This window comes from Streptopelia decaocto (assembly GCF_964273445.1).
Source record: "Streptopelia decaocto genome assembly, chromosome: 1".
Lineage (NCBI taxonomy): Eukaryota > Metazoa > Chordata > Aves > Columbiformes > Columbidae > Streptopelia > Streptopelia decaocto.
Genome location: NC_138663.1, coordinates 173145067 through 173217155, shown reverse-complemented (window position 1 = coordinate 173217155; position 72089 = coordinate 173145067).

Below are 72089 nucleotides of genomic sequence, written 5' to 3'. Positions count from 1 at the left end.
TTCTGAGAACTGAATACCACATACTGCTTTTGAATAACAGATGATTTCCTTTGCAGGACACAACTGCTAAACCCTTCCCCCCCGGCCCTCTGTCATTCCAGCTGAGATAATCAGTAGAAAGGGACTTGGCATCAAATGTAAATGTGAAACAGGATGGTGTGAAGCTGCTTACCAAGCTGTTAGAGGCAGAGAAAAAACAAAGATCTGTAGCAGATAAAAACTTTAATCCTATCTGCAATGATATAAAGGGAGAAAAAGGCAGATGTTAAGATGATAATTTTGGTGATCTGGAAATCTGACAGGGAGTTCAGAAATGGTAAATTAAATTAAGTACGGAAGAATAAGTACATATTTCAAAGCAGAGCAGGACAGAAAGTCCAATAGAGAAAGCATCATTAGAATTTGGATACATTCACTCTGCAGGCAACTTTTCCTTTCTGCTGAGGTTTATCTTGCTTTAAATTATCCATTGTATCCGTTCCTCACTTCTGTTAAAAGTCACCTGCAGCTCTGTAGAATTTGCAGTCTTGTGGAGATAATAGCAAAGAAAAAAATGAGCTGTTTGGAAATGATGAAGGAAAAGAGAATAAGCTCCCGAAGTATAGGGTAGAATTGTTCAGTTATAGAATATAATAGCTAAAAATGAGTTCAGGAGAGAAATGCAGATGGTGGCCTACTGCTTCAGCACAGCAGAGTTTTGTCAGCTGAATGGTTTTTGAGTTGTTCTGCTTTGGACTTACAACAATAACTACCAGTGAAACACAGCTGGTGTTCAGGAGGCAGAAGTGTAGTAGTCCACTTATGTGAAAGAAGTGATTGTACCAGGAAAATTATAAAAAAGAGACATCAATTAAAAAAAAAAAAGTAAAAGTCATTGATAGAGGGGAAAAAAGTAGTTACGAACCTATATATTTTTCCTCTACTATACAGAAAGAAAAGAGTGCATTATGTCACATAATATTTAAATTACTTCATAATAAAATTTTTCAGATAAATCTGAATTAGAGTTTCAGTTTGAGTTTTCTTTCTTTGGAGAAACAGTTCAGCAATACTAAGCCAGTTTCTCATGTATATTACTTTGATGTATGTCCTAGCTGAACTAGTTTTGAATGTATTAGAAGTTTATTAGCTATCATTAGGTATTATATTTTTTTAAATCCATAATTTAGATGATATTTTTATTTCATTTTAAATGAAATTTGGATTCAATAAACAACGAAACCCCCCCCACCACTGAATACTGTTGCAAATTTGATCACTTCTTTTTGACTGCAGAAAGTGTGCAGGAATAAGTCAGTTCACAGCTTGATTTGTTGTGGTTGTTTTGTTGTTGTTGTTGTTTTTATGGTTTTGTTTGTTTGATTTGTTTTCTCTTTTCTTTTCTTTTCTTTTCTTTTCTTTTCTTTTCTTTTCTTTTCTTTTCTTTTCTTTTCTTTTCTTTTCTTTTCTTTTCTTTTCTTTTCTTTCTTTTCTTTTCTTTTCTTTTCTTTTCTTTTCTTTTCTTTTCTTTTCTTTTCTTTTCTTTTCTTTTCTTTTCTTTTCTTTTCTTTTCTTTTCTTTTCTTTTCTTTTCTTTTCTTTTCTTTCCTTTCCTTTCCTTTCCTTTCCTTTCCTTTTTCTCTTCCTCTTCTCTTCCTCTTCTCTTCTCTTCTCTCCTCTCCTCTCCTCTCCTCTCCTCTCCTCTCCTCTCCTCTCCTCTCCTCTCCTCTCCTCTCCTCTTCTCTTCTCTTCTCTTCTCTTCTCTTCTCTTCTCTTCTCTTCTCTTCTCTTCTCTTCTCTTCTCTTCTCTTCTCTCTCTTCTTCTCTTTTTTCTTCCTCTCCTCTCCTCTCCTCTCCTCTCCTCTCCTCTCCTCTCCTCTCCTCTCCTCTCCTCTCCTCTCCTCTCCTCTCCTCTCCTCTCCTCTCCTCTCCTCTCCTCTCCTCTCCTCTCCTCTCCTCTCCTCTCCTCTCCTCTCCTCTCCTCTCCTCTCCTCTCCTCTCCTCTCCTCTCCTCTCCTCTCCTCTCCTCTCCCTTTCCTTTTTCCTTTTTCCTTTTTCCTTTTTCCTTTTTCCTTTTTCCTTTTTCCTTTTTCCTTTTTCCTTTTCTAGAATAAACTTGATATACGAAATTAACTAATTAACACTTAAAAAACTGACACTTAAAGAACTAACACTTACAGAACTAAAAAGCTAGCACTTAGAGAGATAACCCTTAACTCACATCACAATTGCCTAGCCTTGCTTAGCTTTGTGTAACTTATTGTATGATAAACAGGAGCTCGCTGACGAATTCACAGGCCTTGCAAAGTTAAAAAAAATCTTGGGTGCATCCTTGGTGCATCCTTGGGTGAACTAGATAACAGAAACTTGGCCACAGGATAGGAGATACTCCAGTTCTAACCAAGTCAGCAGTCTGAGTCCCAGGCAACTCAGCACATCAGGCCAAAGGTAACAGTGTACGGCGAAGACGACCCCGGTTCACGATCACTGTGCAGGCGCAACCAGGAGGGGTGGGAGGTGTGACTATGGAAAAGATTTCCTGGAACTCATTGTAATAATAATGGCCTTCTCAGGGACAGGTTATGAATATATATAGGTGTTCCTAGAACTTTCATAAATATGTCACAGTCTACAGCATTTAACCAAGCTCACAGCTACTGGAAATTTGTACGTGTCTTAGGTGGAAAGGATTCCCCCATGTGTCCAGGGCTGTAAATACATACCTTCTTTACAATCTCAAAGGTTGTAAGGTCATTTCCACACCTCAAACTAAATTAAATCTTTTTTTGCACTACATTTTAAATTCTGTCGTAGAATCATAGAATCATTGAGTCCAGTCATTAACCTAACACTTTTATACCACCTCTATACCACATCCCTAAGAACCTCACCCACACAAAACTCATCTACACATCTTTCAAACACCTCCACGGATGGTGACCCAACCACTTCCCTGGGCAGCCTGTTCCAATGCCTGAGAACCTTTTCCATTAAGAATATTTTCCTACTACCCTGGTGCAACTTGAGGCCATTTCCTCTTGTGCTATCACTTGCTACACCCTCCATGCTAGAACCTCCTTTCAGGTAGTTGTAAAGAGTGATAAGGTCTCCCCTCAGCCTCCTTTTCTCCAGGTTAAACAGCCTCACTTCCTTCAGACGCTCCTCATAAAATTTGTTCTCTAGATCTGTCACCAACTTTGTTGTCCTTCTCTGAACTCCCTCCAGGACCTGAAAGTCTTTCTTGTAGTGAGGGGCCCAAAACTGAGCATAGCGTTTGAGGTGTGGCCTCACCAGTGCACTCATGAAGGAGTGCTTATGCGTGCAGAAATTATAGGTACGTATTGCCAACTGTTAATTTTCAAAGTCATATGAAAATCATTGGAGTCACAGGATCAGTTGCAACATTGGGAACTGAAATTATAAATACATACATATATAAGTATACACATATATATTGTATATGTGTGTGTGTTTGCTTCCTTTCTTGGTCAGAGAGCATTTTATTGCTGACTATTAGTATGTTTGTCTCAGAAATGTACTTTGTTAACAAGATTCTGGAATTGAGAGCCTTATGAAAAAATCACACACACCTAGACTGACTCTTAAATCTGTAGTTTTGATATAAAACATATTTATGTTTTAATGGCATAAAGGAATACATTTATAGTGTATATTTTTAATTTATATCTGACTAGAACCTGTAGGAAAATTCGTAAATTTATATTTTATAATATTATAAATAATTTTGTTTAAATAAATTAGATAAACATAGAGATATCTCAGTCTTCCCATCAGAGTTGAGGGCTTCAAGGACTCCTAAAATGTAATTGAAAACACATTAACATGCTCAGTGTTCTCACTATCAAGTTGGTGGAAGGATTCAGAAAATAACTTTATCCCTATTTCGGTGGTTTTGTTTAATTTTCAGAGCATCCTGAAAAATAAGAAAAACGACTTGTCAAACATCCTTCATCAGCACACTTCAACATGTTTTGAATTCTACTAAAGTCACTTTTAGCCTTCAACCATATAAAATTAAATTCAAGCAGAAACAAAAGTCAATTCAGAATCTCCAAACACAATGAAAAAGGAAAAGTCATGAAAAGGAAGCCTGGTCTCAGGGACTTGGATTCCTATAAATGAAGGCTCTGCAGATTCTATTGCATTAAGTGCAGCAGACAAAATATTTGCCTGTCCCTCCACTTCTTTATTTCCTATGGGAACAGGAGAGCAAAGTTATTTCTGGGAAACAGATTACTATTAACAACTACTTCCTTTTAATGGAGTAATTGAGCACTGTCCTTCTGTTGTATCATCACAGAAGCAAGATGCTCCATTTTACAAGAGGAGGCTAGGTTTCTGGGGATGATGTGGAATATAGCAAATATTAATCCTGTCTGATCTCAGTTGGGTTGCTTCCTTGCCCTTCTTGGCCTATTAGGGATGTCATAACATTTTTGCTTTAGAAAATATATATTCTTGATAACTTTTAGTATACTCCCATGGCTAGCTCCATTGAAGTAAATTATAATGATTACAGAAGTAAAGATAAAGACTTCTGTCCTTGGGATTATAAAATGTGTTAAAGAGTAAACCAGCTTATTTATGTCTGAGTTTTAGCATGAAAGCTCTAGGGCCTTTGTATTATATCTCTATCAGAATGCTCATAAGAAACTGAAAATGTAACAGTTAAATAAGAAATAACAAAAATAAAGGATGGAAAAGAATCTACATTTTGCATTTTTGACTGCTACTAAGAAGCAATTTAGAAACCCTGAGCCAAACTTTTATGAGACCTCAGGGAAGTTTCATCTTCCTTCTCAAGTTTCTTTGTAACCAGAAGACTTACTTCTGAAACTGTTCTTTGATCGGTTCAGATGAAACAACTCCCACTTCATTTGCAAAGAACTTTTGTCTGATATGAGTTATCTTGAAAGTAAAGCTAGATGGTGCTAGTGCATACTAATATATTGCTGCAAATTTATGGCTGCTTAACTACTTGGACTATATCCTCTTGGTCATGCCAATAATAGATGGAGGTGGTAAAGTGTGATTTGTATTTGATTACTGGCCATGCACAGAGAAGTAGTGCTCTTTCAAAAAATATAGATGGAACTGTTTCCTATTAGTAAGAGAAGTTTTGTTAAATTAAAAATATTTCATAGGAGCATCATGCTGATTTATTTTTTAATGAAAATGTCATTTTTTAATTTTACTAATGTAATTTCAATATCATTTCATTTTGACCAAGAGAAAATCTCCTATTTGAATTAAGTTCAGTAAACCTTTTACACAATTATAAATACCATTTGAATGGTATTCTCAAATGTATACGTACTTGTATACAAGAAATATCTGAAGAGAACACTTGACATTTTTTATCCAATGTTATAATAAAATCCCAAACATTTATTTTTTTTTAATTATGGAGAATGAAAAACTCAGAAAATATTGGATTTTTTAGGGCAACAAGTGTTCTATTTTATAACTTACTCTGAATATTACAGATATTTACTTCAGAGGCTCTTTCACTGCAGGGTTCTGTTCAGGTAGAGTACTGATTAGGAAGTGCAGAAGCATAGCATGCTGCCTGTCATATGACGCAGAAAACATATCACACAAAGTTAATGGGAACAGAGGAGGTGAATGTTCCTTTTAGCTTCCTCTGTTGGCCCGTCCCCCTTACCTGTCAGTAATTAAATCCCTCATCCATGGTATATACGCAACATTACAACAGCTTTCTTTTGAAGGTTTTAACTGATTGACTTCCTTGTAAGCAAAATGTCAGAAAATCTATTTAAGCATAATGTAACTGAAGTACGGTGTTTGTGTATGCACCAGTATCCAAAGTATATTGAAACACCCAATGTTAGAGGGGCTTTTGGTAGCCTTGACCCATAGCATATGGTAACAGACAAGAAATTAAAAAAAAAGGTCTCCCACTAACATTTCTGTGACTCATACCATTACAACATCGTATATCAAAATATATTTCTTCTATATCATCATGTATTTCTTTCCTACATTCTGATTAATTAAGCTTATGCAAACCAACTGAAAAAAAATCAGGTCTTATCAGTATCATCAAGGGCACAGAAAACAGCTGTCCTTTTGCAAGACTGTGACAAATATCTGCAGAGACAAAACATCATGTTTTTCTTTGGAATGTGGAGTTCTGGTCTTCAAAAGCAAAACAGGATGACACAGACCACAGCTTACAGCAGACTCTCATTACAATGTAACATTTTAATAGAAATAATTTAATTATTCAGCACAGGCTGTTCTTGCCTTACCAAATGGTTAATACTCAATGTCATTAGTCAACAGATCTTAAGAACAAAGATTAATTTTCATAATACTTCCAAACACCTTAGCAGATATTTACACCTAGAAAGGACAGTTTAAAAATCTAACAGAATTATAGATGCACTTGTGGGTTTTTTTGTTTGTTTGTTCATTTTTACTTTGGGTAAAAAAGAACACAAAACAAAACAACACCAACCTGCCCCCAAACCACCCCCAAAAAATCCAATACAAAACATTTATGTCTGTGACATGTTTTAATCATGGCACAACTTAAATGCCTAAATAGCATTTTTCTCTCACCTCTGAGCAGTCCTGATTTTTACAGAACCTAGCTTAATGTATTCTCAGGAAAAGAATGAAACTATGAAAGATCTTTTTGTTACACAAAAGTAGAAAAGCCGTGAGGTAATCTAAAGATTTGTTATACTTGTGAAGCTAGGATCTAGCATTTTTACAGTTTATCAGCTTCCCAGACTGGCATATCTAATGTAAGCACAGCAATGGGAAGTATTTTGTCAATGAATGTAAACTAATCTCTGCAATTTAATAAGCAGAAGAACAGAAATAGTATAAAAGTATGATGGATTGTCAAGAAACTATATCATGAACATAGCTATATCAGAGGTCCACTTCATTCACTAGCCTCTCTTATTCAGTAACCAGATGTTACCTGTGGAAAAAGTATGAAAAACTAGTTATATATGTCCTTGTTTTTTCTCCTAGTGATCAGTAGCTCAAAGACATCCCAAGATAAAGGTGATTTGCTTGTTCTTAATGGCAATTAATGTTTTGTTCTTGCTTTTTGAATCCATATAAATTTTTGCTTTCCAAAGCATTTGTATAAATGAAACTGCGAATACTCCTTCTCCACTCTTTCTTTTCTCATGCCACCAATAATTTCATGGACTTTAAAGTTATCTTCTTAGTTATTCCTAGAGTGGAATCTGTTTTATTCCTTTCAACAGCAATTTTGTCACTCATCTCTTTAACTCCTGTAGTTCTAATTTTTTTGAAATGGACAACCCTAAGTTAATAGTAGTTTCCTTTACGTGGATGCGTCACATGTTTGTATTGATTCACAAGTGTTTCTTCCCTTATATCTTTGTTGATAAATTACACTTTATAACGAGGTACTTCTGCAGTTCATTGCAGATGCTACCATCTTTAACTCTGTGAATAATCTTAGCAGCAAAGTTTGTCACCAAATTTTCTGAATCATTCTTACATTCCTTCCAAATCCATCATCAAAACTGACCAAGAGGTCCTACATTTGACTGTTATTTACTAATTAGTTATTTATGAGAAAAACTTACCTCAGGTTATTCAGAATGTTATTCTGAAAAGGCAATAGATAACTAAGTGTGAGCTAAAATATCTGAAGAAATCAATTAATATAAAGATGGTCACTAAAAACTTGTAACAAGCTGGTACATCAGCTGTCAGTGTGGGACGTGTAGAAGTGAATATGCATGTGTTCAGCATTTGGCAAAGGCAGTTTGCCATAAATGTAATCATTTTGGCAGCAAATGCAAATAAATGTAAATATGAAAAAGTTTGTGATAGCTCTATTACTGAACACTGCTTTCCTATCAACGGTGAATTGAGAATATCAAATCCACAAGAAAGACAAATAGCCAACATCTGATTGATTTGGGAGTTATTTCATCTTCTTCTTACCCAAGGAAATATTTGGAAACAGTAACAAAAATAATATACATCCTGGATACTTATACTGCCAAAAGATATTAAAAGAAAAAAAAAAATAGTTCACATTTGCCAGAATTCATCTTAAAAAAATTCACTAAATTCATCACCTACTATCTGAACCTTGCTACCTCTAGGATCTTTCCACAGTCTGTGAAAAGAGACAAGAACAAAAGGTGATTCAAATCTTTGATAGAAATTTCTAATTTCTCGTACTCTACTTAGACGCCATTTATTAAGGAGAGTTCCTCAGGGATATATCTTGTGTCCTATCCTGTTTAATACCTTTTCCAGTGACATGGCAGAGGAGACATATCATACCTTAACCAAGTTTGTGGACAACTCTAACTCTGTGGGTATATGTGTGCGTATGTGTGCATGCAGCCAATATGGATGAGGGCACAGCTGCCATCCAGAGGGACCTAAACAGGTCAGTGGAATGAGACAACAGGAACTAGACAGTGAGCAAATGCAAAGTCCTACATTCGTGTGTGCCAGCCTCATTGCAGGTTGGTGGTTCCCACGTTGGATGGTAACTCCACTGGAAAAGGCTTAGAGGTCCTTTTGGGGTTCCTCATGCCCTGGCAGCAATGAATCCTAATAGCTTAGTAGTCTGCATCAATATAAATGTAATCAGTACACAGAGAATAGTGGTTATTCTCCTTTACTGAAAACTCATTAACCTGAATCAAAAATACTTCAGCCAGGTCTAGTTGCAGAGTACAAAAAGACATAGATGAACTTAAGTAAGTCCAGCTGTTGTTTAGTAGCTGAATTTTTTTTATGATATTGAATCCTTCAAGCAGAAAGAAAACAGTAGATAGAAATGTTCAAATCTACTGACATGATAACAGAAGGTGATCCACATCTCACAACTGTACAGGAATACTGTGTACACAACAGTTAAATAGAGCTGAAACTTACTATTTGCAAGCAACATCATTCCAAATTCACAGCTAGCCTTGGCTACATAGTGTGTTTCAATGTACAACAATCCAGCACCATGGCATGTTTTAATGTGTGACTGTGGTGTAATGTTGGGTGATAATGAAAATACTTGGCCCAAGTCTGATAATCTCTGTTCAAGAAATTCATCTGAGCAATAAACACAACTGTTTGCCTTCTCTGTTGGTGACTAAAATGACTCACTTGAGACGTCTGGAAAATATTGTGGGATATGTTGATTTTTGTGCATTGGTGAATGAAAGGCAGTTCTTGTTTCTGTTGGCACTCATAATCTAAGGTTGTATGTTTAATTTACAGATCTGTATTAAAGACAGAACGTGCACTTCAGCTAAATGCTACATTTAGATTGATCAACTAGGTATTTCACTTTCAGGAGTTCAGCTTCCTTCAGCCTCACAGACACTTCCTTCAGCACTTCTACCAGCATTGTAAATTACTATAAAAACAGACTGACAGCCCTTCTGTTTGGATTGGAGAAGTTAACTACTTTTTTTTTTGTTCTTTCTTTTTTCCCTTGGATACATAGTAACTGTTGAGAAAGATATATTTTTAAATGACTAAAATTCAAAGTGGATGAATCACACTGTGTATTACTATAGGTTCTCTATCAGCTCAGAATCTGCCTTATTATGTTTTCATCCAAAGCAAGTTTCATACCATTCAGAATTCTCTGTCACTTAATCACATTCTCAGATTAAGCTGCAGAAAATTGGTTATGTTTAAAAGAAATTTTAAACATTCCATCTATGAAATCTTTTAAATGATAAAAAAAAGAGTAATTTCTGCTTCATCATTTGCCATACACCAGTTGTGTGAAGAGTCATACCAATTTAAACCTGTTCAATAGATAATGTACACGGGCTTCAGAAACTAAAAAAATAAAGTACTGCTGGCCCTTTAAGGAGTAGCATCACAGTAAGATCCAGACTGATCCCATTCTATGAAAAAAAAAAAAAAAACCAACTTCAATAGGTAGTAACATTAAACACTTTCCACTGTAAGACTTCCCCCAGGAAAAAGACTGTTCTTTTCCCAGGGGAACAATCCCATTTTACAGTGATCAGAATTTCTATTAAAGACACAGGCTTCCACAGTATAACTTTCTGTCCAGTAGATTAACTGAAAGCTTTTATGGGCAGAAGGAATCACTTATGAGTACATAATCTGGCTTTGTCAATGCAAAGGTCATGGAATTCTTTACAGTATTTCCATCTATTACTTCAGCTAAATCTGATCAGATACAAATCTGTCTTTCAGAAAGAATAGTCTTTCTGTCAAGGCATCAAGTGCTGGAGGATTTACTGCATTTTAAAGCAGTCTCTTTCTTTGGCTGTTTATTTTTACCAGTCATTCTTACTCATTTATATTTTTATTTGTTGGTATATTTTATCTCTTTGTTTTAAAGAGCCCTGTAACTTTCAGCATAAATTATTGTGCAGTCTCTTTTCCCATCCAGAGTACTGGTGAGGAATTTTCCTTCCACAGAAGATATTTCTTTCTTTTACTTGACCTCTTGCCAAGATCAGATACCCAAGAACATTCCTTTGCTTAGGAAAACAGTGATCCAGAAGAATCAAATACAGTGGTAATTTTAGTACATAATAGAAACTAGCAGATTGATTTGGTTGTCTAAACATAAGCATCTAGTGTCATCTGAGATGACTTAAAGTATCTGATCTGACCTCCAGCTGTCACTCCAGAAGAGCTCAAGTCATATCTTCTGTTATATCTGCCAGTTCCAAATAGATATACTAGGATATCTAAAAATGGCACTAAGCATCTAAATGTGATCAATTAACTCCGGTCATAGAGAACCGTTCAGCTCATCTTAGTATAAATATCAACATTCAGGCAACTAAGTAGCTTTCCTGACACCACTTGGAACTATTCAGTTATGTATCTAAGCCTAGTGTATCTCAGATGTCTTCCAGGACTGATACATAAGGCAGTAGTCTTACTACAGACCTGGACTTTTCTGGAGTGGCAGTGGGAAGCCATGCAAGGTACTCTAGAGCCTCTGAAAGAGTAGTAGTAGGAACTTCTAGAAGCTGATTTAAAGAGTGAAAAATAATTTAATCTCTTAATGATATGAGTCTTACTCTCCACTACACTGAAAGGCAGCAGTGACACACTTATCCTTAGATACCTAACTTATGATGCTTATGAAACTTCTGTGTTTGGCTTTTCTTTGAATTCAGTGGGAAAGTAATATGCACATCTATCTCTTTCAGAGTCAACAAAATAGTTTTAAAGATATCAAAGGTTAGAAACCTACAGGCTGGAGGAGACACAATAGTCCAGCAATAAAGTTCTTGTTGATTTAGCATGAGAACTGTGGTCCTTCTTCTGACAGGAACAAATATCAGCCTCAGGATGAGACTCAGAGGGAATTGTTAAAGAAATAGTTGGAAACACAGAGTTATACCACTCAGTCACATAACAGCAAAGACTTAATTAATGACCGACATGATGAGTGGGTAATGATTTCATTATCAGCAAACACACACAAATGCTCTGTAAAGAGCATGTTCACACCAATAAAGGTGTCCGATCCAGTTGCGACCTGCACCATGACCTTGGGGGAACACAAACCTCACACTAGATGATTGAGTTGTTTTCAGGGCCCTGAGGGCCATACAAGCCTTACTGGCATTGACCCCCTCTCCTGGGGCCTCCTCCTTCCCTGCCAGCAGCACAGGAACACATTTCAGCTTCCCAGGGCCATCAGTCCCTGCCCCATGGCCCACAGCCATGCTCTGCCCAGCCACGGGTCCCACATTCCAGCCCAGACTTATTGAACTAGATGATCTTGAGGGATCCCTTCCGACTCTAACCATTCTGTGATTCTGTGACTTGACCTGTCTGTGGGATGGGTCTTGACTGCCAGGCCCTGTCCTGATGGACACTGGGTGCCCCCTAATGCTCTTGGAACCTAGCCCACAGAAAGTTGCTGGCCTTTACAGTGTTCTGACCCTGCCCAAGTCTTACCTGGCAGCCTGGGTGTTAGACATAGCAATTCCACCCTGGCTCGGGCTTCTGTTTGGTGTTGGGTTTCCATGGATATGTTCCTCCAAGGGGTATTTTTTCACTACGTGGTGCTTTCTAATTTGAATGATCAGCATGAATCACCAGTGGTCACATTAGGCCGATCTCTTTGATCTTCCACATACCCAAAGCCATCTAGTGGCCATTACCTGGGTTACTATCACATTCTGGCTTCCTTCTGCAAATGTGTTAAATTGGTATAAAGCTGTTATTTTTTCTGTGTTTCCTTATTTCTGTTCCATGGACACCTAAACCATAAGAGGAGGTCACATGTAGTCCCAAGCTTATCAGTAAGTATTCCCTTCATCTGTGCTTCTTTTGTTTTCCCAGTACATACTGGAATCACCTAGTAAGTTAAGTGATTGGTAGATATAGCCACGGTCTCACTTAACTGCATGGTGCTATTTGTCCTGTGACAGAGGTAACAGTATAGTCATTTGTCGCAAGGGAGTAATTTTAACATTCTGCTTGCTGCAGAACAATGTTCAGGTTTCTTAAACAGAAGAGATAGGTTTCTTAAAAGAGTTCGGTGGTGGGTTCATTCTGTTATTTACTGCATGGGGAAATATACGAAGCCAAATGCTGCTTACCTTCTCTCCAGATGCCTGTACTCGTTCGCAGAAGCAAACTTTCAGACAACTTCTCTCCCTGATGACCATTTGCTTCAGGGGCTGTGTCTTGGAGCTCTGGAGACAAACTCTCAGGCGAGGCTTATGTCTGTCACGGTGCAAACGTTCAGGATTCTTCTTTCCCTGATAACGGTTTGCTCTGGAGGTTATTTTTAAAGCTCCAGTGGCAAACTTTCTTGCAAGGCCCTTAACTGCATGCAAAACTGATTTTCAGGAGACAAAATTTTCAGAAGATAAAAACTTTAGTGGAGTAGAATAGGAGAAGGGCTGGCTCAAGCTGGGTACCTGCACAGAGGTCCATTCAAACATAGAAAACTACAAACTTTTATACATTTACAGACCATTCACACCAGGATTCAGTTCAATAGCGATATTTCACTACCAGGTCCATTGGACCCTTTTTCCCTGACTCCAGGTAGGCCTATGTTACGTTCAGTTGTAGACATTGTTTTTGGTCCATATCCTTGAAGGTGCCACTTTGTCTGGATAAATCCTTTCTTCTCAGCAAAGTGCAAAATAGGCCCCATTTCACAGATGTCTGTGATGTCTCTACATTAGCCTTGGATCATTGATTTCCTAGTCACTTCCATCCTTCTCAGCAAAATGCAAGCTAGACTTTCTCTTGCAAGCATTTAATGTAGTTTGTAGTTGCCCTTGGTAAAATTTTAGCAAATCTAGTCTACCAAGTAACATGAAAAAAAGAGTACCCTAAAAATCATACCACCTTATATTTCTAAATAATCCATTACATTCAGTACTTAAGCTAAATTACTAATATTGAACTTGAATTGGATTCATCCACTGATCTCTGAGTAGTAAAACCATTGCCATACAGCTCACTTATTTAGCAGGGAGAGCTCAAAGTGGGCTGTTGTATTTATAGAATGAAGTGGTTGACTCATAGTCAAATTGCATGCAGTAGGAAAAGTATGCATGAGGCTCCTTGCACCCACAAGCCACTGGTGTTCAGTGTGCCATTCTGCTTCCATGTGGGTCTCCTGGAAGGAGTTCTTGGTGTGGCTGTGGCTCAGACCCTTCCCTCCTCTGGAACCTGAACCAAACTGCTACTGGTTTGGCTGGGGGGCAGGTCGAATGCATCCACCACATAATTGAAAGCAGAAACAGTGGAGAACAATTTTATTATTTTGCTTTTCCTTGCTACAGTCTTTGCATGGTTTGATAAATTTGATGAATTTCACATGCAATTTACAAAACACTTAAACCAAGTATTTTACAGCAGTCCAGATATGCCGTGTTTTAAATAATACTGTATACTGTACTCAAATATACAGTCTGCACACAAATAAACACATACATTGTGCAATACACATAAATTACTCTCTAATCACTTCTCTTTGTTCAAGACACTATTTTTTTCCATTAAAAAATATTTTTACTGCAAAAATGACTATTTTCAATAAAAAGAATAAAGTCAGTGCTATGTTAGTCCAGAAATACATCTCTAACAGTAACTCCATCTTTATCCTCAACTTCAGAGAGAAATGTCAATTTTCTTTCTGAAGTTATGCAGCAATAAGTCTTAGCTTCATTAGTAGATGGTAAGTTTTCAGTCTTGTGTTCCAAACTGTTTTCTGATAAACTTATTCTTAGCCCCTTGCTTTAAGCTAAATCTAATTTGAATCTTTGTTTTAAAATGTGACCATGAATTCCACAAATCAGTTTAACTTCATCAAATAAACATAATACCAGTTATGAAATGAATGTACATAGACATACCACATGACCTTTTGTGACTGTTACAACTCATGTTTATCAGATTATTATCTGTTCCTACACATAAAAAAAAAGAAAAAAAAAGAAAAAATACATGCAAATCATGTCCAACAACCCTCAAAAAGCTTATCATTTTAATATTTTCTTCTTTTGCAGTTAATAAAAGTTGTTTACCATTGTAGTTCTCCACAGAGCTCAGAGAAGCTCGTGAATGATAGAGCAATCATGAATGCTATTTTAAAAATAAAGAAATGTAGGCACAGAAAGGCAAAGCAACTTAATTTAGATAACTTATCAGGCCACTGACAGAGCTATGTGTTATCATTTGATGCATCTCTGAATGCCTCTAAAATGAGGTGTTAGATATTTCAATTATTTGGAATTTGTTCCACAGCTGCTTGCAGACACAAGGTTAAAGGTAAGCTTCAGAACAGAGGTGCATAAAGAGAGCTGTTATTAAGGTAGGGCTAAATACTGCCTTCAGTACTTTTAAACAACATGCAAACATACACGTGTATGCACACAAATGCACACACACACACTCTCTCACTATTTTTTTAAAGATTCTAGGAGAAAAGCTTCTTACTATCACTCTTATTTAATGTAATCATGCTATTTTTATTATAAAGTCCCTGAGGGCTTTTAAAATGAGAATGTGCCTAGGGATTTTTCAGCTCTATGGTGAAAGTTCCCATAGTTTTAATTGTGGCAGACAGAGGAGATTATCATCCTAAAAAAGCAAAATCAAGTGAAAGATGACAGGTTTGACTCAAATAAAAACATGGGAGTGGGAAGGAGAATCAACATGGAAGAAAAAGTTAATATGAACCTCTGAAAATTGATGCAACTGAAATTTGAAGAAAGCTAGAAAGCATGTAGCCATGAACAATACTCAAAAACTCTAGGTCTCCTTACAAAAATATATATATTGTCTCCTCTGAGAAAAATTATCATAGGGCTCCATATAATTCTGAAAGAATCTTCAGCTGTCAAAATAATTAAAATTAATCATGTTAAATCTTTTGCATTTTATAAAAGACATTTGATTCTATAAAAGACATTACATAAAGTATATAAAATGAGGCTTCGATCCTGTCACCATTTTTTTGATGTTTTATTCAAGTCCTGTATTTTCATCTCTCTTCAATATTTCTATGGTACAGTCTCTGTAGAATCTAAGCATTAAAGTATATGATTTGCTTTATATAAGCACATCATTTATACTGCAATTTTCTAAACAACATACTCATTACACATTCTGTGACATATTTTTTCTATTTATGAAACCAAAGATAATATTTAATATTTGTATAATTCCTGTTATTCCAAGGTATATAATTAGTACATACATAAAGGGTAGCGTTGTTATACTTGGCTATTGGCCAGAAGCTTGGACTACGGAGAGTTACTTTTTGAGTCTATGAACTTATCAGATTTCCCACCTTGTTCGACAAGGACAACCACTAAGCAGCAAGCTGCAAGCTGCCATCATGGTGTCCCAGCCCATGACCTGACATGAAACATAGGGAGGAGCTGGCTGACTAGAGGTGCAACAAGAATGACAGCTAAGTTACAGACAAAATAAAAGAAAGCAGATGTTAAAACTGAGCAAGGGAATGGGACTGTGGATCACAAAGGAAAGGGTCCTAGATGATATGAGCAGCACAAATAATGCTCTCGGGGCAAAAGATGTATTTGTGAAGCCAAGTAGAAAAATCAGACCTGTATAGTTTATTAAATGTTATGAAGTGAGAGCCAGGACACTTGGCACCTAATTTGAAATTATTATTTTTTTTTAAATCACAGTATTCGGTAGGTAATGTCCTAGGTGCCCTTAACTGGAAAGAGATAATTATCATAGAAAGTCTTCAGAGTGAGATTCTGCTTATGTTAAAACACCAAAGTTTGATAAGTAGTTTTATCCAAACTGTCCAGTTGGACTAGATGATCTTAAATGTCTTTTCCAGCCTAAATGATTATACAATTCTATGATTCTATCCTCGGAGACATTCAAAGAGTATATGGAGGTGAAACCCCTTGCAGAGCTAGCCCTAAATATTTTCAAACTACAGCAAGGGAATTCTTTTTTAAAGGAAGCTTTGCTTACTTGCAGTTTCAGAATGTGCTGTGTCTTAACTTTTACAGTTCTCTGAAGTTTAACTATGACTGCTTTGAAAATTGGAACTTTTTGTGGAACTGAACCCAAACATTTTTTTACTCAGCATGCATTACTTAGCAAGGGTCTTTTATTTCCTGTATTGAGCACATATTTCTGATATAAATGCTCAACTTAAGCTGGAGATCAAGTGGAAAAAACTGAAGCATGATTTCATGATTTTTAAAGGGTTTATAGTTACATTACTTACTAAAATTGAATTAATAGCCTTTAAAGTTGGGTGAGATTACTGCCCAAAAAAAAGTGTTAAACTGTCTCAACCCGAATAATTGCAATAATTTTTCTTTCTACAATATTAAAAAGTTTGCTTCTTGAATGAGTTCTTCCAGGTGTTATTCAGTGACTGACTGGATTTGTTCCACAAAATATTGTCCTAAACCACTTCATTCTTCTGTGTGGTAGTTCTAGCCCAGCATGTTTTTTGACCTTGGTTAGGATTATAACTTGGGTGCCTGCTACACCTAATAATAATAAATAGTTTCTGTTATTTAAACAAGTAAACAAACAAACAAGGGTTACAAGGTAATGAGGTGACGGGTTCATAACATTTATTTAGTACCTTTCTCCACAAAATCTTTCTCAAAAGACAACTGGACCAATATTTTGTATAATTTTATGAGATGCTGAAAGAATACAGGATTCAGTAGTCTTGCTTAATGTTCTGCCTAGTGTATCTTAAAAGCATTCAACACCTCTGTTTAATTTCCATTCTGTAACATTTTCTCTGATTTTTTTTTTACCATTTTCATAGAATGTTTATGGGATCAGCATTAAACACCTCAGATTACCTATTACTTTCACTTATTTTGTCAGATAATAGAAATAAAACATTTTGATATTTTTATCAATCTTGCTTTCATAATTGCAGGAAAGTGAACTAATAGACTTGGAGCTAATGAGATGCAGTTAAAATTTATCCTTTTAATGCTGACAGAGATTAAATTGTAATGACTTTATGTTCAATTAATCTAATGAAAAATAAGTAAGATTTTCCATGTTATTGCAGAGGTTTGGAAGATGAGAGCCACATGAATATTTTTTAAGCCTTTTGCACCAAGTGATAAGATGCAGATGGCCCATGACAACCATATAAATTGAGCTTACTACCTAATTGTCAATAGCAGCAACATTGTTGATAAATTACCATAAAGCATAAACCATAATCTCTATGTACATTCCAGTTTGTACATGTGTCATGTTAAATGTTAGAAGTGGGGGATCTTGTTTCATTAGGTATATTTCCCCTGCACAGAGAGAAATAGTGTGAAATTATCATGTCCACAAAAACTAAATCATCCTTTTAAGAGTAGCGTGATGTGAAATTAACTGAAATAATGATATTTATATCATAGAGATTTTAAATTCAAAATTGAAAAATATAAAAGTCCACTTTGATTCCTTTAACACTCTTATTCTTAACTCTGACAGCAACTCAGTATTGTTTTAGTCTTGTTTCTTTGTTTCTAAAATGATAGCTATAGACCTGCAGACATGCAGAATAGTGATTTATTTGTTAATGAAGGCGTTTTATTGACAGATATGTTGTTCCGTCTTTTTTTTTTTTTTTTTCTTTATTGGTCATAGCATACACTGATTTCTCCAAGTATTTCTAGCTTAGCAAATACTTCTATTGCATTTCATGTTTGAATTCTATTTTTTTTTTTCCTAGACATTATCATTATCATAGCAAGACATTTGCTGTCTGTGGTTAACTTTTAGCCATTCAGGGCCACATTTCTGACTTTTAAGTCACTGTTCCTTATGACTATTTTTAGAGAGAAAATTACACTACACATACTTTTTATTCTGTCAGATGTTCTTCTATGATAGATTTGTCATGTCAATTAAGGGGAGCAGTGTCATTGATTTCACCTCCAATACTAAATCCACAAAAAAAAAAACCCTTTAATTTAGGTATTTTACTTTGTACACTAACAACCTCAAAAATATTCAGTAAGACTGTAGCTTAGTTTGTCTACTTGTCTTATATGAGTTACAAATGCAGAGGAAATGAGTATTCCAATCTTTATAAATTGCAAAACACACTTTCTTCAGTGGTTGTCATCTTCACTGGCCCCTGTAAGTCTGACATGCTAAATGGCAGATGATCCTTACCTTTGTTCCTCACTACATTCCCACTGGATGCAAATATTCTGACATAACTACATCAAACCTCCTCCACCTAGTGTTTCATAATGCATGAAAAAGACATACCTTCCATTTATTATTAATACACAGATATCACACTGTTGAAGTAGAAATACTGGTTTAAAGTACTTCAGAACAAATTGTCCATGTTTTCAACAATGTTACAAAATAACCTTAATAGATCAAGATCTTTACCATAAAAGTTTATAGGTATTTGCTCAGACATTTCTATTAGATTATAATTTAAAATTAAATGCAGCATTTGCATACAGGTTCATTTTAGTGAATTCCTTTCTTATCATGTTAGTAGTAATTCTGTAATATAAAAACCTTGAAAGATGGAATCTGTGGATAAGATTCTTGCTGTTTCCCTTTTCCTTGAAAAGTGAACTCACAACTTCCAGCATTCATGTTATTATATATATTAGGATGACCAGAAGTATTTTTAAAATACAATAAATCACTAAGATTTATCATGAAACAAAGTCATACACTTAAGAGAGGAATTGATATTTTACCCTCTGATTGTCTGAAGGAAGGGAAGGTCTCAGATCAGATGTGAAACCTGAAAATTGACAACTACAGTGGCACTTTGAGGCATGTCTATTCCACAAGCAGCTACACTCCTGTAAAACAGGCTTATAAGACACTGCAGTATTTTCTGCACATCACAAAATAGTGATGTGATAGATATAACTGAAATCAACACAGTGCATGAAAGAAGTAGTTACTGATACATTCTACAGGACTTTCTAATATAAAAAGCCAGTGATGAAAACCTGTGATGACAAAAAGTAAAGAAGGACCAAACCTCTAAAGCAAGTATGGATGATATACAGGTAACTGTGAGAGTAAAAGCAAGACGGGATCATCTGCTAACAGAGAGAATAAGGCACAAGGGACAAAACAAACTTCACAAATGTACCAAATACTGACAAGAGGCAGGTCTTTATCAATGTGGGCTTCATACTTGGAAGAAAAAACAGGCTTGTTTCTCAAATGCATACAAAGAAAGGAAGGTGGCAGTTCCTTTCAGGAACAAAGTTACAAGATGCAGTCTTGAAACTAAAATTAGACACATCGGTCTGCAATTTAAAAAAATTCACATTATAGTGACAACTAAATACAAGAGCTATGATAACTGAAACAGTTCAAGAAAGATAGATTTAAAAACAGAGGAATAAAATATTTTAATAGCACACCAAAGCATTAAAAACAACAACAACAAACAAGCAAACAAAAACCCAAACAAACAAAAAACAAACCAACCAAACAAGCAAACAAGCAATAAACATCTTTGACAAAATATCCAATCTGGGACAAAACAAAGGCGTAATATTGGAAGCAATGTGAAAGTTAAATATAGAAGTATGAATATGAAAGTTATAACATTTGAGCTGGAACTAAAACTGGAGAATTTTAGCATCCATATAGTGGACAAACAGTGCTGTCAGTTTTTCATAACCAAGTAAGAGCTGAATACTTTGTGGATTTTGTTTATCCTGAATCAATAAGAGATAGGTGTGATTCTATCTGGAATATGGGAAAAATATGAAAAATTAAGTATGTTAATAGAAAGACACAAGTAGTTAGAATTTAGAAAGTAGTTAGAAAAGTATTTAGAAGTAGTTAGAAAAGAAAAGGCTAAGATGTTGACTTACAAGACTTATTGAGATGGTCTTACAACAAAGCAGCAAGGTAAAAAGTTATTGAAATTATAGGAAGAGAGAATAAAGAATTAATACTTAGAGCTTCTTCAATGCATTACATTTTTTAAAAAACAGACTAACAATGGAGCTATAATGTATGGTTTGCTTAAATCAGCACAGTAACTTGGAAACAGGTATGGTATCATATCATTCAGTTTCAGTGGGTTGTGCTTTTCTTCAGTCCCCTTTGTAAATTAGACCTGCACCTAAATTTAGGTACAAAATTTGGCAGAGCTGCTTTTTTCCCAGTATGCTGCCCACTGAGGCTATGATCTCACCAGATCTGACTTCCTAATCACAGTCAAGTTTTGTAAGTTATTAGGTGGGAGAAGCAATAATACACATGAAATGATAGTGTGATTAGTCATATCTGCAATTCCTTTTATGGAGTGTTGAACTGTGTTTAGAGTGATCTGTCCCAGATACTGATCCCAATGAAACAATTTCAGTACTCTGCTTTGAGGAAAAATAACTTTTAATTAGAAAAGATGGGAATTATTAGAACTATAAAAACATAGTTGGACAACTAACTTGGGCCTTGCCCCTTTCACGTTGCTTATTTTGTTATACAATTTAACAGTTGCTTTTAAAAATTTAGTCACTGGAAAGAGAAAGTAATTACCAAAATGTCATCCAGTCAGCTACCATCCAGATCTATGGTCATAGAGACATTCTAGATTGATCAGCTTCTAACCTAAAGAGAAGTGAAGAACAAGTTTCAACGAACAATGTTTTTGCACCACGTAGTAGAGATGTATAGCAGAAAAAAGAATTCAAGCAAGTAGGACAAGAAACAGGAAAATTAACCTAAAATGCATTAAATACAGTTATTCCATTTATGATGTGGTTAAGTTATTGAGTCAAAACACTTTAAAGGAAATGCCTGTGGAACAGGGACAAAGAATCATTAGCATTTGGTTATCAGGAAGGAACAACATGAAAAATTATAGTAATCCATAAAAAGACTGCTTTTGTCAAGCCTGTGATTTTTAATATTTGTCAGAATTATCAATTTCAGTTTCCAGGCTTGGCTTTTGAAGTATTTTATATGTCTTACTCCAAAGTTCAGAACTTCTATGTCAGGAGTAAACAAAAAATTTTCTGAAAAATATTTCCTATGTTTTAATAAGATACCTTAATGAGATATTTTCATGAAGCAGTTGATGCAACAGATGGAGTAGATCACATTATGGGTTAAAAAGTCAGTAGGATCCGTCGTTATGAATTGTTGTTCATAGACAACCATTTGCTATCTGATCCCAGAACTGCAAAATATAATAGAACCGTTAACATGAAAAAGGATGAGATATTTTTTTCTGTTATACTACAAATGGAAAAAGAGCAATTGACAAAGAGTTGATTAACTGGTTCATGTTTTCCCACATCAATTTGTTGAAAATTATTCAACAAATTCACTTATTTGCTGTTGGGTTTTGTATGATATTTTCTCTTGTACAAAACATTTTGTATATCAAGTGGTTTTTTCTATTTTAATGTTATGTTTGAATCTGTTCAAACACAATTACTAAATCAAATACAAGATTTTTGCCTTTTCAGTCACAATGGTTTAATATTTTATTTTTGTGGTTGTTTTATCATAAACAAGAAAACCCGTAAGTTCCATCTACTGTATTCTTTATAGCTGATTTTTACATTTTTTTCATAGCTCAATGAATTTACTTTACATGGTTTTACATCCAAGACTGATGTTATTATCAAAATGTGAACTTTAGTCTCTGACAATGAAAAGAGTTCATTTTCAAGCTCTTTTCTTAAGAGACACAAAACTTGATGGAGTTTGCAACTCTGGTGTTCATACTTCCTTTGATCTGCTTGCTCCACTTGTGATTCTGAGCCACAGTATTAGAAGAAAGTTGTATTATTTCTCCAGTTTTAAGTCTCTGTGTTCTGTTCCTTGAAGAGTTCAACAGAACTCAACAGAAGGGTTGACATGAAATATTAAGGTCAACTGATGTAGAACATTTGCTAGAATACTTCAAAAAATCATTTAAGCTACAACTATACTGAAAGTTTCATCACAGGATAAAGTTTTCTGAGGTAGCTTTAAGAGGTATAGGTCAAGTAATGGATACAGTCAAATATCAGCAACATAAAGTTCAATTAGTTAGCTCATACACAGCCAGTTTCTCCAACAGTTCAATATGTCCATTTCATGTGTCATTTAGATACAAACAGAAATAAAACTATTGGGCTTTTTCAGTTAAAAAGTACTGTGACATTTTGAAACAAGTGATGTAAACATTTGAAACAACTATTTGTCCTTCAGTTCCTCACTAAGTTGTATGGAAAAAATGACACACGGGAAGAGGTAAAGGAAGTTGCTTTGTATCATCAGATTGGAGAAGACAGTTGAGGGAGGATATAATTGCTTTCTCAGTGACCTTGAAAGGGGATTACACAGAAGACACAGCCTTCTTCTAAAGTACAAAGTAAAAGGAGATGAATTAGTGGACACAAACTGCAGCAAAAAGAATTCTTAACACAAACAGGGGAAAAAGTTCTTCGCTGGGATGGTAGCTAAGTAAAGAAGCAGGTTGTCCAGAAGGACCGAGAAATCTCCATCCTTAGAAATTTCAAAGTTCATCTGGACAAGACCTTTTTCAAAGCCATCTTTAAGCATTGGGTTGGACTAGATGATCCCCAGAAATCCTTACTAACCCAAATTTTTCTAAGTGTATTCTTTGGTTTAGTTCTTAATGCTCCCCAGCACAAAAGTTAATGTTAGTGAATCCTTAAATGACAAGAAAGATGCAAAAAAATTAAGGTCCCTTTAACCCTAAATGGGAATAAGAGATATTTAAAATCCTGATGTTAGCATGATTTTCCCAGTAAACATTATTTTTGCATTTACTAATGAAAAATAAAAGACTTTCAGTTGTAACAATGGTGCCAGGTCTTGGGAATTGACTGGATTTGTCTTGAGCTGAGTTTTTGTTTGTTTAACTGACATAATATTGACCTAGAAACAGGAAGCCATTTTTTAAATTTAAGTTAAACTGGTAGGGAGCAGCTATGTTTGGTTATTGAATTTTCTGTGACTCTAGAAAAAATTATGGTGTGGAATAACTAAAGGAATGCAACCGTATGTTTTTCAGTAGAAGTAGTTACAAAGATAACAGTAAAACTGAGTAACAGGAAACCAATGAACATGAAAGGAGATTCCATTAAGAAAATATATAAAAATAAACCTAAATAGACAAAATGATGATGACAAATAGGAAGGAGCCATTAACATCGAGTCTCCCAGCAAGGACAATGAAAGAGCAGAGGAGGGACCATGTGTCTTTGAAAAAATGTATGTTTTTGATCAGAGAAATGTTACAAAACTCTCAGTAATAAACGATTATGAAATAATGTCCACAATGCAGAAGTTTTACCAGCTATTTCAGCTAGCTATTATGTGTAATTTTTTTTTTTTTTTTTTCTGATTTGGCTGTTAGAGTTTTCATTATCTACAGAAGTGTCTAATCCTTTTATCAACACAATTTAGCTCTTTTCTCAGGGATATCTTGTAGCAAGGAAAACCACAAGTTAATTATGTATTGTGCATCAATTTCGTATTTGTTGCTTTCCAATTTCAGTCAGTGTTTCTTTACTTCTGTATTACAAATTTCTGTACATCTCCTTTCACTGATAAGTGTTATTTAAGTGGAAGAGATTTTATTATTATATGTTTAAAATGTATTATCATCTCTGTAACAAGATCTTTTTCAGTACATCTGAATAAATATTATTCTTACTTGTCCCTGAAGAGGACCAAACACTTTTATGATTTGAATGTGTGAAGTTTTTTCTCTTTGAAGTTGCCTGCTCAGTAATATTCAGTGTGTTTATCCCTGTTGTTTAGAAATTACAGTGGTTTCAGTACTTCTTGCTATTTAGCAATAGATTGAGCCATTTGTTTCATAATAATAAAATGCTTAGGGATGTAATTATGAACCAATTTTAATTACTATATTGCACACAAAAATATATTTGCTTGATTACATGAACCAATTCTATATTTTTATTCTGACTGTTAATATGCTATTGAAGACACCCAGTGATAATTTTCATAACCTCAGTTGTGTATCTCAAAGTACAGTTCATCTTAAGTTAAATGTTTCTTCTTTATGCAATTTAAAAAATTATGAAAAATAATGTCATTAAAATATGTGTTTGCAATGGAACTGATGACTTCAAAGCAATTATTTTAATTATTATGTTGTGCCTGCTTCTGTTATTAGATTCAGTCTCCTGATAAAAATAAAGGACAAATCCAATTTGGTATACATATAATTTCTTCTCAAGCCAACAGATGTGTCATTCAACTCAACATCTGCTTGGCTTTTAGTTCTAGTGATAGCTCATGTATGTGAACTTAAAATTTATATGAAATGATCAAAAAGCAGGTTGAAAATTTCTCAAAAACTAAAGATTTCCCTCTAAGAAATATTATTAAATGTTTGGTTTTATTAAGCAAAAGATCTTAATAGAGCTTAAAAAGATAAAAATAATAATTTAAAAAGCATGTATTTAGGCATTGGGTAAAAAGAAGTAAAATATTTCAGGCACCTCTATTAATAAAGATACATTAAGCAGGGAGTTGGAAGTTTGTTTTAAATGTGAAGTGTAATATCTAGGTCTATCATGATGAAGACAGAACTTAAACATCAAACAAATAAAATCCACATAATTAATTAATACAGGAAGCTGTAAGTGCATGACAGCTGTAGCTAAAATAATGTGTGAATGTGCATTTATGTTGGGTGTTTCTAATATATACATTGTTTTTTTCATGTCAGACAGTATCTATCTGGCATTGCACCAGCATAATGCAGTTTGTGCTTCAACAGACACAGGTAGTATGAAGCAAATAGGAAACTAGTATATGAAGTTCTTACATGTTTCCATAAGCACCTTCTAACCATTTTTATGTGCAATTTAGGACTAATTACCCTTTTGTTCAACAAACCAATCAAAACATTTACTTAGCTCCAAACATATGAAGTTGAAATTATCTGACTTTTCAGGAGTAAGATCTCAAGATAAAAATTCTTTACCTGGTCATCTGAAAACCAGATGTCTGTGGCTGAAGTAGTTACCCTAGTCTCCTTTTCTGATCACTGGGGAGGATCAGGGCCCTCCAGAGGCCAAATCTTGCATCTTGTTTAGGTGTTTAACAGAAGTCAAATGAAGTGCCTTCTAGAGAAAATGATTCTTCTTGACTGCAAAAAGTAGCCCAAATGAACAGTTTATTAACAGTTTAACAGTTGTTTTTTGTTTTGTTTTTTTTTTTTTTTTAACCTCTAGATTACTGTTGAATGAATCCTAGCCTACATGTCTTCTTGTAGGTACATGAAGAAGTGCCTGAAACTTGAGAGTGAGTTCAACATTCACAGCTAAACTCTCTAGAGAGTTTACAAACATTGTCTTCTAATGTGCTTTTAAAGAGCTAAAATAATATTAATTGAATCAATTCAAGTGACACTGATAATTTATGAATGGATTTGGAAGCAGCAATAAATGCTTTTGCAGATCATCCAAACCAAAATGATTTGACAATGACCCTTAGATTTATTTTTAAAATGCAAACATTAGACCAAAGATTAACTCATTAAGTAATCTAGACTACATAAAACTGCTGCTTGAATATTTTCTTCCATTCTGGTGTCCCCTTCAAGAAAAATGCTGATATACTAAAGGAAGTTTAAAGGGGGTGTACAGAAATTATTCAGAAGCTTGAAACAAGAATTTATAATTAAAGTCTTGGAAAAAAACAACATTTTTAGCATATTGAAAAGGTAAAAAGGTGACTTGGTTGCTATGTATCAGTAGTTAAATATGAACAAAATGTGCTTCTGCATGGAGAAAAATTAATTGCCTGCTACTGGTTACTCAGTTCCCTGCTACTTTGGCAGTCAAGATTTGACAGTGATGAACACTTTTGTGTTTTTTTACGTTCATCACAATATTTCAGAAGTTAAGAAGGAAAATAGCTTAGATAAAAATGTAATAGAATAGTGTCATTACCCTTAGTAGGCTATGATACCAAGGTCAAATTAGTCAATTAGTTTCTTCCAGTTCCTTTTACTCTAAAAATCATGAAAAGGCTTGTAATCAATAAATGTCACATCTTCCATATTTTTGTCTCCTCTCCCAACCTGATGTTTATTAGATCTATATTTTTAAAATCAAGTAATTTTAGTTTATGGCCATAATTCAAGTACTATATCAACAAAAAATGCAAAAGATGTGGTCTTATCCAATAAATATGTAATTTCTATGATTTTTTAAAATAGTTTTTCTCTGGAGTCATATATAATTCCTGTAAGATATAGCATGTTGAATTGTCCCACTGACTTCCAAACTACCTTTATACAGCAAGAGGGGATTAAAAGCTTACATATCTCATTCCACAGACAGTTTTAATTTTAGATACATATACATTAGTCTCTAACAGATATGAGGTGTATTTTAAAATGAAGAATGAAGAAGAGAGCATAAGTCCACAACTAGAGGAGAAATTTCTCTACAACTGCTAAGAATCCATTATTGTTTAAAAAAAGCAATATTGTCACCACCACCAAAACCACTAAGAAAAGCACCAACAAAAGAAATCATAAAATGTCATCACTTGGTGTTTTCAACCTAAGTTTCTGGGGGGCTTATGCTTATGTTTGTGGCAGTCTTATTTTAAAATGTCTAAAATACGAAGACAAAACCAAAATGAGAAAACTGTCAGATTCTCAGCTGGAATCTGTTATTGCATTTCTGTTGAAGGTTACATTAAATGCAAATGCCCTCTGTGCACTTAAAACCAGGGAAAAATGCTGTTTGTATTCTATTTACATACTTACACCCCCATGTACACACAGCCCTCCACACATCCCACAAAGAAAAACATTGTTCTAAGATACTTAGGAAGATAGTTATATCCAAAAGTGATCAACTTCTTCAAAATTAAAATTTCTTTTTTATATATATTTTTTTTTATTTCAGATGACTTAACGTATCCTGTTCCTACCTGAGAAAGGTGTGTGAACTGCTGTATTTATTTTCAGAAACTACCATGTTTCATTGATGTTCTTTAACATCTACGGATCCTGAATTAGTATGAGAAGCTGTTAAAGGGTTTGGGGATCACTGTGAATAAAAATCATTACTCTTCTTTACAGTGATTGAAAAATTTCTACATTAAAAAAAAAATTGTAGAAAGATCTTAATTTTTTTGCACAAGTACATAATCATGAAAAAAATGCCAGTCTGAACATTCTGTGTATCCACAGTAATGTTACAGTTAAAAAACAGGACATATAATGGCATAACCATTGCTGAATCTTTCCTAATTTGTTATTGTTATGCATCTTTTATAATGGGCTGAGCACCTACTGCAAAGATTGGCAATTTTTAACAGCAAAGATGTATAAGGAGTCAAAGACTCTTACACTCCTACTTCAAAGTTTCTGTCAAGTGGACTATATTCCCTTGTTCCCCCAGACTGTATTTGATCATACAGAAGGTAAATGTCACTCCTCTTTTGAACTGTGCATTATTCCATTCAAACAGACCAGAAGACTTTAGGAGTAGGTTTCCAGTCTTAATTAAAAATCATCCCAACCTGTTTGCATTGTAAAGTGAATTTCTTCCATTAATATTAGAATTCCTTTGAGTATGACTCACATCCCTCCAAAAGATTTCATGCATCATCCTACAACTACTTTCAGGGCATTCTTGTGAAATTATGAACATGTTTTCATCATTTTATAGGCAAAGAATGCAGAAACAAAAAGGATAAAGGCATTCGCTGACATATACCGTAACTAACTTCTTAAAATTTACTATTCAGCTTTAATGACCTTTAGGTATTTGAGTGAAATTCCTAAGTTTCAAGAATCTTTACGAAGAGAGATTGTCATAGCTCTGCAGACATTTAAAGTTGGAAATTAATTTCAATTAGTCTGCTTCTTTTGCCTAAATAACAGTATTATTCAGCTGTGTTAGACTAAAATATTGCATAGAGCAATCTCAGAAAAAGCTATTTTTCTTTTTTAGAATTGTGACAGGTATTTAAGACCATCTTTACAGCTGCACATGTTTTGGAAAACCTGGCATTACATACATTAAAAATTCAGATATGTAATTCTCCTCTATTTTACCTGTCTCTGTTCACAACAGAAAACAGAATGATTCTTTATTATTTATGCCAAGAGTCCCTATCTTACAGAGATTTCCTTGAAACCCAAAGAGAGATCCAGCACGTTGGGTTTTTTAAGCATCAAGTGTTAGGACTTGCAGAACAGCTATACATTTGAAATTTATTGAATGTTCCTGTTGAGATTAATATTTTGGTTTTTTGCATTGCTTTGCTTTTGCACAGATCAATTTGATAAATGAAGTAATGACTTGGATAACAGAGAGTGAATGGAGGCTAAATAATGTGCATCTTTGCCTGCAAAAATAAGAATAGAACTGTCCACACAGGCCAAGTCTAGGAGGAGGTGGCCAGGATCTTATACTTTGGAAAACACACAGAGTAAATATATATCTTAAATTTAAACCTGTGTTCTCAAAATACTCCATGAAAAATCAGGCCACACACAAGGAACAGTAAGAGGCAGAAGTACCACTTCAAACAGTACCCCAGATATAAACCAATTTATCAAGAAGTCCTCCTTTTGGTTTCTGTGGAAGAGTTTGAACCCTCTTGTCTCATGTCCTCAGCATTAATCTAGATGTATTTTGAAACAGGCTTTTATGCCTTTTATTTGGGGGGTGAGGGATGTAGTGAAGGTGGAATCATATTGAATTATAATAATTAAATACTGCCTAGAGAAGACATCAGAATTCCCTTCATTTTGAAAGAGTGTATTACTCATCTGTTTCTTGCTTTCGTGTTTCTTCCTTGGTCATTTGCTGAATCTTGGTACTCAATTTCCTAAACATATGAGGACCTCAAATGATTAAATTAAAGCAATTACATTAAAAACACTGCTGAAATTAATGTCATATCTGCAAAACAGATGCACAAAACCCTACCTTCTCTATTGCAGATTGAAGCTGTTCAGGTGCATTATAGTCAAAACAGTAGAAAACGACACCTGAGCTAGTAAGACATCCACTAGCATATGTCTTCTGAATCAGATCCATTGGGCATTCATGCAACTTAGCTTAGAAATAATCATGCCATATCTCTCTGTAGATATTTCTCAAGACTTTGTTTCAAATTATAGATAGAAGGTACCTGTAATCCCTCAAAAATTTCTAAAAAAAAAAAAAAAAGCATCAGGATTTCTTATATCCAATACTTAGCATACATGTAAATATTTTCTTAACAGATGATATTTTAAACACTGAAACAGACCAAAGCATTTTCATTGAGATGGCTTCCAGGATGTCAATAACCTAAGTCACTGAACCAAAAAAATGCTACTTCAGCGGACATTAGCATTCTATAAATTGACATACACCACTGAAGCAATACTCATTTCATCACAGCTATCTATCCAGTTGCAATTTTATTATGCTATTATACATAGTAACATATAGTCACATCCATAGTGTGTTAATTTAATAATATGGTAATAAAATGTCCTTTATACAAACAATTATTTTGTGAATGTTCATAATACATCTCCAGGAATGTGTAACTTTCTTTTCTTTTACTGTCTGTCCCTTCATTTTTTGTCACTAGGACCCAGCCTTATGAGCTGATTCTGAAAGGTGAACAGCTCTTACGGAGTGCTGATACTTTTGCTTAGACTTGAGAAGGGCTTTCATTTGCAAGTGTCAGTTGCATTTGATTTTAAATGCATCTTAATTTATCTGAAATAAATAAAAAAGAAATAATAAAATAGAAATAAAAATGTGTTACAGGAACTTTTATCAGCTTTTGGTTGTGTTAGAGAAGCATAAGTTTCATTTATTCTTATGGAAGATGAATAGAAAGAATGGTATACTTGAAATAATTTTCCTGGACATTGAGGAAATTATGAAGGAGGTGGGAAAAAAAGTAACTAGAAATTAATTCTTTTACAATGCTTTTGCAGACTTAAATTGGAAGTGCTATAGTTCCTTAGTATATTTTTTGCTTCATTTTTGTACCTTAAAAATCTAAAAAGTAAAAGAAGATAAGACCTTTTCTAGTGTATTTACTTTCTACAATTAATTTGCCTTTTATCCAATCAGAAGATGTCCTTGTGTCAAGAGGCAATCCATGTATTTTCATTCTTTTCTTCCTTGTTTTCTTTACACACTTATTTCTCCCTTTATTCTAATTAGGTGTTCAGGTGGTATGGCATAAATATCTACTGAACAGTCATACTGTCATAAATATTTCTGTTAAGAATGTATAAGCTGTACACACAACAGTCTATATAACCTGTGTCCTCTACACAAAGGTAAATGTTGTTCCAGGTTTCGTTTTAAACTCTTTGAGCCCAAACAAATCTAGAATATGTTTAGTATGTTTCTTTCTAGCCACTTTGACAAGAGATTTGAAGTTATGTAAACTTGATTGCAAAGTGGCAATCACAAGTCTGAAACATTCTTTAAGATCCTTGTTAGAATCACATAACTGAAAGAATAAAATTGCAGACTTCATGACAAATGGAAAAGCTTTGATGTTGCTAAGATTTGCACAATGCTTAACTTAAAAAAGAATACTACGGGTTTAAGAAATCAAGAAGCAATAATTATTTAGGCAGGTTCCAGTGCTCAGTTAACATTGTTTTCTGAGGTAGGATTAACTATGCAACAAAGTATTTATTTTTAAAGTCTGGGTATGGGGTTATAAACCAAAAAAAAATATAACTTGCAGACCTATGTTTGAGTTCCGATACCATTTCTGTTGGCAAAATAGCAGAAAAGTTGAGTTCAATGTGTATTTCTCACTTCATTCAGTGAAGCCAGAATTTCTTTTATCTGTGCTTCTATTCTTGTCTATTATTCTGTTATTGGTTTTGAATTTACCTTAAGATAATAGATATAGTATATGAGGATACTTAATCTCACTTGTGTAGACTATGGATAAACTATCCAGTGTGGTGAAACACAGCTACACTCGAATTAATTTACCTCACCTAGCTGAAATAGCACAGATCATTTTGCTGGCATAACTCTCCTATCATATTGTCTGATTCAGAAGGACAAGTTTTAAAGTCTTTTAGATATTTGGGTGTAATACTGCAATTCACAGAGAATTCTGAGTAGGACTAATTAATTTTCCTTTAGTGTTTTTCTGTTGTTATTGTTGTTTTGTTTTGTTTGCTTGTTTTGATTTTCTTAATATTTGCTACTTTATTTTACATTCTGCTATAGTAAACATTCAGCATAGTACACTCCTTGACTCAGAGTTCTCCTCTTTCATTCAATCAAAATATTGCACAACACCAGAAGCAAAGTTAAAATGAGAGAAGTAGAGGGAAATATGGAAGAAAAGGTGCTGAATGCTATGAACTCCAACTAAGGAATCCAGTGAAACTTCACACCTACATGCATAAGAGAATGACTGGAGCATATTAAAACAGCTGTTTTGTCTCTTCATGAGGATATGTGTAATGACTGTAAAAAAAGATAAGCAAAAAAAGTTTGTTTGCTTGTTTGTTTGTTCACAATGTGAACTTAGACAACATGCATGAAGAGGCATTAGTTTTAGTAGCCTAGAGTTAGTTTACAAAAAACAAGTCAGTTATCGGGCTGTGTTTGTAGATTTTGAGAAATACTGTACTATTAGCAGAAGTGAGAGTTTAGGAAGATAGTTTTTTTGTATACGAACTCAAAAGAAGAAAGCAATTTTAGAAGCATTTATAATAACATGCAACAATTTGTAATTTCATAGTTCTGTACTCACTATTTTGAAACTCTGATTTGAACTTAAATGAATTAAATATAATTTGTCAGGTTATAGGAAACAATGAGAGCAGATGGACAGCTATTACTGCTAAAGATGGAACAGCTAAATATTACTCCTTTATGAAGCCTGTCATTCTAAGCAGACCAAGGAGATTATTAACTTTACATTAAAAATATTGTATACTTGTATAAGAGAAACAAACAAGACATATATTTAGCATTCTTTCTTGATAAAGATCATGAAAGCATTTTCACAAAATTAAATCTATATTTATTTGCTCTCATATTCATAATTTTCTTGTTTTACAGGAAGACAGATTACAGATGATAAATGCTTCATCTTGTGGAAACAAGTCTTAAACAGAAAACACAGGCATACTTTTTTCACCTCCCAAAAGTATTCATGTTCTATGCTCAGTGCAAACTGTGGCCATTTATACTGTAATACAATACATACAATACATGATTTTACTTGTTCTATATTACCTTTCTATTACCTCAACAGTGCTAAACTTATAAATACAACATTACTACAACTCTGTCTTGCAAGTATCTTACAGTCTCTGGAGTCACCGTAGCCTTTAGAACAAATAAAAGCCTATTACCCAAAAACTGGATGTTGACACACATGTCAGAATGACATCTAAAACTTAATGACATTATGAAGAAAATGCAGTCATGTTGCATGTTGACATGCTTAGAAATTCTTAGACCATTAAGTGATGAAACTGTTCCCATGGTGATTATATATGAACAGCAAAAAACATTCTTGAAAAGATAAGCTTTATAGAAGAATGAAGATGAGAGCAAATGAAATCAACCTTATAAATAAAAATTCGGGAGAAAGTAAAATTTCCAAGAAATCAGAGAAGTATCAGTAGGAGATATCTTCTATTTTTTTTTTAATAACTGTTAATGTTGTTTAGAGTTCTGCTATATACAGCTCACAGAACATGTTGTAAAGAACTTTAAGTTAAAAGAAAGTTGAAAAATAGTTGAAAGTTTTATTCAGAAATCTGGCACCAAAACAAATGGGAAAGCACTCTTTGAGACTTGATTTGTCATGTGCTGAAATGCTGGACAAAAGTGTAAAATCCACATTACCCAACAATGCACCCAATACCCATAAAACAATTAAAATAAAATGGTGATGTGAGAAGAACTTATAAATGCTACCTAAAATTCAAGTCACAAAAATACGATGTTAGAAGGTGATATGAAAAAAGACTTTGCTGTTACAGGACAACTTATTAATGAGCACGTAATGTCTCAGGACAATTTTCTGTATTTCCATGATTCTTAAAACAGACTTATGAGAAAGGTGAGGTAAGGCGTCAAACTTAAGGTTTCTCAAAGGTGCTATGGACCTTGTTATCATAGTTTACATCTTCATGGCTACAAGTATTTTACATCATAGAGTCATTTTGTACATAAACAGCAAGTCTGACACTTTGAATTTGTTGTATGTGAACAGCTTGTCTAATCTATCTGTCTTCAAATTACTACAAACTGGCAGTGATGCCAGGATCCAATGCCTTCATGCTTTCAGATGCTTCATTTTTTTTTAGGAAAGGATTGAAAAAGTCAGATTCTTTGTCTCAAATTTCAAAGCAGCTTGTATCACAGGAGCCAGTAGGCCAGATAGAATCTAAAGGACTGAACTGAGTAGGAAATGACTGAAAGAGAAGTGTAGAGTAAAACCCCATGAGACTATCCTGAGAGCTCAGAAAAAAAGGACATCAGTTCTATAACCAATTTAGAACTGGGAATGTATATGTTGCATTAATAATACAACTATATTTTTCCCCCTGCAGAGAAAACAAGTGAGTTACTGATATTCTAACTGTTTCAGGCTGAAAAACCATAATTGTTGAAACTAGAATCAATTTTAGTGAAGACTGCTTTCTGTCATTAGTGTTAGTAAACGAGCAGTCTGACTGAGGGAAATAAAGATCTCTGTTTTTCTTACAACCTACTGACTACAATGACTGATACTCATTTAAAAGTTTGTATGTCTTTTTGTATCAAAACTCACTACAGTTTTAAGTTCAAAGAGCTCTTATTATTTGTCATTTAAGAAAAACATACCATTAGTTCTCCAAGTAAGTTATTCAGTTTTATTGATCCAGCTGATTTTCCCTTACAGCCTCCTGGAAATAGAAATATATATTCCAGTACGAGACTTTGTGCTTTCTTCTTTTCTTGCCCTTATGGGAAAGTAAGAGTCTTAACAGAATTTGTAAAAACAAATGCTTCTTCCCATTCAGATCTCTCAACCAGTCTCATATCTGTTGTGCAACCTAGAGAACACCAAGGGGCACATATCCTTACAGTATATACAAATATACATACCTGCACACATGTCTGTTTGTGTTCATGAGAGACCATTTCCCCAGGAAAGCTTCATTTCTCCTGTTCTTGCAGTGGCCTTAGCAGAAGAAACAACCACCAATTTTCCCTGAGAGAAACAAAATGAAGATATCAAAAATACGGCAAGAGTTTTCAGTAATATCTTTTACCTCAAGCAATGCAATGCCTGCAACTTGCATCTGTTGCATGAATTACATAAAACCAGCTAGCTTCACCTGAGAAAAATATTCCATCATTTTTATTTAATTAAACTGTATAACATTTGGTTGGTCGAGTATATTCATCCATATCTTGATAAGGCTTTTCTCCTACATTAAGAAATTTCAAATATACTAACCTGATGTAAAAAGCATCCCTTGACCTATGAGTTCATGTCCTTCATTAGAGGCTGAAGTTACATGACTTCTCATTCTTAGGAACTAAGAACATGTACTTGAAATAACATGACGGAGTTAGCATGATAATCCTTGTGGGTTGTTTTTATGGTAAATTGTTAAAATCTCTTAACTGGATTAGTAAGCCATTCTACTCGTTAGAACCTTTCTACGAGGTGAATATTTTATTCTTTTTGTACAGTATTTAAGGCCTTAAAAAGTACAAGTGTGTCGTATAATGAAGAGCCCAAAGGCCTTCCAGGATTTGCCTTGATTGTTTTAGAGTACATGTATCTTTCTAGCAGACGCACAAATGTGCCACTTTAGGAAAATTTGTAATTATACAGCCAGGAACCAAAATAAAACAATGTATGATAGTTTTACAGACATATGAATTGTGTCCTGTTTTACCAGACAGTCTGAAGGGTTTTGTTTTTATAGTTATTTTCACAAGTACGATAAATGTTACTGTAATATGTAAAACACACACCCCCCAGAGATTCATGTGTCCACCTGCCTTGGCAAAACAATGTCAGAGGCGGGAGTCTTTCACAATAATGCTTCTTGTTTTTCTAAGTAAATAAAATAATATGTATAAAAAAAATAAAGAAAAAATGAAAATGTTTCTTACAAACAAACTGAAAATTATGTGCTGAATAAATCTCTTTGCTCATATACTTTCAGCTGAGACAGTAAAATAAAAGTAACACACAGAAAACTCCCTGGAAGATGTATGCAGTCCAGGTTGACTAAACAATTTAATGGGTCCCAATACTCTCTACCCCCAAAGGCCTCCATCACCTCCTAGTAAACCCTGAAGTCAATTATCTACTTTTTGTATAGTCAGTCATATAATTTTAGTTTTTAAGACAAAAGCTTCTCTTGAAAAATCCCATGTTAGGAAAAAAAAAAAAATCCCAAACAATGAAAACTATTTCTATTTATTGGAATCTGTAGCTTTTGCTGACCTAAATACCTCTACACTAATGTCATGCGTACAAATCTTCCAAATCTTACATAGGAGTCAAACATCCAAATAATAAATGAAGTAATTTTGCTTTTCCACTCCAGACAAAGGACATCAATATCTACAGGGAAATTTACATCATTCCTTTGAGTCATTCCTTGACTTCAGTAAAGCCTTTGACACAGTCTCCCACAGCATCCTCACAGCTAAGTTGAAGACGTGTGGCCTAGACAATAGAGTAGTGAAGTGGGTTGCCAGCTGGCTTAAGGAGAGAAGTCAGAGAGTGGTAGTCAATGGTGCGGAGTCTAGTTGGAGGCCAGTATCTAGTGGAGTGCCTTAGGGGTCAGTACTGGGGCCAATATTATTCAATATATTCATTAACGATTTAGACTAGGGAATTGAGTGTACTATCAGCAAGTTTGCTGATGACACTAAGCTGAGAGGAGTGGCTGACACGCCAGAAGGCTGTGCTGCCATCCAGCGGGACCTGGACAGGCTGGAGAGTTGGGTGGGGAATAACCTGCTGAAATTTAACAAGGGCAAGTGTAGAGTCCTGCATCTGGGCAGGAACAACCCCAGGTTCCAGTATAGGTTGGGAGATTACATATTAGAGAGCAGTGTAGGGGAAAGGGACCTGGGGGTCCTGGTGGACAACAGGATGACCATGAGCCAGCACTGTGCCCTTGTGGCCAGGAAGGCCAATGGCATCCTGGGGTGTATTAGAAGGGGGGTGGTTAGTAGATCGAGAGAGGTCCTCCTTCCCCTCTACTCCGCCTTGGTGAGACCACATCTGGAATATTGTGTCCAGTTCTGGGCCCCTCAGTTCAAGAAGGACAGGGAACTGCTGGAGAGGGTCCAGCATAGGGCAACGAAGATGATTAAGGGTGTGGAGCACCTCCCTTATGAAGAAAGGCTGAGGGAGCTGGGTCTCTTTAGTTTGGAGAAGAGGAGACTGAGGGGAGACCTTATTAAATTAATTAAAGAGTGAGTGCCACGAGGATGGAGCCAGGCTCTTCTTGGTGGCAAACAATTATAGGACAAGGGGTAATGGGATCAAGCTGGAACACAAGAGGTTCCACTTAAATTTGAGAAGAAACTTCTTCTCAGTGAGGGTGACAGAGCACTGGAACAGGATGCCCAGGGGGGGTGTGGAGTCTCCTTCTCTGGAGACATTCAAAACCCGCCTGGACATGTTCCTGTGTGACCTCACCTAGGCATTCCTGCTCCAGCAGGGGGATTGGACTAGATGATCTTTTGAGGTCCCTTCCAATCAAAAACATACTGTGATACTGTGATATATGGAATCCATACCTGGAGTGTTTTCAAAGAATGATATCCTCCTGGTTTATGGATCCTTCTCTTCTTAGGAGAAAAGCAAATCATGTGTGTAAGTGTTGGCTGCTCTACCTAGGTCCATGTAATGGATAGAAGAACTAATTTTTGTTCCAGTGACACAAGTACAGTTGTATGACTTGAAACTAAATGAAGGACTGATCCTAAACCCTAAAACTAAATCTCATTATTTACTTGGTTGTTACTTATTATCTCACACCCTTTGCAATTTTTTTGTTTCGTCCTTCTATGTCTATAAACTTTATCCAACATAAAACTGGAGTGACAAAAAATGAGGGTCTGAATACAGAGCTTTCTTTTAGGTCTTTCTGCAGACCATGAAGCATGCAGAGAGTACACTGCAAGTAACCACCTTCAGACTAGGAAAGGAACACAAAGAACACAAAGAACACTTTTAGTTATGCTTTCATTTTAAATTCCAGGCATTAATCCATCACATAAGGCTGACAGTCTTCTGGTAAACAGCAAAACTTACATTAATACATCTAAAAAAGCAACACTTTCAGAGTGTTTAAGCAGAGGGATGCCTGGTATCTACAGATGGGTATGAGCTAAGGATTGCTCAGTCCTATCAAGATGAGAACTCTTGGAACATACAGATGGAGGAACTCAGATCTCTGTGAAACTTTGTCATTAAAATAGTATGATATTTATGAATATTTGTGTTTAGGAATCAGCTGAGAGTATTTGCAGGATCATAATTTCAGACTGTGTTCGCACTGTATTCAAATTCTGCTTTGATACATAAGTCTTTTTGATGGATGAGGCCCTAAACTTTTTTGAGTTGAATGCCCTTTTTCATTTCAAGTATCTGAGAAAACCTTAAAATAGTTACTATCTCATACACTGAGAATTTAAAATTTAGATAAATCAATTCATCACAGTTCTGTGACTCTGAGTATATTATTTTTTAGTCCTGTGGTCACAGAGCACTTGATATTTCTAATATTTTACACATAGATTTTTAGTTATTCAACAAAATAAATTCTTCCCTAAAATGGCCAGAATCTTATCCTGAAAAATACGACATTCTGTTTATTCAGGTTTTACTGTTTTATTTCTCACTCAGTTGAGAAATATTTTTGAAATTACATGCATACCTCAGTCCCCTGTTGTCTTTGCTGTAAAAGGCAGGCATAGGTCTTAATTTACAATGTTAAGGTGTTCATTCTCAATTTTAATTTTATCAATAATAGTTTCTCTTTGCATCTCTTATTCACTATATTGATGCTTCCATTTCTAGAAAATGTAATACATTTTTCTCAAGTATTTTGTTTGAACTATGTCAGGTTCAGAGTATTGTCAAGCTTTATTGCATTCAGCTGGATCTCAGAGTATTGCAGAACCACTCCAGATAGAGCTAGTCAAATAATTTCTTTTCAGTTATTATTTTTTTAAACGGATTGCAGTTGTTTCTTGTTGATAGTCACAGTTTCATTCCCAACTCTCTTCTGAAAATTCATGGGTATACTTTTAAAAAAATCATTGGGAAAAATGTGCAGGCACTTGTAAATACACTTTTATAAGAACTAGAAAACAAGTACAACAAGCTGTTTTTTTAATATAAATACTTCATTTCATCTTCCAAAGTCAACTAAGTAAGGATGCATTTTTGCTACTGAAAAGACAGATATTTAGTAGAAATGTGCCTCTGTAATTTCATTAAGTACAGCTAAAATAGCCTGGGATTGAAAAATGTTTTACCTTGAAATCTGTAGACTTCTAGCTGGGTTTTCAGTGAGAAATAATAGAAAAAAAAAAAAAAAAAGCTATCCTTTGTTTGTCTGCAAAACCTGCTTCATGGTTAGAGAAGTACCTGTGCACATCACAGGAGAGGAGAGATGAAGGTCAAGAGGTTAATTCTACTTACCCCGACATATATTCTGCAACTGACTTGTAGCTGTGTGTTCTGCAGAACTCTTGCTTAATAGGGGAGGCTTAAAGAGAAAGAAGGGCAAATTCCTTTTAATGATAGTTCAAACCGCTAAGGTTTACCAAAGAAAAGAAAGCTAATATTTGGGAGAAGGGAGTTGCTGTATTTTCATCTTGTTCTTTGTTGTCTTTATGTTCAGAGAAGGACAGGAGAGTGTTTGAAAACATTTTTTTTTTTTCAAGAGAAATCAAAGGAGAAATAATTATGGAGAGAGTGAACTTTTATCCTTTAAAAAAAAAAACAAACCTACAAAAAACCTAAAAAAACTACTACCCAAAGCCATGAACATACAACAAGGTGAAAAACAACACAATCTCCTTACAATGAAAGCTGTAGAAATAACAAGCCTCCAACTATAAGCATATAAGCATCATTAATTAAAAAAAAAAAAAAAAGAAAAAAGAAAGAAAAGTGGGGGCATGGGCTGTGGCAGGATGCAAACCCCCTTCTCTCCCACTCCCTCCTTCAGTATGGAAGGAGTAGGCACATCTCCCCCTCTCTCTGCTACTTGAGGCTGACAGCTTCTTTTGTTTGGCCCCAGAGCACCCTGGCCAGGGCCATTAGGAGAAGGGAGTGCCGAGGCGCCACTGAGCCGCTGGGCACCTGCGGCCAGTGTGGGGGATGTTTGGAGGCTTCAGGGGCCCCCATGGCCAGTGTGGGGGTGCAGAGAAGCTTCTGGAATGCCTACAGTCAGATCTAATCAGCCAATAAAAATGGGACTCTCGTCGAGACTCAGTCCATTTTGTCGCGGGTCTCTCGGAGCACGAGCTTAGCCACTGCTGCCAGGAGCCGAGAGCCCCCACCCCTCCCTGGGATGGAGACTCCGCTTGCCTTGCCACCACGGGTGTGAGTAAAACTTCTCGCAGGATTGCGAGTATATTTATACTTTCCGTGCACATATGCACGTGTAACTTTCCATGCTCAATATGAGCACGTGTAGAATTAATGCTCGCATAGTCACGGGTGTATTTTCCTTCCGTGCACATTTGCACATGTAACTTTCCGTGCACATTTGCACACGTCCTTTCCGTGTTTAATACAAGCACGTGTACTTTCCATGCACATTTGCACGCGTAACTTTCCATGCTCAATATGAGCATGTGTATAAATCATTTCCTCGCACACTCGCGAGTGTATTTTCCTCCCGTGCTTCCACATAAGCATGTGTAATATTCCGTGCACATTTGCACGTGTAAGTAAATTAACCCTCGCAGGATTGCAAGTGTATTATAAATTTACCCTCGCACAATCGCGAGTGTACACTTCCCATACTCACTACGAGTACATGTATCTCTTTAAAATAATCCCACACCATGTTCAGGCAAGTGTGTACTCCTCTGGGACTCAGGAACAGCTCCAGCATTATTTTGGGTGAAGCCATGTGCATGCACACTGTGGACTGCCTGTTGTATTAGTTGCTGCCCCTTAATAATTTTCCTCAACTGATATCCGATCCTGTATTTAAATCACTTTGGAGTCCTAAAACACCGTTTCTCACCGGTTTAATAAAAGTTATTTTGGACCCTGTTGTCCCTTAAACTAATCTCGGGGTGCCTCCGTGACATGGGCCATTAAATATACTATAATATATTCAGTGAGTTTAATGTAAGGGTCATTATGAATTTAGCACTTATTAATGATTTATAATGCAATGGCATCTAGAAGTCATTCCTGGGGTACACACATCAATGTGCTATGTTGTTTCTGCATACTGATTAAGTGAAAGACTCAATTTAGAGAACAGTTTGCTAAATAATCTAAAGAGTATAGAAGTCTCTTTTGGTAATTTTGCAAAGGATAGTTGTCAGACTGTTCTTTTCTATTTCCAAATTAAGTGGATATACAAAACCCCATGAAGATCCCTTTTATTTTTCATCATCTTTCCTATGACTTGGGAAATGTCCAAGATAATATTTAAATATTTCATACAGTGGGTTGAATGCAAGATTCAGATCATATGCCTATTACTGCAGTATATGGAACATTACTTTTCTCATACTTTACACAGCTTTAGATTAGCAGAGCATAGCAGCATTTGCGTATCATACTGAGAAGATGTTCAGAGTCTCCAGCAGGATCATCTAGCAGTGCGTATATGTGTTTCATACTATGCGTGACAGACACTTAAACAGACAAGACTGGGTAGACTTTCCATCACCAGAAATGAAAGCATAATTTCAATATAACTGGAACAACCAAATCCTTTTTGCCTTCTTCCCTGTCATTGTTGTGTGATAAGAATGGCTTTTCTACTGATAACCCAGCAAGGAGTCATGCGTCGAGGCCCAGCTTTGTCTACATTTTTTCCTCTCACCTTTTTTTTTTTTCCCTCTTCTTTCGGTTCCTTTGGGGAAAAAAAAAAAAGCTTGCTGTTTGTGTTCCTGTTGTGCCAAATGCAGGGGAGTAAAGGCTTCAGATATGGTGGTACTTGTAGCATGACAGAATTTATTTTCAAATTTAAAATCTGACAGCATTAGTAGTACTCAACATGAAGATGACACTTGAGATTGAATGCCATGATGCAGTCATTAATGAAGAATTAGTGAGTAAAGAGCTTTATCACAGCTTCCCCTAAACCATCATAAACTGGAAAAAGGTAAACAGAGAGAAAAATACTTATACTACTGCGTGTCACCTTCTACTGCATTGCACCTTCTAGAAACTTGCACTTGTGCAAGGACATGAAGAAAGGAGGATCTATTAGAGAAAAAAGTATTCCTATGGGACACCAAGAAATGTCTGTGTAGAAGGTGATGTTTTCCTGAGCCATGATATTCCTTCTCTCCTGAGCAACAGCATAATATGGAATTTCCATATCTCATATACTAACATCTGAAAATAATTCTGTTTTCTTCTCATATTTAAAACTTTTATGCTTTTCTTACTTTTCTCATTAAACTTTCTTGTCTTTTGTGCAGAGGTCTGTCAGTCATTATTGTCTACTGTCTGGCTCTCATCCTGTTGAACTTGGCAAATGTGAGAACAGGATAGAGCTTACAATACTGGCCTTCAATAAAACAGACATTATTCTCCTAGATTTATAATATAGCTTTAGGGATCTTATTTTTTTCACTTTTAGTTTTGACTTTGACAAGACAACACAGGGCAAGGTAATCTGAAAATACCCACTGAAGAAACGAAAGGTCCTCTGTATCTGTAAAAATGATAGGATAGAAAGGACCTTTAAACCCCCTGAAATATCTGTCTCTACACACCTGCAATGGCAATGTAAATGTAAGAAGTAAACCTATAAAAGCTTCTAAAATCTCATTTCCCTTTTTCCTGTGTAGCTGTGGAAGGCAATGGTTTATTCATACACCTCAGTTCTACTAGAGCATTCTAGGACGAAATCTGCAAGATGGAGAATTGCCATCTCCAGAAGCATCAGGAAGATTTACTAACCCATGTGAATAAAAATGGCTTAAATTTCTATATGGTTTGGCTCAGAATTTTGCCAGATGACAGCTGTATGTCCAGATCAACGGTTGTACAAGCTCAGTAACTTCATGACTCTTGGTGTTGTCGTTGTAAGGTTATCTAGAGTGCAGGCTGCCTGTGAATCCCATCTGTCTCCATAATAATTAACACTGAAGCTTTCAAAAGCTTTGCCTATGCAGCATGTGAAGTTGCTGAGGATAGTGGTCAAAATAAATCATTACATGCCTAGTCTGTTTATACAGCAGAGAGATTTTCACATAAACCTACAAGGAGAGAGAATATGTCTCTTTTTTTTTCTTCCTGGTAGCCTCAGAGCTTATATAATAAAGATACGTAAAGATCTCTTCCTCAGTGTTCAGTTTTAGTGAATTTTTGTAATTTAACAAATAGTAACAATGCCTGGTTTTCCTATTCTAGAGATTTCCTGTCAATATAAACATACTAAATGATGCAGAATTTCTTTCTATCTTTGTACACATTCCTCATGAAAAAAAATCTCTGACTGCTAAATGAAAGTCTACCATTAAAACATTCAGGAGAATCAGAAAGATATAATTATATTTCTGCCATGTATTCATTTTTGTAAATCTTTGCAAGTACAAAATGCAATAGTTAGTCTCTTTCTAGCTCTCCTGATATATTTAGTACCATATTAACTTACACATCACTGGCTCCTGTAATAGAAGGGTCATTCAGAAGCTAAATTATAAAATGTATTCTACAGAGTATTTTGCTAATTAAGTGTCATGTGGCCATCATCTTGATCTGTGATTTAAAAGACAATGGTGAACACTTTTTGCCTTTGATCCAGAGGATATTCTCTCAGCCAGATGATGATCACATTAAATTGGAAGGAAGGATATGTCACAAAACATTGTCTAGAAAGAGTTAAAGGATTCTAGTAGGCCAGTGAAAACGACATTGGCATTAATGACTACAACAGATTAAAGGCCTTTGGCGTATGCTCATATATGATCAAACACCTTTTTTGTCTGACTGGTACCAGATCAACAAAGTATCTGCTAACTATGTGGATCACACAGGGGAATAATTTATTTTCCTTTCCTCTTTGTATTATTCAGTGCAATACAGCTTGAAAAGTAGCAGTGACACCCCCTGTAATTATTTGTTTGCGTATTTATCCAGATCTCTGCTGAGAGGTGGATGACAGCACCTATCACTTATTGTTTAACTTTTATTTCATTGTGCTGTGAAGAGATAACTGAATACCTAGTTACACCTCCAGATTTTTTAACTGCTATAGAGCTCAAAACAGGCTTATTTATAAAAAAGAACGTTCATAAAACAAATATCACATAAGGAATATGGTGACTTTTTCTCCTGATTCACTCCTCTGAAAACAACAGTTTCAGAAACAGAGACATACTAGGGTTTTTATTTATTATTTCCTCTGCACCTAGAATAGCTATTCTTTGAGCTCATTAGTAAGGTAATCTTATCCTCACTTAAGTGTCTCTCTGACAAGTCATTGAAAATAAGTCTAATTGTAACCTTACACCACAATAAGGAGCACAGTGCAGAGATCATTTGGCTGACAAAATCTCAAGCTAGTCTGACCATGGAAAATGTAGCTTAAAACATCACAATATGAATTTACTAATTAGAAGTGTTCCATTTTATTCAGTTGCTACAACTTCAGGTAATGAATTTTTACTCATAGGAAGCTGATTGCTTAAAGGCAACTTGTAACAATGCTGGTTTTTAATCTAACTCCTAGAGCTTCCACAATTCTATATTCCCTTAGGTTCTGATTATTTCCTTACCAATCTATTTAAGATGATTATGGTAGGAGTTTGAGCAAGCTACAGCATTTGACTGTTTGCACCATCTTCTTTCAGGCAGACATAATAAAAACTTCTTTGGTCTCCTTTAGAACAGAAGTTAAAGAAAGACTGTTGTATAACAGAGAAGGGTTAGATGTGCCAACACAGGTTCTATAACATTCAGTAAAACATAAAAGATTATTTTATTCCTACAGAGTCTTTGCAGGGTTGTGGTCTATTATTTTTTCCTTGTTCAAATTCTTTTAGTGGTTTCACGGATTGAAAGGAACACTGTGAAGTCTCCTCTGGTCCTTATGAAAATCTCCTTGTTTTTTTGACCTCTGAAGTTTGAGTCTCATTCTGCATCTCCACAATTTATAAGTCTACTGATCTACCCAGATCCCACCCTCTTATGGAACATAACCCACCACAGGTATGTACTGCACCAAACGGTAGCCAAGAAGTCCAAACAGTTTAGTCATCAATCCCCAAGGAAAATAACTTGTGTACTGTTTTACTGGTCTCAGTGACAATTCATATCACATGAAAGAAATTTGCAGAGCAAAGCAGCAAAATAAAAGAGACCCACTAGAGGAATGTGACCAACTGGATAATGAGATCTGCATTTTACATGGCATATGTTTAAAAAGAGGAAAGTAGGAGGGAATCCAGAACTCCTAAGTACTTAGACTATTCATCAGATTAGTATTTCTTGGGTCCAGGGTTATTTCTGAAGAAAAATGAGGGCAATTTATGGGACACGGAGTATATAAAATGGAATAAAGTAAAATAATCAAGTTACACAGAAATACTGAACACCCATAAAATCATATAATGCTTTGGGTTGGAAAGGACCTTTAAAGGTCATCTAGTACAAAAAGCCTGCAATGAGCAAGGACATCTTCAGTTGGGTCAGGTTGCTAAGATTCTCATCTAACCTGACCTTGAATGTTTCCAGGGATGGGGCACCTACAGCTTCTCTGGGCAACCTGTTCCAGTGTTTTACCACCCTCAGTGTAAAAAATGTCTTCTTTATACACAGTCTGAGACAATTTACTGATGTTGCAGCTGCAGCTATGGAGCCTACTGGAAGAGTTTCAGCTCCTCAGTAACAAAGCCTCAAGCCTTTTTTCTGAAATAGCATGAATTTATGATGTATTTAATACCTTTATGTTAGATCAAACAGAGGCTAAATATTGAAGAGTATAATAAAAACATACTGTATTTTATATAAAAAAAAATGAAACCCTATGGAAATAGGTTTTTTTAAGCTAAAGGCTGTTAGAAAAAATAAAAATAAATATAAATAATAATTTATATTTATTATAAATAATATAATCCAGGACAAAGAAAGATCCTGCATTTTTAATGTATTTCTTTACTTTTACTAAGAGTTTATCTGATTTTAAGGTAGGTCTTAGGACATGCTTTGTAATGAATATAATGGTGATATGAATGGAATGTTTTTAGCGAAGACAATGAAGAATACTGAGAAAGACATCAAAGGCACGTGTGGATAATGAAGAATTTGCACGATAAGTCTCTTTGAGTGCAATGGGCGGACTGGCGAGGACAGAGACACGGGCTCAATATGAGTTTAACATCAATGTCCTTTAATGAATGTTTTAACAACACATTGAATATCAGTGTCCCCCAATACACGTTTTAACAACACATATATCCTCTTTATTTAGTGGTCACGCGACAAGCACAAGCTATGATTGGTCACTCTCTGCAGTCATGCGTCCCCCCCCGCGTGGTGATTAGCTGCATGGCACTGTCCATGAGCTGTTCACGCATAGTGACGGCAGTGCCCCTCCTGCAGCCTGGGTTAAGGATAGACCAGTTTCTGTTTACTTAAGAGACTTCCGTTCTGTCTTTGGTGTCTCCAGACAACCCTCCGTGCAGGTCCTGGCCTGCACCTCAGCCACATCAAGCTCTGGCTTGTTCACAACACACAGCCCATGTCCTCTTTCTTCCAAAAGCTCTCCACAGGCATGTTACAAGTTTATTAAGGGCAGAAAAGTCATTTGTCACAATGGTCTAGAACACAACGTCATAAATTGCAATGTTACTAATCCTGACTAGAGAACTGAACTGAAAAGAAAGCAGCTTGACCTTTATTTCCTATTGCTCTTGTGATTATACCAGCTGTGGGAGCCATTAACTGTGTAGAAAGCAACAACATATCTCTATGCTAGTTATACACTGCCTGAGTTAAAACACAGCAGATCAAACTATTATTGTGTCTTTTTTATTCTAGAAAATACCACTATTGACAGATTCTGTGTGACCATTTTGAGGTTTAACACAATTTTTAGTCCTGAAAAAGTTAGTAATACTTCTAATTACACATGTAAATATTCACATGTACGGATACTACTGTGCTTCTACTTCATGTAGCTTCAAATTCCATTGGTTTTCTCTTTATGATTATAATGCTTTATTGCGCCTTTTGTAGGTCAGTTAAATATGATAAAATGCACTAAAAATTTGGAATGTTGTATCAAGCTGTTATCACAAATGAAGTATATCAAGGATTCCACGGTAAAAAAACTTCTTAAGTTCATGCCTGGTGTCATATTTTCTAATAATTTATACAACTTTTCTGATTTAAATCTTGTGAGAAATAATCTCCTCTTGGATAGCATAAATCCACTTTCTTAAATTCTGCGACTTGACATGAAGTCAAGTATTTTTAGGAGATGCCAGGGTGAGATTTTCATTCTCTGTTGCTTCGTATTTTTAAAATTGAGGTACATCAATGTTAACTAGTATAAAAGTTTGGTGATTTATTTTTGAGGACAAAAAATACTGTAGAAACATTTGTTTTAGGGTTCTTTTTTCTTTATTCCTTTAAGTCAACTGCTTATATGATACAAGTGAATATAAAGTACTAAAATATCAGCAGGAAGCCTCCTTTCTCACAAATATAAAACCACTTTCTTGCAGGGTTTCATTTCCATTTTCTGGGTAAGTCTGGATATGGTACCTAGAAGTTTCATCCACACAAGTACAGAACTGCAAATATGATAATTTCTTTCTTTCCTTTCCTCCTGCTATGGGTTTCACAGCAAACAACAGGACACATCCTACATACACTCTGATAAATGCCTGTCTTGAATATTGGAACTTAGAACACCAGAGCATGCACACCATTTTGTACCTTAGTAGGAAAGCAGACAAAATCCTCCCTGTAGCTATCATTAGTTAGCCCCGGAATTGAAGTCAAGCTACAGAAAGAGTGTATATGTGTTAATGCTATTTAATGTCACTTTGTTTTCCACTTCCCTCCTCTTCTTACTAGGGAGGCATGCAAATAAGGTATTTTGTAGGTGAATGTGTAAGTGGAAATGAGGAAAGCAACTGATGAATGGCAAGGCATCACAGCATGAAGCCTATCCAAAAAGACTACTCAGGTACATGAGATATTCACCACATCTTCCTGTCTGGAAAATAGAGCTATAAATGAACTTTGCTGCATAATTCTTTCTAAATTCACACTAATATAACACATTTGAGGCAGGACATCAGAACTTGTTAGAAAATTATTTAGTAACTAGTGATTTGGCAAAGAGATAGACCCACAGCTCCATGTTTAGTAGTGGCTTCAAGGTTCAAACTGACTGTTTAATTTAGAAAACAACTAGTAACTAAAACAATAGCTAATTCATCAGGTGAATACACACATGGTCATCAGATAGCGTAGAAAGCTGAAATGAGGTGAAACTGGAATGCTACTCAGGACAAGGACTACCAGATAGAGTGACTGTCCTACTAGGCCCAGTCAATGGTGCTGGTCTAAACTGGGCTGGAGAGGCAGGTAGCTTGATTGATATGAGGTGTGTCTACAAGAGTGTATGTGTAGCAGCAAGGCTTATATTATATGTCACTGAATGTGAGGTTTTGTTCTTGTGGCCACCGTATGCCAAATCCCTCATGGAATGTGGTGGCTCTATACTAGAAAATAATTTATTTTCAGTATTTTATGTAAATGGAGAAGAGTTTCTAATTCTAGTTTTCCCTTTTCATTAAAATATGTTTTTCAGATATATTTGTATGAACATGTACATGAATGTTCCACTCTAGACTGTAGTATAGTCAACAATTTTAATTGTTTCCTTGTTTCCTTGCAATCTCACAAGGTGTGAGACATTCCAAATAAATAAACTTCACCTTTTTATTGTAATACATATAAAACAGACTTTCTGTTTCCTCTGCTTTCAGTTACTGTTTTCTTTCTGAAATTTAGGAAGGGAATTCTAGATGGATGATAAGTAATGTGAACCTTGAATCTGAGGGTTTGGGACAAAGAAGTCATGAGAGGACTACAATGCAATGAACACAGATATGGGCCAGCAGGTTTAAAAGCAAGTATTATAAAAGTGGGTTCTGTTTCCAATATTTATTTTCCTCTTGAACACTGACTAGAGGCTAATAGCTAAAGATTTAAACTCATCATGGCATGGGGGTTGTGTCTACATGTGTGTGTGAATATTTCAATTTACAAAGTTACTTTCATTGAGGTCTCTTGACAAAAACAGCTATATAAATGTATAGAAATGTATCCCTTCAACTATTTATAATAAAGAACCAGATCTTGCCCTTAGACTTTAATATAAGCCTCACAAGTGTTCATCTGAAGACTAAATGTTGTCCTGTGGTATGCAAACCCTAAAAATTGGGTTCTATTGCCTTGGGAAATTTCCTTTCCACTAAATATACACTTTATTTTTTCATTTAAAAAGAGAAGTCATAAAAACAAATGACAAAAATGCACAGTTACATAGCTTTTAAGGTTTGAATTGTAGCAATGATTAAGTCTTTCAATCAGTGCAAGCATGTATAATCTCTAAGTCTTTAAACAATATGACAGTATTTAGGAGTTTGTGTTATGTTGTTTTTATACAAAGGAATGAAATTCCCTACATTTTTTACATTAATATTCAGTGTTATACATGTGTAGGCTTACCTTGAAAGGACATAAGAATATGCTCTTCTAGTGTGCCTTTTCCATGATAATGCTTTAAATTGGGCCATCCACTAGTGACATTTGAAATTGCAGGATTCCACTTATCTGAGACAACAATTAAGAGCATTTTTGATCAGAAAACAAGAGCTTGAAACTTTTGCCATTCATTGTTTATGTATCATAGAAAGGAAAAAATAGCTGGATAATAGAAGTCTTCAAAATTTGCCAAGAAAATAATATTTTACTACATCTTTGTGAATTAAAAGAATGTTGATGGCAGAGAAAAGGACAATATTTCAACACTGCATTAATCTTACTTCTTACAGATATACTAGTTATGGTCATCATTTCCTGAGCTGCAGCATGCCTTTGCAATAGGATTATCTTCTTTACCCATGTACACTTAAATATACTTTTTATCCCTCTTCTTGACATACTTTGTAGGAATGAAGTCTGTAAGTAGAGTGATATCCTGCCCCTTTGGAAGTAAACTACAGGGTGTTTCAAAAACATGGACCAGATTTGTGAAATATACTTCTTTGAAAATGGGTCCATCTTTTTGAAACACTCTGTACTGTAGCATGCCATTCTTTCTAAGATCAACAGTTGATCTTGCCATAAAGGCAGTAATCGAGCTTTCTTTGTCATGCTCTTTACACCATTTCATCATACTCTAGTTGATGTTCACCTGATCTTTATTTTATTTGTGGAAATAAAATGACAAATGAAAATTCATTACAGAAGATACAATGCTTACACAATAGAATTCACATTTCTATGTAGAGCTGCTGTGTGTGCCCAGAAGACAACCAAATATTAAGTATCTGGAATTTGTTCTGCTGTTGATATAGACTTCAACTCACCAGCACCTCCTTATTCAGCAAAACATTTAGACATCTGCTTAATTAACCTAACTGGGTTTTGATAAGATTTAAGCAGAAGTTTCAACACTTCTTTTAATTTAAAGCTTCAGTAGAGTGTAGAAACACTCTACACTGTCTGTGTAGAGACAGGGGCACTGAAATGAAATGTATATTTTTCTAATTGTATGACAGATGCAATGAATCTTGCAGCAACCAATTAGGCAAACTGCATTGCACAGTTAGTCTTATTTGTTGCCTTATGATCTATATGCAGGAGGATAACGATGAAGTTATAATGTATTGCTGTGTATATACCAGCATCATTTGAAAAAGTGAAATTATTCTTTAAAATATGTCTAAATGAGGTACAGAAAACAATTTATTTACTTCTTAAAATCAGATGTTAAATCCTATTACAATAATGTTTAATTAATAAAATATAAGGAAGTATGAAATTACATTAAGCGACTTACCATAAATTTAAAAACTATAAATTTGCTGCCCTCATGTAGCAGTAGCTGCTTACAGGCTGAGTATCATGTAATCTGCAGAGTTACAGTTATTCTAATTTAAAGCAAATTACAAGACTCTTTGATTTTATCGCAGTTAAGCAAACCTTTTTTTTCAATTTGTCCATTTCTCAGGTTTGTTGTATGTTACCCAGCTCTCCTTGTAATCCATAATGGAAAGCTTTCAAATGTATGCATTAGACCCGTGCCAATATAATTGCCTGAGGGTTTAAAGAAAAACACATGTTTTTATAATCACTTACTTTGCAGAGCATGGAAGCAACAAAAGATATTCTTCATTTAATGTTTACTGACATGTCCTCTAGTAATTCCATTTCTGCTCCATTATTCTCTTTTTTGTTTTTCTCTTCAGCAAACTCACCACTCTCTTTCTTCTGCCATGCCAAAACCTGTCTGCAAATACTGGTTTGATATTTAATATCTTGCTTCCCCAAGGCTTCTTCAAATTTCTGCTTAGCTTAACCCAGTGCTGTCAATCAGTGACTTGTTGCCTATCTTGTGTGTTAGTAACACTGCAGTGTTCAGGCAAGTGTGAGTGTAATAAAGATCGGAATATTATGACAGGCAAAAGCATCCCAATCATCCAGCATCCACTGTTGTCTATGACACAGTTCTGAGCAAGACTTATTTTTAGTGAAAAAATATACCATTAAAGAGATGTCAATGTATCCTCTAACAATAAGAACAGGGGTTTGGATCACTGGAACAGTTCAGAAGAGGTAAAACCACTAGTCATTAAGGCCAGACTTGTTGCTAGAAATATTTTGGATCCTCATGAGAACAGCACTTATGATCCCAGATAAGCTTCTAGTAGAAAAATGAACACAGTTATTGGTTAGTTCAGTTATCTTTACAGTTACTAAGTTACAATTGTTATTAATAAGTATATTTTCATATTTTTGAATACTTTGGTTTATTTGGGAGGATGAAGAAATGGTAGAAGACAATATGTAAGAGAAATGAATGTAGCTTTGCTTTTCATTTAACAGTTAAAGAAGAAAATTAACTCTTCAATTGACTTATGAAGTCATTGACAAAACTCACATCAATTGCCATGGTGCATAATTATGGCATGTAATAGTAACTATGGTCCATTAATAAATTGTGTGCCATTTTCTGTTATGAAAGTTATAGACAAGACAGCAAAAACATCATATTCTTCTGCAGCTTACTAAGATCCAGTAGTTACTGAGATGCATTATATTGATTGGATCTGCCATGCTTAGATAACACTTTACCTACTAGCTATATTCTTCCATTATTGTCCATAAACGAGTTGTCATTGTTGAAGACAAGTTGAATAACTCCATGGGTATAAATTCTATGAGATGCAGAAATCCATTAAACAAGTAGTTAACATGAATAAGAAAAGATTTCCTCCCTTCTAACATTTTCCTTTCCTGTTCCATGGAGAAGCTGTCATGCAGCATTCGAACTTCAGCTGAGAGCCCACAACAATGGAGAAGACTGTGATAGAAAAACATTAAAAATAGTCCCAAACAGGCCCCAGGATCGAGGAGGAGGAAACTATTACCTTGAACACTAAAATGTTCCCAGCAGTAATAGCTAGCGTGCTAACAGACTATCAATGGAAGGAATCATGAACAATCATTCCCCTTTTATTTCTCCCACTTTGTTTATGGTTTTATAACTCCTCTCTTATTCATCTCCAGCTGTTTACTTTTCAGACTGAATAGACCTCATTTGTTTGATTGGGCATTTGACCAATTTATCTTTTCCCAGTTCTTGGGGACAATATTTTTTGGGAGATCAGAACGGTAGAAGGTATTCAAGATGCTGACAGTTCATGGATTTGTTAGTAGTGACATGACTGCATGGGTGTCATTTTCTGTATGCCTTTCCTAATAGTTCCTAATAGTAAATATGTTTTCTTCACCTCTACTGAGCATTGAAATGTTATTTTCACCAAACAAGCTACTAAGACCACAACTAAAACCTAGCCAGAATGAAATAATATGATCACTTCTATTTTACTTTATTTTCAGGTGAGACAACATGTAAGTAGTAGAATTTAGGTGATAAAAATGTCCAAATACTAAATCTAACTTTTCTGATTTATTTTACTGGTACAAAATACACTCCTGAATTCATAAATTTCTATGTGAAAATAAGTTAATTTTTAATGTAATAATCAACATATAGGGCTTTTAAAATTAATATATATTACTCGAATTCCTATAGGAAAACCATTCAGGATTTAACATATTTTGAAATATTAGTGCTAAACAATACTGTAAAAGAAAGGTTGTATGTGTGTTGAGATCTAACTGAAAATTTCTGTGGATGTTTCTACATAAGAACTCAATATAAAACTGCAGAATTGTTACAAGATGGTAAATAATTTAATTTTAAAGCCTTCATGAACAGAACTACCAATATGCTTTGGTATCAATTCAGTAAACAAAAATTTATTAAAGGAGGCCTAAATGGTCATTCAGTTTGAGTTTATGGATACTTTGTGCTTTCAGAATGGCAGAAAGAACCTGGAATTTATGGATAAATCATACACAGGTATTCAGCAGAGAATGGGCTCCTTCTTTATATATCTGAGCAATTCTACTGAACTTCAAAGATACAGTTTTTTTTGTTATTATTTTATAGAATGTCTGCAGAAATGCTCATGACAATGTACACTATATAATATACACTAATTAGTTTTATAGCTATACTCCACAATTAAATCTATAGAAGTATTATGTCATCTATAGTAACACCTTATAGGAAGAGCATGTTTGTATTTGAATATAATGTTAGTTCATTAATACATGGCTGTAAGATGACTATGAGCACCTTTGTAAGACAATTAGAAAACATTCAATCCCTAAAAGAATCACTTTCTACATCAGTAATGCTTCTGTGAATAATTTCTCAGATGTGAGAAGTAACATTGTAAATTCATATGTTTATATGACAAGAAAGTATGTGATAAAATCAGTCTGCAATCAGTTCCCCAGAGAGTCCTTCTAGTCTTAGGTTTTCCTATGATTCTAAGCATACTTTAATAAAGAAATTATAATTTTTTAAATACAAGGATTTGGGGTTGGTTTTCTTTTGTTGTTTTGTTTGTTTGTTTGTGTGTGTTTAGTAGCACTCTACTTAGTTTTAAATTCATATATTCAGAACAAATAATGAAATATGCATTTAAAAGGTAATGTTTTATTGTGACATTAATTATATTGTATTTTTTTCACTACCAAAAGGAAAACAAATCTAAAATCATGGATATTCAGTTCAAAAGTAATGTTCAAAACTTGAACAAAGAAGCTTCTCGTCTGGTTTAAAACTGAGATATCTTCATATACAAAAGTCCTAGTATCTTATGCAAAGATACTACTATACTTATGAACATTTATAATTCATGGTCTGCCTTTCTCTATTTTAGCTCCTTTGTTTACTAGACATCGATATCAGAAAGGACTGAAAATTTACTTTGAATAGATTGACTCTACCACAAGTATTTTAAAAGATAAATATGCTTTACATTTACCTTTCTGAATAAAACATTTTGGGTTACATTTATTCCTTCTTGGCTTTCACAGGTATGTATTATTCTATTTTATGTTTTTAAAAGAAAAATAGTTCTATATTCCCTTCATCTGTTTAATTTATTCAGACTCTATCCTCTATAAGCTATTGTTTTCTCTCTCAAATAAATGTTTAAAAATTCTCCCTTTTAGTTGCACCATTACACTTTTACAAGCTGGAATGTCCAATAGCTAAGCTGCTACCTCTAAACACATATTTTCAATATACAGTCTCAAAAAATAATTATTTTAAATTCATTTGGAAACATGTTGGTGTGTCCTCAGGTTTGTTTTCCTTTATAAAGGTATAATCATTATTTTCTTATTTGTTGTAACATTTGAATAACATATACCTACAGCTTCCTTTGCCTTTCTGGCAGGTACTGTGTGTGAGGTGATGAAGTCTTGATTCACAAGTGATCTAATGAATTCATAAAGATTAAATTTTTAAAAATTCTTGATTTTCCACAAGTATCTTTTTTTCTACCATGAATATTATATGCTGAACGCCCATGTGCACAGGCCATTATTCAGATGGAATATATTTTTTACTGAAAGTGTTTTAACAAACAGGCATTTTATAACACAGGGTTGTGTGAAGGTATAAGACTTTTAAGAACTTCAAAAGGACTATTTCCTCTGAAACCAGTTTCCCTCTCATGACTACAAAACATGTTAAATCTATAGCCTCTATATCAGATACAGTTCACTTAGAGTAGGAACTAAGGAAGTTATCTGGGAGTCCCTGGGTAGTCTTCTGACCAGAAAGAAAGAGGATCTCTGTTGCCAGAAGCATTCATAAGGATTTCTGTGTGTCTTTTTATGGGTCTGAGAAACACCACCATGCAGAAAGCATTAGATGTCATGCCATCATGACCCTGGGTCATCCTCACATATAGAGGGAACATAGGCTGGGATCTGCTGTGTTACAGAGAATAGGTTGTGGTATGTACTCTGGCAAGAAAAGCAGTTTTGAGTCAGAAATACTTCTGCAATTATCTGACAGGATTATCAGCACTTCATGAAGGAATATGTGTTTAGGATAGTGTCAATGTGGATGAAGTTACATTGGTAAAATTCTTCAGGGATAACTTGCTGCCAAGGTTTGATTGCAGGGCAACAATAAACCATGGCAGGTGCTTTGTTAACCCCCTCTTTCCCTCAGCTCCCTTTAGCCCCGCCCCCTCCCCACTAAGTTCAGGTGATAGGAAGGAAAAGAAGGACCAAAAGAGAGAAGATGTAAAAAATTAAAAATGTTTTACTAATGCTAGTAATAAAATAGAGAAAATAATACAAAATATCCAAAACCAATCTTGAATTTCCCGACAAAGATCAGCACTGCTCCAGCAGCAGCAGAGCAAGCCCCCAGGAGGCCTGGGTTGGACTCTGCAGCAAACTGGAACTGGATTCAGTCTGTCACCAGGCTTCAGTTGAAAAAGAGGATGAGATCCTTGTGATCTCCCACTTTGATATGAAGTATCACATGAATGGGATGGAATACTTAGCTGGTCAGTCTTAATCACCTGTTCAGTTCACTCCTCCTTGCCCCTCTCACTTCCAGGAGGTGTATCCTTATCAGAGACCTTTCATTCCATTTCTATGTCTACCAAAACATGTATCCTACTTTAGAAAAGTGTAGTTACTAAGAAGATGAAAGGAAAGGAAGGTGAAAGGAAAAATCACTAAGAGATAAACTTCTCTTGTTTTTAACAAAACCAGGACACTTGCAAAATATAGAACTCAGCTAGAGTAGAGTGCTACAGAGTAGATGGCAATTATTCTTGATTAAAGTCATATTTACAAAGTTAATATCATTCTGCAAGGATATACTATTAATACAAAAAGTATACAAAGATAATGTTACTACAGTGGCAGAAACTGTTGAGAATTTTCACTGGAAGGTTTGAAAAGGAAAACACTTCTAACATAGAGATACCTTTTCAAACTGTGACACCAGTTACTCAACCTGTGGAGGCAAAGATTGTTACAGATGGGAAGTCAAAAGGACTGCTTTCTGAACTCCAGACAGCAAGCCATGGAATAGATCGTGTATTCTTCAGACAGGTGCATCTCAGAAGTTATTTTACTGAGCAGGCTGTCTGATTATTCCCAGGTGGCTGCATGTTTTATTTCTTTCAGCTATTTTTGACAAAGAAGACACAAAATGGATTTATAGCAACCATACTTCTTAATTCAGAGTGAAAAACCTGCCTGGTTTTGTCTACAAATAACAGTTTACATAAATACATACAATTTATTCACAACACTTTAGATTTGATCTTATACTATGATAACGACAACCAATGGTAGGACAAGGGGTAATGGGTTTGAACTGGAACACAAGAGGTTCCACCTAAATTTGAGAAGAAACTTCTTTTCAGTGAGGGTAACAGAACACTGGAATAGGCTGCCCAGGGAGGTTGTGGAGTCTGCTTCTCTGCAGACATTCAAAACCCACCTGGACACATTCCTGTATAACCTCATCTGGGTGTTCCTGCTCCAGCAGGGGGATTGGACTAGATGATCTTTTGAGGTCCCTTCCAATCCCTAACATTCTGTGATTCTGCGACTCCAGAGAAAGGCATTGTTGTGTGTAGCAAGCACAATGCTTATTTTTCCTGTCAAGCTGTACAAGTGATAAGGTAGTCTCTTTGCATGCCAAGTGATCAAAACACATGAAAAATCTGTTTTAGAAAACTTTTTTAAAACATAATCTTAAATCATGTGGTCCTTATTCCACCATTGCGTATTATACTGCCTGTCAATAACTGTTCTCTGTCAAAAAATATGTGTAAGTGTAAAGTACATATTCATTAGCGTTCTGCCATATGTTCCATGGACAACTACCCAGACATGATTTCTGCATATAGATTCCTTCAGTTTTCCGTAATTAGGAAGAATCACCCATGACCATCTGTCAGCCTCTGCACTCAAGTCTTACAGTCCGAAGCAGGACTTGGATCCTTATCAAGTCAAAATTCAATCAGCAATCTTGCCATATCAATAAAGCTATTAATGCTCAAGTTAAATTAACATAATGTGTTCCTTCCATTTCTGACTCCTGGCTAAGAAGATGCTTCTGGGTTTCTAAATCTTCTTAAGTGATCTGTGGGTGGCACTGAATGAAAAGTTTACTGTAGCCTTCTTTACTTGAAGAACTTTAACGTGGAGGAGTATAGATACAATAAAAGATTAATGTCTCCTCATCCTCATCACGCATCACACATTTTATAGTATAAAAGAAAGTTGTCATTATTTCTTCAGGGTTTTTTGTGCTGTTTTTAAGGGGAGGAGGTTGTTTTTTTCTTTTTTAATAAAGTAATTGTGACTATTTATTGGCAGGGACCCACTTATGTTAGATGTCTGCCAGATCAAGCTTGTCAGGGAATTTGGCCACTACACTTTCCTGTTGTATTGGGTTTGCATGGCAAGGTTTTGGTAGCAGGGGAGCTACAAGGGTAGCTTATGTGGGGAGCTCTTAGAATCTTTCCCCACATCCGAAAGAGTCAATGTCAGCTGGCTCCTGGATGAACTTGTTGCTGGCCAAGGCTGAACCCTTGAGTGATGACGTATTTAAGAAAGGGGGAAATAAAAACAAACCAAAACAAAAAACTGCTACACAACAGCAATGGAGAGAGGAGTGTGAATATGTGAGAGAAAAAATTCTGCAGACGCCAAGGTCAGTGAAGAATGTGCTCCAGGAGCTGGAGCAGAGATTTCCCTGCAGCATGTGGTGAAGATCACAGTGAAGATGATTGTCCCGCTGCAGCCCATGGGGGTCCACAGTGGAGAAGACATACACCTTCAGCCCATGGGGGACCTCACGCTAGAGCAGGCAGATGCACCCGAAGGAGGCTGTGACCCCATGGGAAGCCTGCACTGCAGCAGGCTCCTAGCAGGACCTATGGACCCACGGAGAGAGGAGTCAATGCTGGAGTAGATATGCTGGCAGGACTTGTGACCTCATGGGGAACCTACGCTGAGCAGTCTGCTTCTGAAGGACTGCACCCTGTGGAAAGGACCCACACTGAAGCAGTTTGTGAAGAACTACAGCCCATGGGAAGGACTCACACTGAAGAAGTTCATAGAGAACTGCATCCTGTGGGAGGGGCCCAACTCTGGAGCAATGGAAGAGAAGGAAGGAGTGACAGAGACAACATGTGATTACTTGACCACAGCCCCCATTTCCTGTCCCCCTGCTCTGCCCAGGAGGAAGAGGTAGAGAAATTGGGAGTGAAGTTGAGCCCAGGAAGAAGGGAGAGGTGGGGAAAGGTGCTTTAAGATTTGGTTTTATATCTCATTACCCTACTGATTGGACTGGTAATAAATTAAATTAGTTTCCCCAAGTCATGTCTATTTTACTTGTGACTGGAACTGGTGAATGATCTCTCCCTGTCTTTATCTTGACCCAGGAGCCTTTAATCATATTTTTTCTCCCCGGTCCATCTGAGGAGGGGGAGTGATAGAGTGGCTTTAGTGGGCACCTGGCATCCATCCACAGTCAACCCACCATACCTGTTTACAGATACATATAGGTAGCCCACAGGTAGCGGTTAACATACAAGGTATGCATAGAATTGTTTCTGTAATTACATAATATGTTTCCAAAAAATCTAAAGAGTTTTAGGATTATATGATTGCTTGATTGTAAATAGGTCAGCATGACCATTTCCTACTGAGATCTGAAAAGCTGCAGCTTGGTTAGTTCTATTAGACAAATAAGACATACTGTTGTTTCTCTTTCTTGCTAGATAGTTATGTTCTAGAATCATGTTTAAAGTGGTCTTAATAATTGGCCTGGGATTTGTATCGCAGCTAGAAAGGCAAGAAAAAAATGCACAAAGGTAGATGAGGTTATTCTGGTTTTGTGCACTGTCTGAGGTTTTTGGTCTGCATTAGGCTTGCATTTGTTTGGATCTCTGCTATCACTTTTTAAAACAATTTTTCTATCATCTGACTTTTGACACAAATTATTTTTGAGAAAAATTCTGATCTGATACCAATAAACAGAGTTGAATTAATTTCTGTCATGCTTTTATTTGCCTGACTGGAGAATCAGCATTTCTTTCCATTGGACTACCTGAACATTTCTCCACTAAAAACTGAGGAAGTTTCTATAAATGTGTATAATGGAATTCCAAATTTTTGTTTTATCCTAAAAATGTCAAAACAATTTCCTCATGGAACAGCACCAGAAGTACAGTTCTTAGAAAGGAATATAAAAATATTTAAATGTGTAATGGATGTACCTTTAAACTGTCATAACCTGTGATTTGAGTTGTATGTCATAGAAAGTACCATTAGCAGGAAACTCATGAACCAATGGAGTGTGAGCCTCAAAAGAAGCAGTGCAAGTGTCACAGTGAGCCAACCAGAGCTGGTTTCAGTGCCAGATAACCCCATGCAACACACCACAACTCCTGTCCTGAGTGACCACCATAACAGATGGAGCTCAAAGTCATGGACTAAATGATGGATATTTTATGGATGTTTTATGGACACTTTACAGAGTGGTCAATAGACTAAGGGAATGGTGTCTACGTATATATCTAAGGATGGGAAGAGAGGAGGTATCTAATGGGGATGCATTGGACATGACATAAATTGTATGGAATGAAGAATGGAGATTGTACTGGCTTTGGCCGTGAGGGAGTTAATTTTCTTCAAAGTAGCTCATACGGTACTAAGTTTTGGATTTGTGACCAAAACAGTTTTGATAACACATGGATGTTTTAGTTGTTGCAGCACAGTGCTTACACAGTGTCAAGCAAGTCCTTTCCTGTTTTTCTCATACTGGCCTGCCAACGGGTAGGCTGGGGGTACATGAGAAGCTGGGAGGTGACACAACCAGGGCAGATGACCCCAACTGACCAAAGGGATATCCTATACCATATGACATTATGCTCAGCAAAGAAAGCTCTGGGAAAGAACGAGGAAATGGGGACATTCAGGGTTATGATGCTTGTGTTCCCAAGTAACCATCACACATGGGGTAGTCCCACTTTCCTGGAAGTGGTTAAACATCTGCTTACTGATGGGAATTATTTTATTTTTTTTTTCTTTTGCTTGTGTGCATAGCTTTTGCTTTGCCTTTATCTCAACCCACAAGTTTTCTCACTTCTACCCTCCCAATTCTCTCCCTCATCCCACTGTGGGGGAATGAGTGAGTAGCTGTGTGGTGTAGAGCTGCCTAGCAGCATTAACCCACAATAAAATTTTATCAGCTATTTATGAGGAGAAACAGAAACTTGAAACACTTACTGGAAAGCAAATAATAGACTGAGAAGAGGCACAATCAAAAGTAGCTGACTTTATCGGTCAGATTCTCAGGTTTTAAAGAATGCTTTCACATTTCACTTGCAAAAATGTTTCTAGTTTTCTACGTTTTTTCTGCAATATGTACATAATAACACTTCATTATAATTAAAATGTACCAAGAGACAAAATAGTAATGTGAAATGTAACAACCACTGAAATCCAGCATAATTCCAAATTGTGTATGAATAAAGGAAAACCACCTGCTTTTATACTTGTAAAACTGGCAGTTGATAAGATACTTCCTATTTTGCTGACCTGGGTACTGATTTTTTTTTTTTTCCCCAATAAAAAATTATACATATTATATGAGGGAATCAACAGTAGTTTGAATTAAGACCCTGAAGAGAGCAGTTTGTAGTGAATTGAGGCAAACGGCACAGATGCTTACAGCCAGTGCATACTGTTGACAGTGCTCATCTCAAAACAACATACCACAATAACCAGAGGTTATGTTTGCAGACAAAGCGGGAAATATGGGATCCAGCAAGAAATATGACATAGAAGATTTCACTGCTCAGAGGCTGCAAGCTGAGAACTTCTTATGGTTAGAGACATTATAGACAATTTGACCTTGCCTCTAGGTCCCAAAATTTTCATATTTCACATATGCCATTCTCTGCTCTTAGCATCTAGCTTCAGTAATGCTCACTGTTTAGCTGCTGTGCCTGCGTGTCTTTTTGCAGTACATTTTTTCTTAAAATATGTGATTATGTAGCACTTGGTGATAAACAAGTTGAGCATTTTACTCACAGATGGTTCTCTCTTACTGCCACTGTTTATCATTACTCTAAAGATTCCATAGTTTTTAATTTTGCTGTTAAGATACCAATGCAAAGTAGGTTTTGAAAGGTTATATTTTATTTAATAACTGTTTTTACCAGGCCAAGAGATACTAATTCATACATTTTTTCACTAACATATTTTATTCTTCAGGGGAGGGGGTGTGTTGTTCAGTGGTCATATGCATGTTCCTAGACATTTGGGTTAAAACAGAAAATAGCTGAATTTGGAACTGGTCCTATCTGGGCATTAGGGTAATGCCTGGTCTGCTAAAGCTCTCTTCTTCTATTAGTTGTTGATTTTATGGAAGCTGGCCTCTTTTAAAAGTCTGTGGCATTTTGCCACTTCTGCCTTTGTAGTCATTACTGTGCAGACAAATTAATATCCATTTTGAACTAAACTATAATTTCTCCCATTTCATAATCATTGAAGGAAATGGAATTACTTGCTGAAATTTGAGTTAGGTTTGTATACATCTATTCCACTTGGTAATGCCAGATTTCTGAGGGTATTTAGACACCCAGTTTCCAAGACAGCAGTGGGCATTAGACATCTAAGCATATTTACAAGCCTCTTTCAAAATTAAGTTGAAGAATTAAGGAATAAACTTAGAAGATAGGAAAGATGGTTACCGGAACATCTGTTGGATCTCAAAGATGGTTACTGGAACATCTGTTGGATCTCAAAGGTATAATTGTGACACAAGTCACATGTCACCTTCAGTGACTATGTCCCACCAGCACTGAAAATTAAGAGAACTGGAAGATGGCCATATGTCAGCTGGAAGAAAACAGAAAGTCTTGAGCAATAATAAACACATACTCTAATTTTATCCAGTTTGAGGAACAGTTTGTACACTTTTTATATGGGAGGATAAAAAATTTATGTTTCATATTTTGCAATTTCAGAGTGCTGTTAATATTAGATGACATTACCAAAGTCCTCAAAGAAGATATGTTTGTAAAGATGTAAAATAACACCACCTGTATTAGGATCATTCTTCAGATAAGTTGAAGGAGAAAAAAAAAAAAAAAAAAAATGTTAACCAATACTTAGACAACTTCTAGACGATTTTCAAAGCTAATAGTCCCTTAGTAATTCAAATCTACTAAGGAAGTAGAGAGAGCTGTGTTTCATACCTGAAGTAATATTGCAAGTATAATGCAAACAATTTTGACCCTGTCTCATTAAGAAAATAGGTGAATCTAAGGAGTATGTACCACCAGTTTCAAAGCCAGAAAGGACTTTGTAGAATCCTCTCTTTACACACAGAAGTTACATAATTTCTCCTAAAAATTAGAATTAAATACAGTCAGAAAAGAATAATCAAATGTACCTTAAGAATGTAGTAAAGTACAATTTTTCTCCTAATTTGAGGGAGTCGTTCCAGTGCTGTTCAAGCGTACCTCAAAAGTGCATGGGTTTTTTTTCAGGTTTAAATAAATCAAACTTCAGTCTCTGGGCACTGAATTTTGTACTCTTGTAAATGGGTAGAAATCTCTTTGTTATCAAATAATTTATTTCTGTAAATGTATATGCAGTGATCTTCTCTCCAATTGCCCTTAGACATAGGTAGTTGAATTTCATAAGCCCCAGTTATTCCAACCCCCAGTTATTAATCTTGTTTGTCAGATCTGAACTACAGTGTTTCTGCTCCACCATGCAAAACACATAAACACTTTATAATAATAATAATAATAATAATAATAATAATAATAATAATAATAATAATAATAATAATAATAATAATAATAATAATAATAATAAAGATATTTAAGTATGGAAAGGATATTTCCACAAGAAATTTTGTATTCCACATAAAGAATTTGTATTCCATATATTCATCTTCTGAAAATTTTCAGGAAATTAATATGACTATTTTTCAAAGCTATTATCTAAAGGTAATCAACTAAAAACTACTCTAAATCCCTACCATGAAAGACAGATTGAAACTTTATCAAATTCTGTCCAAATAATACCATCAGCTTCACTGGCTTTTAATTTATTCCTTATATACTTTACTTCAAATTAATAAAACAAGAGTATTTAATGTTTTTTTTTAAATACATAGAGTCCTGGATATGCCATTTTTCAGCTGCTTACACTTTAAGCAGGCCTGTTACACACTGAATCTGCTGAGATAATTCATGGATTTATAAACAGGCATGTCCACAACTATTTCAGCAGTAGTATATATGTACATATGTAAGTATTTCACAGATTATAGAATGTCCTGTGTTGGTAGGGAGCCACAAGGCTCATCAAGTCCAAGATATTAAAGCTAGCAGTAATAATCAGTTGCACAAGGCTACTATAATTATCATTATCATGTATGACAAATTTAAAGAAAGGTTCTGTAGAAAAGGGAAAATGAAAGTAAGCAGTTGATGATTTTGTCTACTATAATTTACTTGGGTTCTGGAAAAAAAAAAAAGAAAAAATATACCATTTAAACTTCAAGATTTTTTGTTGCAAAGAGCAGCAGATATTTGTTTCTTTCCTCTAACAATAAACACTCTCTTAATAAACATTTATTATTAAAGAGTTTTTTTTAAATATTCCCATGAAATGATGTGTTTTAGCAATGATTACTCGAGGAAGTCTGTGTTATGGGGTGATGGATTTTTATAAATTTTTACTATATACAGTTCAATTTTAAAGTGTATGATCCTTTCAGTTTGTTCAATCTGTGTAGTGAAAGTATTTTCAGAAACTTCGGGCATTCATTTATTCATGCCCCCCCTGGACATAGTAGTTAACAAGTCCTGCTTATTTTCATGCAACTAATAAGAACTGATTTGATGATAGCATAGTTTATTGCAGTCCAAGTGAAACAAAGTCATTTGTTCGACAGTTTATGATGAGTAAAAATAACACCTCAGCAATACCATCTGGATTCTCATAATAAAATATAACCTTCAACCAATTTATTTTTTTTCATAATAAAAATTGTCCTGCAGTTCCTAGGTAGGTATCTTACAACACTTAATGTCTTCTCTGATTTTAACATTCCCATTTTAACCATTTTTGAGATGTCACCCTAGACTTAAACCCCTTACTTACAAGAGTATTTAATCATTTTATGTGAAATAACTATACATTTTTTTGGTTTGTTTATGTAGTCATTTCCAGTATGGAAGGTGTTCAAAATCTTCAGTCATCTTTCCAGTCTTCTCTGAACTTTTTCATGTTCTGTTGTATTATTTTCAAGATATCAGGACCAGGACTAAACACAACGTTCAACATGCAAGCCCAAGAGGCACTTCTGAAGTGATACAATTCTCAGGGGTTTGACTTAGTGATTACTGTCTGTTTGTGTTTTCAGGGAAGGGTATTTGCTATTATCTATTTATCTATTGTGTATACTATCTAAATTTCAGGCATGTGGGACTGTCTTTAAGCATGAGCTTATAAACTCTATTTACTAGATGGGCTGTTTGATCCTTGAGCTTCTTTTCTTCTTCTTCTTCCTGCAGAGCATATCTGGAGGGCCAGAACAGAATCTTCTGTCTCAAGGAACTTCTGATTATTCCATTGTGTCTGCTCCATTGATTAATACTTTCCAAGGATGACTACCCCTACACCTAAAAGATGGAAGAGGTATAAAGAACAAAAGTTGCTTAACTCTTAGTAGAATAAGACACAGAATATGAATTATGAAGCATTGGCCAATACAGACCATTTAAAACATTATATCATGGAAACTAAATAGTTAAAGGCTTCAGTTACTTGAGTTCAGGATAACTGCATGGAAATAAAAGCAAATGAAACAAACAAAACAAAACAAAATAAAAAAAACACTCTCAGAAAACAAAACAAAACAAAACAAAAATGAAACAAAAACTCAAACAAACAAAACAAAACCAAAACCAACAAAAACAAACAAACAAACCACCAAAGCAGCAGCCACAATCTATTTTTCCTCTAAATTCATTATCTTCATAATTTTGGAAAACAACAGAAGCTAAGAAAAACAGATAGCTGACTGGCAACTTCTCTCCCTGAGACAAATTTTTAAAGGTCTATATTCAGAAAACTAAGCTAAATAAATAGATAAATAAATAAATAGTTTTGATTGTGTTTTTCAAAATTCAGTGAAAAAAAATCACAGACTTTGTTTTGAGTTTAGTTTTAGAAGAATAAACAAAACTTTGAGCAATTCAGTCACTAGAGACAGGCATTCTTACTACTGACTACTGTGGATACCCATGAGTAGGGTTGTTATGCAGAAATTAAAGAAAAAAGGCCTGTAGGATTTTTAAGCTAAAGGAGAAAACAGTTTCACCTGTAATGATTATGGAAATGGGAACTATCTTTGCCTTGGGCAAAATCTGTGGCACCCCTTTCTCGTTATAAAACCTGAACTCATGTTTAAATTATGCAGGAAGGACCAACGTTTTGCAGAAATAGGTTATTAACATTTAGTTAAACATTTCACACTGTTCATATGCTGTGCCATGGTGAAATTTAAACACCTAAAAGATGGAAGAGGTATAAAGAACAAAAATGTATTTTCAAATAGCAAAGAGTATTGTGTCTACGGCATATAAATGTGTCAATCAGTTGTGATGATTCTAAGTTTGAAATACTCTTTTAAGGAGTGTTCCCTTTGGGACATATTTATTCCATTTGAACTGAGAACAACTATATTTTAATTTGTTCTCTCTCTTTGAGATAACCTTAAATTTTGCTGCTGGAATATGATATTCCATAGTATTGTGTTTATTCAAATTAAGTTTGGAAAATGAAGAATGCTCCTGCCTCAATGACTGCAAAACTGGATTTTGAATAGGTTTTGCCAGAAATATATTCTGGCCAAGTTACATTTACCTGTTCTATTTTGGAAGTCAGTTGGAATAGAACAGTGAAACGTATGTTGACATTGTATCAGGTCTACACAAAGTATATTGAATTAAATATGACCTTCAGAGTATGAAGACAGTTCATCTGTGCAATCTGCAGGTGTACAGTATAATTTGAAAAGTCCCAGATGTGGCATATGTTTATTTGTTTACTTCAAACAATTTCCTTCTAGATTAATACAGTGAAGCATTACACATTCTTCCAGTCCCCATAGTGTGCATGTATGTGGAACTCACTACATGAATGCTTCTTTAGAGTGTTAAGGGCTGTAATGAAAATAAAATAAACCTTTGCAAACATCATTAAAAAGGATTATCAGGCTTACTTTGCCATACAGCTAAGCAGAGGTGGGGATGGGAAAGGAGAAGAAGCTTCTACATGAACTTCACTGCTCTTTCTCTTAAAGAAAAGACTTCATCATTTCTATAAGCACCACTTTGGACTGATGAGAAGCTGATGCTGCTGTGCTGTGGCGTGGTTCCTGCTACGCTGATAGAAACAGGCAAGGCCATGGTGGGATCAGCTCTTTCAGACAAAGGAACACAGCAAAAGAACTTGGAAAACAGAAGACATCCAGAAGAGGGGTTATGGCATGAGGCATAAAAATGGAATGAGTTTGATCCTAGTGTGAGAAAGTCAAATTGTGAAAATAATGCCTAAGAAGACAGCTAATATCCTTGCAGAAGAATCTGGATCATGTAAGGTCATAATGAAGAGAAGATCACAGACTGAAATGACTTACGGATGTCCAGGAGGATAATATAATGCAAATTTACTTTATTTTAGTATACTTAATGACCTTTAACTTATTGCCTCAGCTTTTGTTGACTTGAAAAAAAATAGGTTTTATATTTACAGCTTTAGAAAAATTCCATATATCTAATATCTTTCAAAATATTTAGATATTTTCTATTCTTATTTCCAATCAAATTAAACCAGTTTTGTTTTATTTTGTTTTGTTTTTTTTTTCCTTTTTCCTCTTAGATCTGATTTTTATCCTTTCATTTTAAGTAAAAGAAATCAAATTATATCATTTTCTTCTCCAAACAGCAGGAATATTTTTAGTCTTTGAAATAAATGTTAAAGTATTCAGCCTTATATTTATCTATAAAAAATAATGATTTTTTTCTTTATATTAAATATATTGGAGAATGACCTGCTCAATTTAGTACTTTTAGTTTTTAGTTTTGAATGCACACTATTTGGTAACACTTTATGTGGTACCCTTACCTTTTCATGAATAAACTTGCTTTCGCTGGTATTTCCATTGTTTTTTAATAGTATTTTATATTGCAATTTTTGACATTTTACTTTGCCTTAGCCACTAATGATCATAGTAAAGAAAAGTTTGTTGAACATTATGTTTGCTACGTGTTTTCTTTACAAGTCTAAGGTGTGCTTCAGCTTATTACAAGTCTCATTCAAGAGAGTATTTAAGAGCATTTACGTCCATGGATGTTAGATAAGTTATTGATACCTATTTGGATTCCTTAAAAAATATTAACCAGCTGAAACAATCAACCATGCTCTCTGTTTGTTTGTTTGGTTTTTTTTGTCTTACATATATGTACAGATAGCATAATGCTGCTAGGTTTGAGTGCAAGCTGAAGTGCTGTGCTTCACCTACATCTTGAGGCTCTGTGAGAAATTGTGTTGAAGCTCTTGTCTCTATACAGCTCTTTCCTACATGTTAGAAGTCAGAGATATGAGGAATGTTCAAAGCATCTTAACAGAGGCAAGTACCACCATGGTGTACTGTAGGATGTGGGAACCATATTCAGTCAATTCAGTGGTTCACAGAAGCTTCAAGCCCATCATTTTCCAAACTCACAAGCCCAGCAACTATAAATGAACCAGAAAAAAAAAAATTTTTGCTGTTAAATAGTTCTACCATGACTCAGGTAAAAAGACTACATACTTCCAGAAATTTTGCCATGTGAAAAAAAAATGTATTTCCTCACCTGAAACCAGAAGTCTACCTTGGCCTTACCACTGCAAGAGATCTATCAAAGTACTTGGAGAGATGGGAGCGGTAAAATGAGAACACAGAATAAAAATATTTCCCCTTCATAGCTCCTATACAGCCACAAGGGAATGTTTCCCTCTTCCCTAATGTGGTAGGAGTCCTGCCCCTTGCCCCCATTCAAACTATGAGATGTGTTCACCTGAGAAAAAAGAGGAGGAGAAGACACCTGGAACAATGCTTCACATATTTGCAACTGATTGTCTTCTAAGACCCAGCTGATGTTTTCTTCTTGCTCAGGATAGTGTCAAAGTGTGGCCAGTCTGCTAAATCTGAGAGAAAGATTAGTCTACCGTATGATCAGTAGATACACAAGATCTGAAATATGTTATTTGTGATTTACATCCAAGGCCACAGTACAAATATTATTCTGAGGGAAACAAAAAATTCCATTCCAGAAAGTTTGACACTGCATATGTGCAACCACTATACTGACATGTTCAGCTTCTGATATCCAGATGAGAAAAAGGCCTCAGGTAATTCTTATGCAAAACATAACCTTCATCTTTGTGATACAACAGGAATCTGCAATGACACTCCATATTGCCAGGGGTTATTTGTGTTTTTATCCTAATTCAGTATTCAGCTAAAAGTATGATAAAAGACAAATTCTATCTCTTTTTAGTGGACTAAAGACTCTAATATATCTATCTGAAAGTTTTTACAGGTCTTAAGATAATGTATAATAGTAAATTTTATAGAAAGAAATTTTCAACAATATATTTTTTTTAAGACAGGTAATTTACTGTATAAATATTTATAAGAGTTATACACAATAAGGACCTAAAAATCATTCTAGATTTTTTTTTTCTGTCATACAATACATAGCTTAAATATGAAAGCAATTTTCTTGAGATTAAGGAAGTTATTCTTGACCAGCCCATAAGATGAATGGTTTGCTGCCTTTTGTAGTAAGAAATATTAGGAAAATATGTAGCAAAACCAATATAATAGATATATTATATATATTTTTTTAATTTTTATAATCCTCAATAGAATTTAAGTTTTTCATGGTAGAAAATATTCAGTCAATGTATAAAGGCTTTATTGTTGTTGTTTCACAGAAGACAGTTTTCCAAACCTAAATCTTACAGGTGAAATCTGCTACATTGCAAGGTTTGAAACTTTCATTTTTGTCTATTTAGTTAAATACAGCTAAATAACAGAAAGGTTGACTTGTTTTCAAACAGCAAAGCAGCACAACATGAAAATCATGTCAGAATGACTAAAAGGAATCAACTTGGTCTTTTATTTCTTAGTGACCATAATAATAAAATATATATCAGATCCACTGCACATATTCATAAGCATAGTCTTATTTGTTATAACTGCAAATCTGTATCCTATAAGAATAACACTTGGAGAAAGTCACAATAATTTTTCATACTCAAATTTCATTGTACAATTTAAAACTACATTTGATAATCTAAACAAAGAATATGCACTTAAATTGTGTTTGAATATAGAAAAAGATTATAATTTCTGAAGAATCTACTTGCACTGATATAATCTGACAATCCAGTGCTATACTTTAGCTCCCTCAAAACAATTTTTTCATATTAGATGCCTCTCTTCCTTACAAAAATAAGCTGCTCTAGAATTGTGGTTTTATATACATATATATGTGTGTATGCATTTTATTATTATTATTTTTTATGAGAATATATCTGTACTGGTGTCTTCTGTATTACTAGTCTTGTTTGGGTGATTTATGTTTAAATGACTATGTAAGAAGTATGTCAGTGAAGAGCTTTGTGTTTTTTAGTACATTCAATATGGTTGCACAGGTATGCCAACAAATTCAGAAGAAGACAAATAAGCAACACCATCATGGTCCCCTTGTACCTTTTTTTTTCTTCTTCTCTAGACACTGACATCTTTGCTTATTTTTAAAGTCCACCTTGTCTATGACTCAGTGTCAGCCATTTGCATAGACAAGTATAACACTAGCAAATCATTTATGTTCATAGAAAATAGAAGGTCCATGGCCATTAGCTATATCCTTTTATTGGGAAAAACAATTCAGCCTCGTCATATTTTCATAATAGTGGTCACATTCTTAAGGTTTTACTGGATCAGCTATTACAAAAATACTTTTATATGTTTTTTACTATTGGAAAGTTTGGAATTTTGGTTTCAGACTTCAAAGCTTCACTATTTGTCTCAAGCCTTGTACCCTTAAGATGAAAACAAAATAAAATCTAAAGTTAAATGCACTTCTTATAAATGTGTTTCTAGAATTGCCATCTGCAGTCCCAAGTGATCCTATCTTGCAGTTATGTCTCTCAGCTATTTGTACACAATATGCAGCTGTCTGTCATCTGACAATTGTACCAGCTAAGATGATACTTCCAACCAAAGGTTTCATGTGTCATTCTTTGCAACATAAACTGAACTTCGTAGAGTTCAGCAGTCTTCCATGAGATCTCTTGCTCTTTCTTCAGGCTCTGCTGTGACTTTAACACCCTTTAAAATGTCCCATGGAATTTGCCTGATGTTTTCTGCAGTATGTCAGCAATGTGATACCTGAATCACTGAGATAGCAAATTTAGCACAGAAAATTCCATATGTAACACCAAATGAAATGAGCCCCAAAGCTGTAATGAAGTATTTTTAAAAAAAGTACCAACAATAACTACAAAACTTTTCCAAGCGTAAAAGGTTATAATAAGGTTATAATAAAAAAAATAATAATATAATAATATAATAATATATAATAATATAATATATAATAATATAATAATAAAATAATAATATAATAATAAAATAATAATAAAATAATAAATAATAATAAGGTTATAATAATAAAAGGTTAAATAATAAAAGGTTATAATAAGAGGACAATTTCCTTCATCAGCTGGTAAATGAGCCTACCAGAGGCAAGACCCCGCTAGACCTACTGTTTACAAACAGGGTTGGTGGGAGATGTAGTGGTTAGAGGCCGCCTGGGGCATAGTGACCATGAAATAATAGAATTCTCAATACTCAGAGATGCAAGGAAAACCATTAACAAAACCTCTACGCTGGACTTCCGGAGGGCAGATTTTTGCCTATTCAGAAGTCTAGTTCAGAGCATACCCTGGGAAACAATGCTTAAAAACAAGGGGGCCCAGGAGGGTTGGACATGCTTCAAGCAGGAGGTTTTGAGTGCGCAGGAACAGGCTATACCAGTGTGCCGAAAGGCTAGCCGGCGGGGAAGACAACCGGCTTGGCTAAACAGGGAGATTCTGAATGAAATCAGAAATAAAAAGAGACTTTACCGACTGTGGAAAAAAGGGCTGGCTACTTATGAAGAATTTATGGAAATAGCTAGATCATGCAGAAAAAAAATCAGGGAAACAAAAGTGCAATTTGAAGTTAATTTGGCCAATTCTGTCAGGGAAAATAAAAAGTCCTTCTTCAAATATGTTAACAACAAAAGGAGGGGCAAGGAAAATCTCCATTCTCTGTTGGACTCTGAGGGAAATATAGTTAACAAAGATGAGGAGAAAGCTGAGGTACTTAATACCTACTTTGCCTCAGTTTTTACCAGTAAGACAGGTGGCCCTCAGGACAACTCATGTCTGGAGGTGGTTGACAGAGATAGGAACCCAAATAGGGCCCTTGTATTCCAGGAGGAAATAGTTGGTGATTTACTGAGCCATCTGGATCCTCACAAGTCAATGGGACCAGATGGGATCCATCCTAGGGTGATGAGGGAGCTAGCAGAAGAACTTGCCAAGCCTCTC